The 64380-nt window shown below is 34.4% G+C and overlaps 3 protein-coding genes across 3 annotated transcripts; all 3 read right to left on the reverse strand.

The window, feature by feature from the left end:
* Nucleotides 1-16855: 16855 nt before the first annotated feature.
* On the reverse strand, nt 16856-28112 carry LOC143581216 (uncharacterized). Its single transcript, XM_077064039.1, has 18 exons — nt 28021-28112; nt 27571-27706; nt 27271-27479; nt 26925-27162; nt 26798-26851; nt 26544-26718; nt 25886-26014; nt 25567-25731; nt 25047-25202; nt 24921-24965; nt 24637-24841; nt 23759-24319; nt 23380-23663; nt 22516-23277; nt 21657-21971; nt 21513-21604; nt 20613-21379; nt 16856-17351 (listed from the first exon to the last, which is right to left on the reverse strand). The coding sequence occupies exons 1-18, from the start codon at nt 28110-28112 to the stop codon at nt 16856-16858; spliced, it is 4881 nt and encodes a 1626-aa protein (XP_076920154.1).
* A 4160-nt stretch (nt 28113-32272) lies between these two features.
* On the reverse strand, nt 32273-36105 carry LOC143581211 (putative E3 ubiquitin-protein ligase XBAT31). Its single transcript, XM_077064036.1, has 8 exons — nt 35837-36105; nt 35669-35731; nt 35219-35290; nt 35017-35138; nt 34794-34934; nt 33946-34053; nt 33601-33859; nt 32273-32774 (listed from the first exon to the last, which is right to left on the reverse strand). The coding sequence occupies exons 1-8, from the start codon at nt 36014-36016 to the stop codon at nt 32370-32372; spliced, it is 1350 nt and encodes a 449-aa protein (XP_076920151.1). The 5' UTR covers nt 36017-36105; the 3' UTR covers nt 32273-32369.
* A 17877-nt stretch (nt 36106-53982) lies between these two features.
* On the reverse strand, nt 53983-55722 carry LOC143581212 (dof zinc finger protein DOF3.6-like). Its single transcript, XM_077064037.1, has 2 exons — nt 55530-55722; nt 53983-55334 (listed from the first exon to the last, which is right to left on the reverse strand). Exons 1-2 carry the CDS (start codon nt 55581-55583, stop codon nt 54402-54404), a joined length of 987 nt encoding a protein of 328 aa, XP_076920152.1. The 5' UTR covers nt 55584-55722; the 3' UTR covers nt 53983-54401.
* Between the last annotated feature and the right edge of the window lie 8658 nt (nt 55723-64380).

Genomic DNA, 64380 nt, shown 5'->3' on the forward strand with positions numbered 1-64380 from the left:
TTCATCTTTTTCATTTAATTATCTGATTTCAGTTAGGTCGATTCTAACTTAAGTCGAGAGATTTCCCACGAGATGAGCTTGAATATTATGTCAGGCATATAGACGTGAATACGACACACGAGTTGACATAAACCCGATCTATTTAACACAATACATTTTATTTTAGTTTTTTACATAATAATATATATTTTTTTAAATGATATTACAATAAAAGTACAAATGTGTTGAATAAACTCTAATAATTTGTGGTTTTTCACTTTAAAAAAAAAAAACCCTAACCTCTTGATACAAAAGAGGAGACTCTACTCGAAGAATGATGTTATTCTCCCCTCCAAAATTCCTTTACACATTCACACATACTACCAATAATTATCGAGATTTTTAGATCAATTATTGAATTGGGCATCAAATGGTGGTTCACGTACTTTGGTCTCTAACTCCTTTTAATGAGTGTTTTGTAAATTTCATGTGTAAAAAGTGATACCGAGATATGTTTTAGGACGAATATGGTTTTAGTCACGTATACTGATAATTATCATATCTGCGTGTTAGTTTGTAAAAGTAAAAATGTTTGGATTTTTAGTTTTATTTATTTTTCACGTCATTCTAATTTTTTTTAATTTATGTTTTTAACAACTTTAACAAATTAAAATATAATAAAATAAAATACATGTTATAATAGTTACTATAATGCTTGAAGTATCTTAAATAAGTAAATTTTACTGTTATTCTAACTTAAAAATATAAGTTCATATTTCATGAGATACAAAAATACAAAAATATAAGTTCATATTTCATATTTCATGCCATCACCACTTTGGTGGGATGGTAAAGGCTTTGGCCTTTTGGTGAGAGGTCCAGGGTTCGATTCCTGGCATTGGCGGTATAATGTAAATAGTAGGAGGAAAGCTTGATAGTTCAAAAAAAAACAAAAATACATAACATCATCAAACATTATATCTTCTAATAATATCAATTAAAATAAAACGTTGCTAAAATAATCACTCACATGGTATCGAGTTCAACATGTAGAAGGCTTTCGTGGGGAAGGACCTTAGCACTTGCGATTACTAAGTTATAGAGGTTTGCATACAAAATTGAAACTTAATAAATGTTATATAATCTTTTTAATATTTCTTAAAAGTATGTATATATTGTTAACCAAATTCTTGGTACTTGTTGGGATGGGTTAGGATACCAACCCTGTGGGTTATTTGGCTTTAAAGTAAATTGTAATTATGAATTCTTACAAGAATCATGTGTCGGACCAAAACACCATGATGGTTCAATTAGACAAATATTATTATGGCCATATTTGTGATTTTACTTATATTTTTTCTGTTTTACTGGCTAAATCGTACACTTTATAAGGATTGAATCATTGACCTCATGCTTTACAAAATAATCGCATTTTTCCAACAAATAATACACATATACCGTGTATGTTTTTTTTTAACATCAACTAATAAGAAAAGAAGCCAAAACCAGAAAAGAAACAAAAGTTGATTACATGACAATAAGAAAGTTTTAATCCACTCATATCTCCAACACTAAATTTACTTTTGGTTATTGGATTTAAATACTCTCAATTTTCATTCATTGATTGAGATTTGAGAACACTCCCAACTAACGAAATATTTACTAACACTCTCAACTTTTAACATATGTTCTTCTACCATTCTTAAACTTAACAGGCCCTAACGCCTTTTTTTTTCTTTTTTTTTTGGCTAAGATAGCATTTTTTTATGACTTGGCATGTATAGGTGGCATTTTTATATAAAATTGTGGGTCCACCACTTTGTTATTAAAAATTAAAAAACTTAAACTTAAAACGAAATATAATATCTCTCTCTCTCTCTCTATATATATATATATGGAGAGAGAGAGAGAGAGCATTAAGAGAAAACTCGTTCTTAAAGATAAACTAAAAACTCTAAAAAATTATTTTTAATTAAAAATAAAAAAGATATTTTTAAATTTTCGATTCTTCCATTCTTCTTATATTTTGTTGCTCTTTACCGGAAAAAAAAATAAAAAAAAGATATTGTAGTGCACATATGCATTACTGTGCGATACTGTTTTAATACTATGTATTTTTTTTATCAATAGTGTTTAATTTCATATATTCAACATTTGTGTATTATAGGGTGGAGTTTTAATAAGAAGTGGAATGTGTCTAAAAAGTGTAAGAAGTAATCTGGTGTATTAGATTTAGTGATCTGATGGTCTAGATGGAAAGTGTGTTTTGTAGGCTGTGTGTTTTATTTTAATACTTGCTTTAAAACACTCTAGGGACATAATCGTCCAATGTTTATATTATATATGAAAACATTATCAATCTATAATTAACATGTTTTTAATCCAAATTTAACGCACAACACCAAGAACATACAAAATATATAACATTGTGTTTTAAAACACAATAATATTAAACACAACACCAAGAACATCAAGAACAAAAACACACTTTCATTAACAAAACACACCAGTATTAAACACACAATAACTATACACTCAGATTACAAAAGAGATTAACTAAAACACAACGATCCGAGCAACCGATCATGTCTTCAATGTTCTCCGGCGATGAAACAACTCCTTTCTTTGGATTTCTTAGAGCCATCTTCGAAAATGAAAAAGTTACCAGAACCATTAGAAAATTTGAATTAAACAACTTTGTTAAAATAATATAACCAAAACCCCCTAATAACTAACTGAAATCCAATTCGATTCCAAACCTTGAAATCCCATATGGTTGTTGTCTTCACCCTCACACACTAGAACGGTTGCAACCACCAACTGTGCCCCGCCGCCCATCACAAACCCTAGACCTGTACACATCAATGCTGCAACCACAAACAACATACGCTCCTTCCCATGTCTAGTGGGTGAACGGTATTACAAGGGTGGTTTGGAGAAACAGATTATCGCGGCATGGAGGTGGAACAGCCGGAGACTAGGCGCCGGACTTTCCGTCGGAAACCATGGAGTCACCGGAAAAGGAACAAAAATAAGAGAAAAATGGGCGCCAGACTTTCCGCCAGCGCCATAGACAGCCAGAGCCGCCGGCAACGTCCGTCTGTTAGTCTCTCTTTCTAGAACACACTCTTGTACCTCTTTCTGCCTTTCTATGTCCCTGTTTCTCTCTCTAGATAGAGAGTCCCAGATCCACTGCCGAGTTTAATCATCAATGGCTACCACGGAGTCGCCGGAAAAGAAACGGTACCCGTATATATTGATCACGGGTGGTGTTACCAAGACGGTTGTTGCTTATCTCGAGCGTCTCAAGATCTTGTTTCAGGTTTTTATATTTGCTAAATTATTGATTGATTTTGTTTAAAGTTTAGAATTATTATTATTATTGTTAATGTGATTTGCTGATTATTATTATTATTTGCAAAAATAGGGAAGATAATTGATTTGATAATTCAATTTCATAATTAAAAGATATTATAATTATAGTTTACCGTCATGCCCTTATGTCTTATAATGAATCTAACGGTCCACATTACTTCTTACACTTTTTAGGAAAAACTACTTCTTGTTCTAATATTTTGGACCACTAAAAAAGCTTCTTAAAAAATTATAAAACAAACAAAACCGAAAATTTTAAAAAAGTAAAAAAAACCAAAATTCTTATATATCATTCCGGTTTCATTAAAAAAAAAACCAATTTTTTTTTCTTTTTAATTCGTATTATACCTATACACATATGTATACTTTCATTTAATCTCTAGTTACGTAATATACACATATGTACATTATCATTTACCTTAAATTATACATATGTGTATAGGAAAAAACATGTGTGTACATATTATACATATATGTATAATAAAAAAAACCGATTTTTTTTTCTTTTTAATTCGTATTATACCTATACACATATGTATACTTTCATTTAATCTCTAGTTATGTAATGTACACATATGTAAATTATCATTTACCTTAAATTATACATATGTATATAGAAAAAAAAAACAAGTGTGTACATATATGTACATATTATACATATATGTATATGTATAATTTAGCTAAATCGAGAATTTTTTTTACGTTTTTTTAGAAACCGGATGATAAATAAGAACTTTGGTTTTTTTACTTTTTTTATTTTTGTGTTTTTTTTTGTTTTATGATTTTTTTTATTTTTGGGTTTTTTATGGTCCAAAATGGTTCTCATAGTTCTCAATTCCCAAAAAGTTCTCACATGATCCTGATCCTATATATATATAAGGGTGAGATCAAATGAAAACTTATCTTAAAAAAAACTTAAATATTTCTAAGGAATTATTTTTAACTTTTTTTAAAAACTTTTATGTAGTTTCTTTTTTTTTCCATTACTCTTATATGCTGATATTCGGAAAAAACAAACCCCACATCAGTAAGCTCGCCGATGTAGTGCATACGTGCAATAGTGTTTATTGCGTATATGTAAGAGTGTTGTATTGCATAGAATACACACTATTGCACATAGTTGATACACACTATTGTATATAGACAATATAAGACTAATGCGCTCATCGAATACACATTAGTACTTATGTGTAATATAACACTAATGCACATGTGCACTATATATATATATATATAGGGGTGAGTTCTAGTGAAAACTCCTTTTACAGAGAAAACTTAAAAACTTCTAAAAAACTATTTTTAACTTTTTTTTTTAAATTTTTTTTAAAGTTTTTTTTTTCCATTATTCTTATATGTTGTTATTGGTTCAAAAAAAAAAAAACAAAACAACTTATCGGTAACCTCGTCGGTATAGTGCACATGTGTAATAGTGTGCATTGCATATATGCAAAAGTGTTTGTATTACATAGAATACAACACTATTGCACATATTTGATACACACTATTGTATATATGCAATATAAGACTAATACACACATCGAATACACATTAGTACATATGTGTAATACAACATTAACGCATATGTGCACCACATCGATTTTTATTTTTTTATTATTTTTTTCCATATAATACAGCACTACTACACATATACAATACACAAATATTGAATATATGCAATAAAACACTATTAAACTCAACAATACATAGTAATACACATGTGTAATACAACGGTATCGCACAGTAATACGTATGTGCATTACAGCGGTTTTTTTTTATTTTTTTTTTATTTTTCGAGTGAAATATAAGAAAATATAAGAATAATGGCTAAAACAGAATTTTGAAAATATTTTTTTATTTTTAATTAAAAATAATTCTTTAGGAGTTTTTAAGTTTTCTCTCTAAATGTGAGTTTTCTCTTGATCCTCTCCCTATATATATATATATATATATATATATATATATATATATATATATATATATATGTGTGTGTGTGTGCATATAACACACCACATGTACAATACACGAGCAAGGTTAGAATAAGAAGTAGTTTTTTCCTAAAAAGTGTAAGAAGGGATCTGGACCGTTAGATGCAATATGGCACATAGGGGCAGAATGGTCAAAAGATTTTTAGTTATTTTAGGAAATGATTTAACTGATAGATATACTTAATTGTGTTGATTTGATTTAGGAAAATATATATTGAATCTTTTAACCAGCTACCGCCACCATCCAAGTCGATCACCGCCATTTAACCAGCCACCGCTACCAACCATGTCGACCACCGCCACCCAGCCACCAACTTGTTCCGGCACCAACAACCCCCGCCCATATGAAACCACAACGCTCCAATTTAGATCCCTACACTGCCGGCTGCAAACCGCCTCCCTTTTCTACTTATTTCTTGCAGTCGCCACTATAGATTCCGACCACCATCTTCATTCGTGATTCTGACTCACTACGCGTCAACGGTTTTGACGAAAACACACAAAAAACGCTCCGTTAGGGAATGTGGCGGTGGGCGGAGGTGATGGACGACCAGAGAAGTGGTGGCCGAAGATGGTGGCACCGGTTTCCGGTTTGAATTAAGAGAGATATCTTAACTTGACGAGTTCCGGCGGTGGTGATGGTGGTTTCTAGTGGTGGTGAAGTGGCTGCCATGGGGATAAAAAAAATATTAGGTGGGGATGGGGTTAGGGTTTATTGGGGGGGGGGGGGGGGGTTGGGTTAAAGAAGATGAAATAATTTTTATTTTGTTCATTAGTGTGTTTTAGTTTTTAGTGTTTTTGGAAATGTGTTTTAAATTTGGATTAAAATATGGTGTTTTTTTAAAAAAAATTTTGATTATTATGATTTAAAACACACTGTTATATATCTTGTGATGTTCTTGATGGTGTGTTTTAAAGTTTAATTAAAAAATGATAATTATAGATTGATAATGTTTCCATATATAATATAACACACTGGACGATTTTGCCCTAGAGTGTTATAAAACAAGTATTAAAATAAAGCACACATTATACAAAACACACTTTTCATCTAAACTATCGGATTATCAAATCTAACGCACCAGATTACTTCTTACACTTTTTAGACACACTCCACTTCTTATTATAACTCCACCCTATATAAATAAATATATATATAGGTGGAGTTATAATAAGAAGTGAAGTGTGTCTAAAAAGTGTAAGAAGTAATCTGGTGCGTTAGATTTAGTGATCTGATGGTCTAGATGAAAAGTGTGTTTTTTAGGCGGTGTGTTTTATTTCAAACCTGCTTTATAACACTCCAGGGGTATAATCGTCAGGTATGTTATATTATATATATGGAAACAAGGTATATAACAGCGTGTTTTAAATCGAAATAATCAAAATTTAAAAAAAAACACCAGATTTTAATCAAAATTTAAAAAAAACACCAAGAACGCCAAGAACAAAAACACACTTTTATTTACAAAAAACACATCATTTTTACAAGAGCATCCTTAAGGCATCTAACCATAACCTCATGTTTTTCAACTTCTCCTCCTCTAAACGGTTCGATTTCTCCATTTTTTCAGTTTGTAAAGCAATGGATTCCAATTCCTTTTTTTTTTATCCGGCTCGTTTCTCATGAAGTTCTTCCCATTCTACTTCAAATTTCTCCTTTTCATGCTTCAAATTCTCTCTTTCAGTCATAACCGATTCCCGTTCTTGCCTTGTTTTCTCTATCTCGTGCTTCAATTCTGCCTGTAAACGGGCAGATTCACATCGTTCTTCTTAATCCCATGCCTCCAAGCTCGTCCGCTGCCGCCCCCTCAAACCCTATGTTTCCGGCAACCAAGGATCGTATCTACAACCACTCCCTTATCCTCTCCTATCTCAAACCCTGACATCGCCGACGAGGGGGGCACTCAGTCAACGAATTCGCGATAAAACTTTTGCAAGTCCGCGATCTTAAGAGAACTCGCCGACTTCGTCTTCATTGCCGCCATTTCCGCCGCCGTTTCTCACGTCACGGACGTAGCTGACGAAGCTCTCTTCTTATCGGCGTAATCATTGAACATATTGCTCACGCCGTAGCCTTAAAATCCGACCGCCGCCGTAGCCGGAAAATGATTTCGTAACCAGACCTGGAGCTTTAGTAAACGAATTAATGATTTTTGATTTCTCAATCGCACCGTTAGAACGACCGATAATCGTAATTAGCAAACGAATTAATGGCGCCGATGTTATTTTGGCCAGAGAAGATAGAACTGGTGGTTTTTTATGTGGCTCTTTAGAGTGATGATATTGACCATAGTGACTTGTGTTTTAATTCCTTAAAACAAACAGGATGTATTGACTTTTAAAATGTAAAATAAATTAATTCCTAAAATAACAAAAAAAAAATATGGACGATCTTACCCCCATGTGTTTTAATTCATCCAATGGTCAAGATTATTTCCTACACTTCTTATGAAATGTTAGCTTCTTATTCTAACCTTGCTCTCTCTCTCTCTCTCTCTATATATATATATATATATATATATATATATATATTATAATTTACAACTTTCTCATCTGAGTGTAATTCACTATTCCTTTTTATAGGATTCAGTTTGTTGTACCCCTAGCTTGGTTAGTTATACATTTTCAGTTGGGTTGGTTGAGATGCACGTGGTTTGGGTTTGATAATATGTGCTTATAGTCTTTTGTCACATTTTCTGTGACATTCGTGACAAAACAAGATACACCTTAGTACTTACAAACTCGAATAAGCGCTTAAGCGCTTATTGCTTAACGAACAAACAAATAACCGAACGGGTCTGGTTATGACCCAGATATGCCGAGGGGCAATCTATAAGTGATATACGTCTATTATAAGCCAATATATTGATATTAAGGCCTTAGTTCGATAGCAAACTAGTTAAACGAAAACATGCTCGTTTAACTACCCGCTATGGATTTTAATGCGAAAGATAGTTCAAAAACAAGCATTGTATTATCCGTTAAGCCAAAAAAGATCTACCAAGCACTTGTTGGGGATGTTTTAAGTGATACGTGAAAATATTTTTGATTTTTACAAACAAACACTATGTTTTTCTAAATTTGTACAAAAATGGCCGGATAACAGTCTTTTTCACGCTGTTTGTCGTTTCTGATATATTTTTCTTGCCAAAAACCGAACCCGAAATAAACATGGACTCGGGAATTCACGTTTGGGCACTCAAAACGAGGAAAATGGGTCCAAAATGGGGCCCTAACTTCAGGCCCGCCAAAGTGGAATTTTCCACCCTTAAGTTTCCTTTATATAAAGGAATAATAAGTAAGATATTTGATGATAATTCCTGCAAGTTCTGGACAGCTTCTTCTGGTTCCTTCACACACACACATAACCCTAAGGTAAATCACCTTATTTGATCAATTTCTAGCTTGTTTAAACTGGTTTAATCACATATAAATATAGTTTGATTGTCAAAAACTACTTCTAACCATGCAAAAATCCTAAAAATGGTCCAAAAACATATTTTGATCATACACATGGTTAGGAATCTGAATTGATATCTTTTTTGGCCATAAACGCGGATTAAAGGGTTTAAACGACGTTTTTACGGTTCAAAAGTTCGGTTTAGAGCCCTAACCGAAACCCTAACTTTCATGGATGGTCTCTTGATGATACATGCTTGGTTTGTGATATAGGAAATTTACTTAGCTTATATAGAAGCACGAGAACCCGGAAATTGGATTAAGAGAGTGAAAACGGGCGAAAACCACGAAGGTAATGCCGAAACATTCGTTTACGGGCTGTTTAGGTTAAGGTTGTGATGTGCATATTGATAGGACTTGAAATTTTACAGGGACATCAGGGACCAAATTATTGAGTCCCTGTTCAAATTTGGTAATTTTTTGACCATCCAAGAATATTTGGCGAATTTATTACCGAATTGGGACGTTTACTTGGGAAAAATAGTTAAAATGCTTGAAAAATTATGAAATTTTTTGGACAACTCATATTTGGTATATTTTGATGACATATAAAATTTGGGATCATTTGGAAAAGTTTAAGGGTGTTTTGCGTATATGCGTTCGTATGAATTTTTATAGCCGAATTTGGGCTGAAAAGAATATTGAACAAGCTTATCGCATTCTGGAATTGATACAAGTTGTTTTGGGACATAATTTGAGTATCCAGGAATTTTTGTGGAATTTTTGAAAATCGTTTGGGATAAACGGACGATTTTCCGGCTAAATATAGCAGGTAAAATGAATTTTTATAAATTAATAAATCAGTAAATAATTCCAGATATATTTTTATAAAAATCTACATATTTTATTTGATAACTGACTAAATTTTCATAATTTAATGATTAACGGTTAATTAAGGATGCTAATTTGAAGATTAAGTAAATTCAATTCTGACAAAAACCGACAAGTTCATGATTAACGAACCTGCCGGAATATCAGAACACCAAAAGTAATCAAATATTATATTTTTGGATTAATTAAGTAAAAACGAACTTTTTATAAGAAGCCTGGACAATCTGGATAGATTGTGCGCGTTTATTCTCAAATCAAACTGAATAAACGAAAACGGACCTCGTAGCTAATCCGGGACCCCAATGTATGATCTTTCTTTATAACTTAATCATTTTATTAACCAACACATTTACCCAAGCTTACATCCCCATAACTGTTTTCCAAACGCATAAACGAGCAACTTGGCCCAGCTGGTGAAACGGGGAAACTGAGCCAAGTTCGATTTGAAGCATTAGATATTGAACAATATCACAATCTAAGCCTACTAACACTTTCTGGGTGTAACAGCTATACCCAAATTAGCTATACAGCCCAGTCTAGTATGAGGATTATAATAATATTAAAATATTAATATTATTATAATATCAATTATAGGGACTAAGTGATAGCAAGGGAAATGAACCCCGAGCTGACCTCGCACTGAGTGTCTACAAAACCGTGAGTTTCATGACCCCTCTTTTCAAACTGTTTACGAAATGTAAGGGGGTGAAAAGCATAGTTACATACGTTATCTATCTGGAAATGGTTCAGGAAATAAATTACCTGAGCATTTACATACAAAAAGTCTTTACAAACATAACGATTGATTACGTGCAAATGAATGGTGAATAGTAGTGTTGAATAACAAATTAAATGGATATGGCAAGAATACCAAAACATAACGAAATTAGGCGTGAAAACACATTTATACAAATACGCTGTGTACTGTTAAACATAACGTGGTCTGTAATGGCCATGAGTGAATAACGTGGTCTGTAATGTCCATGGGTGAATAACGTGGTCTGTAATGGCCATGGGTGAGTTACGTGGTCTGTAACAGCCATGGGGAGTAACGTGGTCTGTGATGACCATGAGGCTATTGTGGGCGGAAGGGGGGGGGGGCACAATAGTACCAAACTAAAGTTGAGTATGGCCTATGAGCCAAGTTCTGCTGCAACTTATTAAACGAACTAACTTGATTATGACATGAATGTTAAGAAAATAATGTGATTATGCGTATTGTGTGCGGATGGGGAGCCACAGTGTTTGGTGATACGTGATAAATACTATATGTGTATATGTGTCTATATACATGCTATGTGATTAGGCGTAGGAAATACTATGTGTAGAATATACTAATTATTTGCGTGTACACTATATAATGTTTGAGTTTACGTGGAATCATTGTGGGCGGAAGGGGGACCACAGTGGTTGATGTTAACGCGGAACCGTTGTGGGCGGAAGGGGGGCCACAGTGGTTGAGTTTATGTGGAACCGTTGTGGGAGGAAGGGGGTCCACAGTGGTTGGTTAAACACGGAAATTGGAAACACGTAGTACGAACAAACAATCACGATTTTACCGAAATTTCGAATTCATATTATAAACTTACATGTGTGCATATGCACACACAAGGATACGGCTGTACATATTTATACAAACATAAATACATATTGTTACATATGCGCGTACATACAAACTATGACTGTGTGATACGTAGACTGATTTCGTTAAACTTATGAAACTCACCAACTATTCGTAGTTGACCGTTTTTTTTAAACATGCTTTACAGGTAATCAGAAAGGTGGAATAGATTGCTTATGTGTTACGTATTGGGATTGTGATCGATGCTATGAGCATTCGAGTATGCAGTGAAGTAGTTAACGAACTAGTTTGATTGAATCACTTAGTTTGTAAAAGATGTTAGAACGATGTAATATATTGTAAATTAGTTAGTAATGTTTCTTTATGAACAATGTATTTGATACCAGTTGTATCTGTTGCATTTCCGTTTTACGCTTCCGCAGACCGCTCAATGGGGTGTGACATTTTCTCCCAGCACCATTTAAGAATTACAAAGGGAAAATTCCCAAAATAATCCATTTTATGAGAGAGAAACCCATTTTGATCCAAAATTTGAAAAATTCCCCAAAATGATCCAGTGAAAACTCACGTGGGTGCTACATTTTGATTCCCGCCGATAGATTTCAATATCCACTAGTTTCGTGACGCGTGTTAAAAGTCTAACCCCACCTGTGAGGCTTCAAAGGAAATCTGTCTGACTCGTGAGTTTCGATACCAAAACCGTCTCCTTGAAAACCATCTCCTCTGTGAGGTTTCACCATGCTTTTGTCTCCTCTGTGAGTTTTTGAAAAACCTTTGAATCCACCTAATTCCACCATTGATTCACCACCACCACCTCCGACAAACCAGACACCAACAAAAACCCAAGACCACTACCTCTGTTGGCTCAACCGAGGTTCTCAGACGACCTAAAGGCCGTCCACCCAGTTTCTCAATCCTCTTCTCCGATTTGGAATTTATGGGAGGGTTGACCTTTTGGGTATCTACTCCATTGTCTTCCCTGTCGTCTTCCAAACATCAACTCTGTCGCTTTTGCTGTTTCCGGCAAGTGGTGGTGGTGGTGGTGAATCAATGATGGAATGAGATGGATCCGACTTTTTTCAAAAACTCATGGAGGAGACAAAAGCATGGAGAAACACCACGGAGGAGATGATTTTCAAGGAAACGGTTTTTGTAACACCCCGACCAAAGGCGGATTATACATCGGGGCGCCACATATTGTTTCATTACTCGTGACACTATTGGGTGTCAATATTTAATAAATATATTCATTCACGCACGCGCAACGTAAACACAAGATAACATAAATCAACATAAATCATTATATTATAAGACAAAATATTCGAGCAATAATAACTTGTCTTGATACATTTTAATCTAGGTCCAAAAGTAAAAACGTCCTACGTGTCCACAAGCTCCAAATGTAGCTACAGCAAACCTGAACATGTGTTAAAATAAAACGTCAAACACTTGCGTGTTGGTGAGAAATCAAGTTTAATACAATACATAGATAACAATAAATCTGCGCGCAAAACGTGTATGTCTGGTGTTTAACAAGGGTGTAATCAGATTGTGATCAAGCTTAAATAGATCATAGTTCATAGTTCAATCCGTGCTCCCAAATGAGCACAAAAACAAGAAAACATCTGTGCAAGTGTAAACAAAGAAAACCGTAAACGATAGGTCTCCCGTGTTCATCTAATGGATCCATGAAAACTTCGGAATAGGCCGAACAAAGCGGTTAATGATACACACATACAAATAAACAGCCAAGTAAACGTCCTCAACACATGGGATACTGCGCGACTAAAGTTCATAAACAAGTTTAAGACTCTAAGTTTGTATGAACACATGAACATCCCAAAACATTAAAATAAAAAGGGATTAGGTACGAGATTACTCACTTGATAAACGATGCGGTGTAAGATAAAGCAAGAACCAACTTTAAACAAGCACAAGTTAACCTATAATTAAAGATTATTGTTTTAACGATTAGTTTTAAGTCTTGATTATAAGTTAGCATAATTAATAAGTAACTTAAACAAATTATTATATATATTATATATTACCGGAAAACAGGGCAGAACAGGAGAGAGGACGAAGGCAGAGAGAGGAGGCGACCGAGGACAACGGCAGAGAGCAAAGGAAGATAAAGATAATAAGTATTTGTGTGTGTAGTGTTAAGAAAATAGCATTATTATTTATAGGGAAACCCTAGGGAACACAATCCCTAGAAAAGGGGAAAAAATCTTCAACAGGATCAAGCAAAAGATAACAAAAGCAAAAAGGTTCCAAAAGCAAAAGATATCAAAAGATATGGCAGCTGCAGGGGACAAAGGAAAAGCTGACAGGTAACAGTAAACAGGCATGGGCGGGTCAGATAAAGGTACTGGTCAAGCATGGAAAAGCAGATCTCAAAAGATAATGTCAGACACTTTTTCTGTCAACCAATGGGGTTGGTGCGCATGCTGCGCCGAAAGTAACTTTTCAGACATAAGATAGGTCAGGTCAAAAGCTCAGAAGATAAGACATCACAAAAGTAAACGGCTGGATTAAACAGAAGAAAAGACTCAAGACATAGCGCGAGAAAGCTCGAGCGCACGCGCGAGGGCGAAGGCAGACAGAGAACAATCCTTAGCGCGCCGCGGGAAGGACTATTATCCTTAGCGCGCCGCGGGAAGAATTACCATTCTTAGCGCGCTGCGAGAAGAACTACAATTCTTAGCGCGTCGCGGGAAGAACTACCATTCTTAGCGCGCTGCGGGAACAGTTCGCCTCGCGTATCGCAAGAACAACTGGTCTTCGCGCAGGCTTCCTTGTAAGGAGTCTGGCGCGTGGAGCTACGCAGACATCCTTAGGCGGGAAGAACCAAAGGACAAGCAAAGAGTTAAGAGAAAAAGGGGGTTCAAGGCTTAAGGGCGGGACGGTGACAAGAGGGGAAAAGAAGGCGGAAAGAGAGAAGAAGAGGGACGGGACGGCGGGAAGGAAAAGAGAGGAAGAGGCGAGAAGGAAAATATTATTAGTAATATATATATTTTAAATGTCATGTTTTAAAAGAAAATAATTAAATTTTAAATCATAAAAAGAATCGGATCGGAGAAACGGGTACCTGGGTCGGGTCGGATCGGGGCAGATGTCACAGTTTTGGTATCAAAACTCAAGGGTCAGACGGATTTCCTTTGAAATCTCACGGGTGGGGTCAAAGTTTTAGCACGTTCTAGAAAACTAGTGGATATGAAAAACTATCGGCAGGAATCCAAATGTAGCGCCTACATGAGTTTTCAATGAATCATTTCGGAAATTTTTCCAATTTTGGAACAAAATGGGTTTCTCTCTCCTAAAATGGATTATTTTGGAAATTTTCCTAATTACAAACCCTCTCATGTCTCTGTCATATCATTTCCTCTCTCATCTAACATCATTCAATCGATATAACCCGATTATAATCTCCACAGTGGGCGTGGTGGAGTCGTGGTGTGTCGGCGTTAGAATGCTGAGTTGTTGCCGATTTCCTTTTGGAAGCCCTAGGCGATGTTTCTTTCTTTATATATATATATATATACTTTAACCACCGAGTCTCCACCGTGGTTTAGGACGAGGGGGTTTGGTGGCAGGTATGCGAAGGTGGCTGGGGGTGGGGGTCTGTAGCAGCTGAGCTACTGTTGGCGGCTTTCTTTTGGAAACCCTAGGCGGCGACAATGGTGGTTTTGTAATGTTTTCCAGTGTCTTTCCGGTAACTAAATGGTGGTGGTTAACATAAATAAAACACTGTTCATCTATCTTTTGTTTTGGATTGTTGTACCTTATACTTGGGTGTTTGCACGATCTGAATGCTTGGGTCCGCTAAACGACGGGATTCGATGACCACAGAAAAGCGTTTAGATATTTATTTCCCTCTCACATAATTGAAATGGCGGATTGGTGGTGTTGACGGTTGTGATGATAAAGGATGCTAGCGGTGGTGTGGTGCAGGCTAAACCAAGAATGGGTGTATACACTATGTGAGATAGAAAGATTTTAGTATGTTACTGTGTATTTTGATTATATCAAAGATTCAAAGTTCGTAGAGATACTATATTTGCCTAATTGGGTTTGATATTGTGTGTTACTATATATTGTTTTGTTTGAAGTTTGTTTACAAGAAGTTTGAATCCACTTTTGCTCTTTATGAATATAAAAATACAGTAAATCTCTTATCATATCATGAATGAATTCTAGGCGACTTAGGAAAAAAAAGCAAATATGAGCATTTTCATCACATTCCCTGTAAATGTATCCATATATATCATATAATTACACTAAAAAATACTATATTTTTCTTCCATGTTTAATTAAATAATATTTTTTTCTACCTTTTTCATTACAGTTTTATCTTTCTACCCTATAATTTACAAAAAAATCACTACCCTTTCTCCAAATTTACAAAAAAAACACTACATTTTCTCTCTCCACCCTATAATTTACACTCACAACCACTCACAATGCCACCCTATAATTTACAAACCCTCCTCACATAATTTTAGGGGATGGGTTGGGAATGCTCTAAGAACATTCTCATCCCACCCCCTATCTTCAAACCAAAAATTAAATTAAAACTCACTATATTTTCTCTCTCCATTTCAATTAAATAATACATTTTATACCTTTTATCATTACATTTTTTATATGAGTTATGCTTATTTTTATGTGAATTATGCTTGTCTTAACATATATATAATATCCAATAATTCTTTTATATTATATTTATCACGTCCGAGTACAAGCCGAGTACTCTGAGTACTCCCTACAAAGGGTTTGGCCGCCTAGGAACCACCTAGCGAGTTTTACAACATTGGTTATCACACGCCGTAAGGTATGGGTATGTATGGTATTTTCATTTTTGTTTTGTTTTGTTTTCTTCTATATATGTTTTAATGAGCGGGTTATGTCACAGCACACGAGTCTTTTCTTATGCATTGCCAACTTGCTATCTTCTTATATGAACTTCTACTACTCAACAACTTATCTTCTTATATGAACCTGCTATATTCTGTTTACGCAACAATACAATGCAGAACGTTTAACGTTTAAAAACTAGTAAAATTAAAAAGATGAAAATATAGACAAATTTATACACAACTAGTCATTTATAATGTGGTGTCCTTCCTCTAGAGCAATAATATAAGTATATTATCGGTAACCATTATTTTTCACCTTTTTTTTTGGCATTTCCAAATAAGTGATTGAAATTGAATGTGACATGATCACGTGTGAAATTTTTTATTAGAGAAGGTTAAAATGTCACATCTTCAATAATGAAGCTGTTGATCTGTGTAGGCAAGTCATGGCTTATTTAATATCTTAAATACTAGCTTTTGAACTCGTGTAATACACGGGAATTTTCAAATGATAAAACTTAATAAAATTCGTTATTTAAAATAAAGATACAAAATTAAAGGGAAAAACAAATTAAATACATATTAAAAACAATAACCAGTTTAGAGTCCTAAATTTATAAATTTGAGAAAATCTCTTTATATACAACATTTGTCGTTTTATCACAAGTATTCCCTTCATCATCCAATATCAAAAGTTTAAGATCACGTCTGCTGGTTACCCTGGATAACGCAACATATAATTGTCCATGGGAAAAAACAGGACAACCAACCCTGGAAAGAGATTGTCCTTAGCTCTTGTTAATCGTCATAGCAAAGCATACAGAAAGCGGAAACTGTCTTCTGCTGAATTTGAATGGAAACTTTTTATCAGTCGGATTCAAAGTAACTCTGTGTATAGCATGACGTTTGCCAATCTCACTGCCTGATACAACCTCTACATCTATAATCCGATTACCAAGAGATTTTACTATTAACCTTGTTCCGTTACACAAACCATTCTTCTGATCAATATTTCTTAGCAACATAACCGGGACACCAACTTTTAGTATCAACTGGTGGTTAGAACAACCAGGAAACTTTAAACCATTGAGAACATCGGGTGAGTATAAGCTAGGATCAAAGTCTTCATTTACGGATTCTGACTTGCCAATACTATCAGAACTTAGGAGTTCCTTATGCTCTCCAGGAAACCTTGCTAGTAATATATCATTAATCTCTTGAACAACTTCTTTTTTTGGTGCTAGTATGGCTCTTTCTTGAAAAAAAATCCTTCTTTTTATAATTCTGAAGTATTGACGGATAAACAAATTCAATTAAAGCATAAGTTGGATCAACAGAATCTTTAATAAGAATATCATGAGGAATATCTATTTGCACTTCACCATGATTTGGACCACCAAGTTTTCCTTCCCCGATTTTTAAAAGCCATTCAACAAATAATCTAGTTTCCTCAATGTTCGGATCTTTACTTCCAAGAGTTAATGTGACATTTGAGCCAAAACAAGGTACACCTTAGTACGTATTTACCGATTAAGCAAATAAACGCCTTTTGCGTAACAAACGAACGATTAACCGAACGGGTCGGGTTATGACCCAGATATCTCGGGGGCCATCTATAAGTGATATACGATCTATACAAGCTAAAACATTAGAAATATGGCCTTATTTTGATAGCAAACAAGTTAAACGAAAATATGCTCGTTTAACTACCCGCTATAGATTTAAACGCAAAAGATAGTTACAAACCAAGCATTGTATCATCCGTTAAGCCGAAAAAGACTTACCAAACACTTATTTGAAATGTTTTAAGCGATCCGTGAAAATATTTTTGATTTTTACAAACATATAGTATGTTTTTATAATTTTACACAAAACTAGCCGAAAAACACTCGTTTTCGCGTTGTTTAACGCACCCGATAAGTTTTTCACGCCAAAAACCGAACCCGAACTAAATTTGGGTCGGGCTTTTCGTATTTGGGCTTGAGAAATCAGAAACTTGGGCCAAAATGGGCCAAAAATGAGCCCATGAAGCTCCGGCCGCAGCCGCCACCCCCCCCCCCCCCCCCCTTTGGTTCTTTCATATTTAAACTAGATCCAAGATATTTTAACATCATTTCCTTGAAAATTCTGGACACAACTTCTTCTCCAGCCAAAAACAGCAAGAAAACCTAAGGTAAGAGCTTAAATAAGTAGCTTTTGAACTTGTTTAAACTTGTTTAATACCATAAAAACATGTCTTGGTTATTAAAAATCATTCCTAACCGTGTAAAAATCCTAAAAATGGTCCATAAACATGTTTTGATCATACACATGGTAAGGAACCTGTTTTGATAGTTTTTTTGGCCATAAACACGGATTAAAGGGTTGAAACGACGTTTTTACGGTTCAAAAGTTCGTTTTTGTGCACTAGCCGAAACCCTAACTTAAGGGCTGTTATGTTGATGAAATATTGCTTGGTTTATGATATAGGACTTGTACCTATCTTTCTTAGAAGCACAAGAACCTGAAAACTTGACTAAAAGGTCGGAAACGAGCCAAACCCGCTAAGGTAATGCCGAAACACTCGCTTACGGGCTATTTAGGTTAAGGTTGTGATGTGCATATTTTTAGGACTTGAAATTTTTGCAGGGACATCAGGGACCATGTCAATGAGTCGCTGTTCAAATTTGGTAATTTTTTGACCATCCGAGAATATTTGGCGAATTTATTACCGAATTGGGACGTTTATTTGGGAAAAATAGGTAAAATACTTCAAAAATTATGAAATTTTTCTGGGAACTCAGATTTCACGTATTTTGATCACATATGAATTTTGGGATCATTTGGAGAAGTTTAAAGGTGTTTTGTTTATTTGCGTTCGTGTGAATTTTTATAGCCGAATTTGGGCCGAAAAGAATATCGCACGAGCTTTTTACATTCTGGAATTGATACAGATTGAATTGGAACATGAATTGAGCATTTAGGAATTTTTGTGGAATTTTTGGAAATTGTTTGGGGTAAACGGACGATTTTCAGGCGAAATATAGCTGGTAAAATAAATTTTTATAAATCAATAAATCAGTAAATAAATTCCAGAAATATTTTTATTAAAATCTACATATTTTAATTGATAAGTGGTTAAATTTTCATAATTTAATGATTAACGGTTAATTAATTATGCTAATCTGAATATTAAACAAATTCAGTTTTTTATAAAAACCGGCAAGTTCGCGACTAGTGAATCTGCGGGAATATCAAAACACCAAGAGTGATCAAAAATCATATTTTTGGACTAATTAAGTAAAAATGAACTTTTCTATGAGAAACCTGGACAATCCGGGTGGATTGTGCGCGTTTCTTCTCAAATCAAACTGTATAAACGAAACGGGCTCCGTGGCTAATCCGGGACCCTAATAGGTGATCCTTCTTTATAACTTAATCATTTTATTAACCAATACATTTACTCAAGCTTATTTTCCCATAAGTGTTTTCTGAACGCGTAAACGAGCAACTTGGCCCAGCTGGGAAAACGGGAGTCTGAGCCAAGTTCGGTTTTAAGTATTAGACATTGAACAACATCACAACCTAAGCCTATTGCCGCTTTCTGGGCGTTCCAGCTACACACAGATTAGTTATACAGCCCAGTTTAGTATTGAGATTATAATAATATTAAAATATTAATATTATTATAATATTGATTATAGGAACTACTGATAGCGGACCGAACAAACCACGAGCTGATACAGTACTGAATATCTACTAAACCGTGAGTTTCATGACCCCACTTTTAAACTGTTTTGCGAACTTTTGGGGTGAAAAGCATGTTTGATTACATATACTCACCTGAAACATGTACTGATGTGAATTATCTAAGTGCTAACACACGAAAGTCCCCACGATCACAGTGATTAACTTCGAGCCGGTGGCTTGTGAATAGTACTATTGGTTTGACAAACCCAAACGGAATCGGCCTGGTTGCCGTGTCACATAGCGCCGTTTGCACATGACCATATTTATACAAACAGGCTATGTAGTGTTAGACATAGCTACCGGGGCATGTTGTGGGCGGAAAGGGGCCACAGTGGTTGATTGAGCGTGGGAAATGGATGCACGCAGCACATACAGTCAAGGCTTCACTGTAGCTTTGCATAATTACATCATTTACATACATACATACTTATTTCATGATTACAAGTGTTGACTTGTGAATACTCATTACTGTTTTCTTGAAACTCGTGAAACTCACCAACTCTAGTAGTTGACCTGTTTTAAACTGCTTTTCAGGTGTACCTAAATTGGAATGATTTGGTGACCTGTTACTCGCCTGAAGTGTGTGGTTGATGTTATGTGAATAGAAGCAAGGGTGTTAGTAGCAAGAATGTATAGTTAACAAACTAGTTTTGTTTGTATCACATAGACTGTAAAACAATGATAGAACAAAGAAATGTAATATATTGTAAATTAGTTTGTAATGATTCTTTATAAACAATGTGTTGATATCAGAGGTGTCTGTTACATTCCCGTTTTACGCTTCCGCATTGTGCTAGGCGGGATGTGACAGTTAACCTCATGTTTTTTGTAAGTTTAAGCACTTTGCAATATTTCCAGATGTAGGACGAACTTAGAGACGCATTCACTAATTGGTGTCTACTTCCATTAGTAACAACCGGAAGTATTTGTCTAAAATCTCCCCCAAACACGACAACCTTACCACCAAAGAGGCTATCACTTTTTAAAATGTCCTTAAAAGTTCGATCCATAGCTTCAAATGCATGCTTGTGAATCATTGGGGCTTCGTCCCAAATAATCAAACTAGTTTGTTTAATTAAATCTGCAACTTCGCTTTGAGGATCAAAAGAACAAATAGAATCCTCAGTTAGATTGATTGGAATTTTAAACCGGGAATGAGCTGTTCGACCACCGGTCAATAATAACGAAGCAATGCCACTGGAAGCAACATTTAAGACAATAAGGCCTTTAGATATGACCGATGATGCTAACGTCTTCCATAGAAATGTTTTACCGGTTCCTCGATATCCATAAACGAAAAACACACCACCTTTTTTTTTCTCAACGGCCTTATTTATTTCATTATAAACACCGCGCTGTTCATCTGTAAGTGAGACAAAAAGAGTATCAAACTCATGCTGTAAACTTTCACGATCATAACACGTCTCTTCAATAATAAGTCGATTATTTGCAGAGTCCACAGATTCAAGATCGGGAAACGGCATTGTATTAAATCTTCTTAATGAGGAATTGTTACGAAGCAGAATTTTCTCAATCTCAAGCAAAGTCAAATTCTTGATTTGCTCCTCGTTAATTGATAAGTCCTGCAATTTAATAACAAAATAACCACATTCATTCTTTGCAAAGATAAATATATAAGCAAAAAATAAAAATAAAAAAAACAAAACAAAACATCTAGACATTTTTATGTTAATATTATTGTTAAAAAAATAATACCTGGACAATCCAAAAGCTGCTGTTGTTTGTGAATAATATCTTCTGCCAAATAATTCCATGTTTTCTCCCAAACAATTTCTGGTCTCGATAGACTTCCACACGTTAGCATTGTGCAAAATCAATTTCTTAAGTAAAACCCGGTACCGGCATTGCTTGCTTCCACAATGCATTCGGTATACTCATTGTCATCGTCTAAAAGACCAAGCTCATAACATGCGTCTCTAAAGGTCGGAAGGATGTTACCATTAACTGTGCGAATGTCCTCAAATTTTGTAGGACCTTTGACTTTATTTAATAGAATTCGTAGATAGTATCCTTCGCCAGCTGCAGGTGAAACAGAATGAATTCTACCAATTGAACAACCTTTTTTTCTTTGTTGCCATTTCCTTTCTTGAGTTTTCCAAACGAAATGGGAAGGAAATTCAACATAAGAGAGCTTTCGAGCTTCTGGATCCATACCTACGCATGATTACATGACTTCAATTCCAAATAGAAAACGTACATACATTAAGACTACATTGGAGTGTTAATTCTTTTTTTCCTTTAAATTCTTTTTTCACATAAATTATTTTCAAAATAACATCCATTTAATAATTTAAGATGGTTTTATTTATCCATCACAGATTACTTAATGTATCTAATACTAAAAATTCTAAGAAACAATGCAAAAAGAGGAAAATGAAATTGGATTCCAAGAGACAGAAATAAAATTCAAATAATTACCAAATTTGTTTGCCAACAAATACCAAAGGTGTGTTGTTGACCATAAATATTCATCATATTATTTTTATGAACTAATTTTGTATGCTCATATAATAATTTTTAACAATTTAATGTAATTTTGTATTTTCATCATAATAATTTTGGTAAATTTTAACTAATTTAGTGTAGGTAAGGATAACATTTAATTAGGCTTAACATCGTCACTTGAAAATAGATGTTCGTCTTTGTAAAAAGAAAACATACTTGACATAAGAGAGCTTTCGAGCTTCTGGATACATACCGTTTATGGTCATCCAATCTGTAAACATTGATTCTGAAACAGATGCTTTGTCGAGGACATCGTCAATATCTTCCTCTTCACCATAAACGATGTGTTGTTGTCCAGGAAGATGAAATGGAAGTCTAACAACAGATGGTGTTCTATAATGGACCTCGTATGAAAATATACGCCATGAAGCTTCACAAGCAGACACATATCGATAATCATAATATTCTTTAATTTCGTCAACCGGTTGTTCAGGATCATCTTCTGTGCCACCGCTTTGCTCTAAGAAAGCAGTTGCTCTATCTGGACCTTTGTTGATGTATTTAAACAAATATTTTATCGACCCTGATTGATTGCACCACTCAACATTTATGTGTGCATGATATCTTTTTAAAAGTTTCGGGCTGTATGGAACAACGCTTCTGTTATCTAGGTTAACATCAGACTTTTTAACAAAAACTCCATCTTCACGCCTTCTGTATATAGGGTATCCATTCGAATCAACAGAAGTGTGGTCGGAAAAACTTTTCGGGAAGTTTTTTGAACACTTTTTATTAATCATGCATGAACAACTCATGTTTTCAGCACCACATGGCCCATGAATCATAAACTCGCTTACAAGGTCATACAACTCTGGATCTTCTTGCTTGTTAGGAATCTCAGTAGAAATAAACGAATCTATCTTGTCAGCATTATTAATCTTGTAATCATGGTGCATGAAGACACAAGCGTGAGCATGAGGCAATCCACGCTTTTGAAACTCAATCGTGCAAACAACTACAATAAAAATTTACATCATTAGAAACATTGTTATTAGTATGTGCTTTTCTAAATTTATTCATTAAATCAAGTATATAGTGAAAGAGCATAGTATCATACCTGCTTTAACTTTCCCAAACAATGAACCCTCCTTTAAGTCTGTGACAAATGAGTTAAGTTTAATTTTAAACAGTCTACAACATATATCAGGTCTGTCTTCAGCTTTCAGGTTTTTCTGGTTAAAAAATCTTTTAACTTCTGGCCATTTTGGACTGCAAGTCATGGTAATAAAAAAATCTGGGTGTCCAAACCACTTGCATATCGCCATAGCATCCAAGTAGTTCTCCCTCATGTAGCGTGCACCACCCGTAAATGAAGAAGGCAGAATGACACGTTGTCCAATGCTAGATATATCAAAATTTCCAGAGTTGTGTAGGTTAACTAATTTTTCATATGACTCACATCTAAGATTTTTCTGTTGGCATCGTATATAAACAACCTCTCGCTTTCAATTGACGTATATGCATCAACTAAAAGTTGTTGATAAAGCCTTCCTCCATTTGTAATCAATGAGAAATTATTAGCTCTATCTTGAATTCTATATGCAAAGAATTCCCTCATTGTCAATTGCCCTCTTTTGTTTTTGTTTGTCTCAATAACAGCTCTATGATAGATGTCAACCCTATAACCGTCATCACCGTATGAAAAAAAAATAGGATATTGAAGCGGCATATATGAAGGATGAAGTTCACTTATGCGTTTTAATGATCCATCTTGAGTATTAACAACAATCTCTCTCTTTTCAAGACAGTCACCAATGTCTCCAACAATCAAAGCAACCACTTCAGAAGATGTAGGTAAGTTATATGTCCTACCATCTTGTTGTCTGCCTCCAATAAGGCGTAACCTTACTTCCGCCTGAGGATTATCTTTAAAACAGTCTCTCACCATACGATAAGTTTGAACCAATACGTTGTTCGAATCTAACATGATCTTCAAATAGTTGATAAGCTCAATATCATCATTATCATCAGAGGATGTGGACGCAATAGTTGAATCACTGAAAAAAGAGCGTATTAGTTAAGTATAAATATTAACAGAATTCGAGAATATTGTTTAAAACAAAGTAAGAGTAAATCGTACCCGAAAACACCTATTCTGTTGGAAACTTCATGTTCGTTATCATATATATATAGTTGAGAGAACTTTGGTTTTGAACCTCTTACCGGAAGAAGACTTCCTATAGAATGATAATTTTGTCCATTCAACCTAAATATTGGAGGAGCACTACCTCTATTAATAGATTTGTCAATTTTTCCACCCATAAAAGTAAAAGAAAACATAGAGTTGTAACGTCGTATGTTCTTCATGAATAACTTGCTCTTCTGATCAACACCAGTAAAAAGATCTTGATAACATTGAAGCGCTTCTTTATAATATGGAAGCTCAACTTTCCCGTAATGGCAACACAAGAAGTAACATGTTAAACCGCTCATTTTTTTAGAGTGTTTTGCTTCACTTGGCCAAAGTTTCGCATGGCATACTTCACATTCAACACTTTGATCACCATGATCCAAGTAATCTGTAACCAAAAATATTTAAAATGAAAAAAAAATTATATATTGACAAATAATAGGATATACAATTTGCTTACAGTGTACCTTTCGAAATTGCATCCGTTGAAACATTACTGTAATTTGATCTACCTGTAAAATTAATTTGACGACTTATTAATTACAAATAAAATATTACAGAATAAATTATTAACATAAGTAGATCTAACATACCCTTGGAAACTTGAGCTTTATTTAAAATCAGAGAACGACTACTTAGTCGGTGGCTTGATTGATTGGAAACAGACTTCTCTCTTTTAGAATCCAAGATGATTCTCCTGTCTTTGCGTTTCTCTTTGTAATTCGTATTATTCTTGACAATACCTGAACCTGTATGTATTACAAAAGATATTTAAAGGTATAATTCTTTTATAAAACATAAGTAATGGTTAGATATAGTATTAATTAAGACATAATTCTTTTGTTATAGAAATTAACAACAATATATGTTAATTAATAAAACCAAGACTTACCAGGTTCAAGTATGTTGGGAGAGTTTTGCGGATAAAGATTTGTAGTGGAAGTTATAAAAGTTTTAACAACAGCTAAAGGACTTTTATAATTTGTGGTCGTAGTTGATTTGTTATTGAAATTTGATATAGCTGCAAAATAAAAACCGATAAATCCTTCTCCGCTCTAATCTCCTCTCTGTTCGGATTAGTATAAGTTTTGATATACTAAAATAAAGAAATACTATTTGTAATATCTGAAAAAGGACTTCTAGCATCTGTGAATGAATTATTTGGTAGCGTCCTTTGTGGGGTCACCTCATTTAATATGCCAAGCATATGTTCTTTTTGCAAAAACATACATCTATTTTCAAGTGGCGATGTTAAGCCAAATTGAATGTTGTCCTTACCTACAATAAATTAGTTAAAAAAACAATAAGATTACCCAAAATTAGTATGATGAAAATCCAAAATTAGTTTAAATTATAAAAAAAACTATTTTGCTGAAAATCCAAAATTGGTTCAAAAGGATAATATGATGAATATTTGTATTCTACAACGTACCTTTGGAATTTGTTGGCAAACTATTGTTTAGATTATTTGAATATGATTTCTGTCTCTTAGAATCCAATTTCATTTTCCTCTTGTTGCGTTGTTCCTTGGCATTTGCACTATTAGAGACATTAAGTAAATCTGTAGTGGATTTTGAAAAGTATCCAAAATTACTAAAAAGATATTGATTTTTGAAAATAATTTATATTAAAGAATAATAAGACTTAACCTTGTAATGTAAACTTCATGTATGGACGTTTGCGATTTGGAATTGGCGCCATGTAATCATGCATAGATACTGTACATAAAAAATAATAATTTTCTTTTTAGTATTTCTAAGATCTTTTAACTATTATAATGCATTAAAATAAATATGCAAATCAAAATTTGACCAAAGCACTATTGTGGAAGTTTGTAAATTCAGGACAAAAAGAAAATAAACCCAACCATAATTTAATAAATAATCACCAAATAAAATCCAAAGCATAATTATTCAAAACCAAGAACATAATCCAAAAAGCCAAAGATTAATAGTTCAAAACAAACATGATGATCCAAAGTAACAATAAAATTAAAACCATCCAACAGCTGAGTTTCTTTTCCAACTGTAAAAGTTATTTTTTCTCCAATTTTGGAATCAAAAGTTTTTGAGTTGAGGTAGCATTGAGACCTTTAGATATATTACGCGCTTTTGTAGATGAAGTAGCTTCATACTCCTCAACATCATAGACTTCATTTAAATTCCTTTTTGTTGAACCACCAACCAAAGCCAACGCTTTTCCACTATCCTTGTATGAAACAGAACCAGGAGTCTCATTTTGACCTGTAAATGATGAGACTGACTCCTAAAAGGTATGAAAATTAATTGCATTAGATTGAGGTTAGACACTTCAGCATTATAATTTAATATATAATAAGAATTACCTTAAGGTTTATTGTTTGCTGATCATCTATGTCAAAAGAAAATGACTCGCCATCCTAAATTTTGAAACGGACAAAAGTTAAAATGGTGCAAGCAAATAACTTCAACATCATCAGTACTTTTTAGTACCTTGAAGTAATTGGATGGCTTATTTTGGTTGTATTCTGTGACCTGCACCTTAAAGGCGAGTTTCCTGTCAACTAAAGTTTCCAATTCAGACGGCCAGAATGCGTCGCTAGTATGGTCTTTTCCATAGAGGGACATAAGATCTTCTGCAGAAATATTCAAAAGCTTAATCGCTACTGCGCCAAACAACATCAAAAAGCAAACGCCAGTAGAGTCTTGTAAAGTTACTGTTACTCGAAACCTAAAAAAATAAAAAAGAATTTATCAATGTAACATACATGAAGTTGTTCATTATAAGAAATGTATACTAAATATGTAAACAAATTTAAATAAAAAATCAGAAAAATACCTCGGAATCACAGATGTGTCCCTAGTTTTACACTTATCCGACCCACAAGTTATCTCAGATTCTAAAGCAGTTTGTGATGATCCATCAGATTTTGGACCGAGGGTCCACACCTGATCAACCTTACACATACAATAAGAGCAACCAAGATAATACCATAAATCTTTTTTTTCAATAGATTTAATGGTTCCGAGCAGTATCACGTTTTGAACCTACAGTTAAATGTAACCAAGTACCTTAATCAATATACATAGTTTAAAAAGAATATAAACAATCAATTACTTTGTAGTTGTAGACTAATACCTTCTTCAATTTATTAATTTCAGCGATACAGTTGAATTCAGTAGCTACCAAAAGTTCGTTCTTGATGCTGTGAACAACAGTCTCACAGCTTAGACTTTGGCTTGACATTAATCCGCATTCTATCCTTGAAAGCAGGCTGTGTAACAAATTATTTAGTACGAAAAGACTAAAATAACTCATCTATAATATGCTAAAATATAATGATACATCGTAAATTCAAATTAAATAAAAGAATGAGGAATTGATTTGTATAACTTGGTGTCCTTTTTTTTATATTATGGTTTGTGAATTTATGATAGTACTAGATCTGAACACTTGAACACACGCTTCGATTTACAGAAGCTGTGTGCCTGTTATCAGCCACCGGAATTCATACCAAGTCTCATACCAAGGTTCTCAAAATCTATCACCCTAACCACCTCCCTGCTGCCGTCGCTACTCCCTAACCACCGCAAGCACCACCGCAACCCTCTTGAGCCGCCGGTGCTGTCATTTGCTACTGCCACCGATTGCTGTTTGTTTTTCCGACGCGCCACCGCCATTTTCGACGAGCTGCAGCCACCGGAATTCATCTGTTTGCTGCTACCACTGGTGTGTGCTGCCACTCCTGTCCGCCGATCTCACAGCTTGCCGGATCTGCTGTCGCGCCGCCTCCTGCCGCTGCGTCACCACCCACGGCCGCCGTAAAAGTCGCCGGAATTGTTGGTTCACCTTGTTGTGTTGTCTAGCTCGATTCGTTATATCTCGGTGTTCTCCCGGTTTTGATAAACGAGGGTTTCTTGTAACCTGGCTGCCGTTGAACTGTATCTACCTTCATCATCTTCACGGTATACTTGTTCCTTTCTCACTATTATTATTATTATTATCATTAGAACATACGTGATCCGGATCTTTGGAGTTTATTTTCATTTTAAGATCTCTTGACTATTATTGTTATTGCTACACACTATTATTATTATTATTATTAGTTTTTGTTACTATTATTATTATTATTATTATTATTATTATTATTGATTTGGTGTTCTATTGCTTGTGTTTGTGTGTTTAGTTGCAACCATAGAGCGTAGGAACCATGACTATTACTTGAGACCATGTCCTGAAACGAGGGGTGTAGGAAAGAGTAAAGATAGGGAGCGTATATTGCGTTTGGCTTCTTGGAATGTAGGAACATTAAATGGTAAGTTGCTAGAATTGGTAGATGTGCTTAAAAGACGTAGGGTTCAGATAGCATGCCTCCAGGAGACTAAGTGGAAAGGACATAGAGGGGCTGAGTGTAATGGGTATAAGTTGTGGTACTCGGGGTCTGATGGAGCTAGGAATGGAGTGGGGTTTCTAGTGGCTAAGGAAATACACACTAGTGTGGTGGAGGTGATAAGACATAATGACAGGATTATGGTGTTGAAATTAGTACTAGGAGAGGAAGTAGTGGCAGTAGTCTCCGCCTACGCGCCCCATGTAGGCCTAGGGGATCAGGAAAAGAGAGAATTTTGGGATTGTCTAGACGCAGTGGTAGGGGGCATACCTAGGGGGGAGAGGATTTGCATAGGAGGTGATTTTAATGGACAAATTGGTAAGGCTAACGATGGTTTTCAAGCCGTACATGGGGGTTTCGGTTTTGGTGTAGGAATGAGACCGGAACAGATCTTCTAGAGTTTGCGGTGGCACATGACCTAGGTATTATAAATTCTTATTTTAGGAAACAAGATTCTCATTTAATCACTTTTAGCAGTGGCGGACGCGACACGCAAATTGACTACCTTTTGATGAGGCAAGGAGACCGATGTTGGTGGAAGGACTGCAAAGTCATACCTGGGGAGGCAGTTGTGACTCAACATCGACTACTAGTGACAGATATAGCCTTCAGAAATAAGCTGACTGTTCGAGAGAAGAAAGGTACACCGAGAATTCGATGGGGAAATTTGAAGGACGAAAATCTCCTACTGTTTAAGGATAAACTCATGCTGCATACGCGGGCTCGACTAAATGGGGACTCAACTCATATATGGGAAGCTATGGAGACAAAGATCATCCAAGTAGCAAAGGAGACTCTCGGGGTCACAACAGGAAAGACAAGTGGGCATAAGGAGTCTTGGTGGTGGAATGACGCAGTGCAAGACAAGATAAGGGACAAACAAGGATGTTTTAGGGAGCTAATGAGGTGCACGAATGAGGAGGAGCGAGTGGAATTGAGGGACAACTACAAAACGGCCAAGATAGAGGCGAAGAAGGCAGTGGCGGAAGCAAAGAAGGCGGCCTTTAAACGGATGTATGAAAGTCTAGAAACAAAAGAGGGGGAACATGCTATGTTTAAGATTGCCAAAGCCAGGGAGCGTAGAAGGCAAGATCTAGGACCGGTGAAGTTCATAAAGGATACAGATGGGCATGTACTGGTCAAGGAGCAGGACATCAAGCTAAGATGGCAAACCTACTTCCACAATCTTTTTAACAATGGGAGAGCTTTCCAAGAAGAACATGACAACACAAACTTTCAACGACAACAATCGAATAACTGCTACTGCCGACGGATCACACGAGAAGAGGTGAAGGATGCACTTAGGAGGATGGGAAGGTCTAAGGCGGTTGGCCCAGACAACATACCCATCGAGGTGTGGAAGTGTCTGGGGGAGGAAGGAGTCATGTGGTTAACTACTCTGTTCAATAGTATTCTCAAATCAGGTAAGATGCCAGACCAGTGGAGGAGCAGCGTTGTAGTCCCTATCTATAAGAACAAAGGAGACGCCCAATGTTGTGGTAACTACCGAGGAATCAAACTACTAAGTCATACTATGAAGCTATGGGAAAGAGTGATTGAGGGTAGACTTAGACGAGAAACTCAGGTTACGGTCAACCAATTTGGCTTCATGCCGGGGCGTTCCACCACAGAGGCCATACACCTTCTAAGAAGATTAATGGAAAAGTATAGGGAGAAGAAGCGTGATCTACATATGGTGTTTATTGACCTAGAAAAGGCCTACGACAGTGTGCCACGACAGGTGCTCTGGGAGTGCTTGGAGGGTAGAAGAGTGCCCAGGAAATACATAGAGATAATTATGGATATGTATACCAGGAGTGAAACAAGTGTCCGTGCGCCAGTGGGGGATACTGATTTTTTTCTTGTAGAGGTAGGTCTTCACCAGGGGTCAGCGTTGAGCCCGTTTCTTTTTGCAGTAGTCTTGGATGAGTTGTCAAAGTCGATTCAGGGGACTCTCCCGTGGTGCATGATGTTCGCATACGATATTGTGTTACTTGCTGAGAAAAAACAAGATCTAAACATGAGGCTTGAGGAGTGGCGAACAACCTTAGAGACAAAAGGTTTAAAGATTAGCCGATCTAAGACGGAGTACCTCCACTGTGATTTTGGTGGGATAAACGACAATGAAGACGCACAGATCACAATTGAAGGGCAGGTGGTCCCGCAGGTAACGAAGTTCAAGTATTTAGGATCATTTGTACAGAGCGATGGGGAATTAGACAGTGATGTGACCCACCGAGTTCAGGTAGGATGGTGTAGATGGAAAGCAGCCACAGGTATATTGTGCGACAAGAGTTTCCCGACTAAACTAAAGGGAAAATTCTTTAGGGTGGCAGTTAGACCTGCAATGCTATATGGAACAGAGTGTTGGGCCATCAAGAAGGCATAAGTGCGGAAGATGGAGGTAGCAGAAATGAGAATGCTACGTTGGATGTGTGGGCACACAAGGCTAGACCGAATAAGAAACGTTGTGTTTCGCGAGAGATTAGGGGTGGCGAACATAGCAGACAAGATAAGAGAGTGGAGATTGAGATGGTTTGGACATGTAAAGAGAAGACAGACGACGAATCCTGTTAGATCCGTAGAAAACATTACTATAGAGAGGAGGAGGAGGGGTAGAGGACAACCGAAATTGACTTGGGATGAGAGGATTAGGCATGATTTGATAGACCTAAACCTCTCCGAGGACATGGTTTAGGATAGGAATTCGTGGAGAAGTAGAATTAAAGTTAAGGATTTTTAGAGAGAATTGAATACCTTAGGGCTTAGACTTAACTTATTTAGGTCGCATACCATAATGGTATTTCCCTTACATATATTATTATTATTATAATTATTATTAGCTTTTATATAGCTGTTAAACTGTGATCTTATTATTAATATTATTATAATTAGTAGTAGTTTGTATATAACTGTTAAACTTTGATTTCCTTTATTTTGCTTCATACACATGTACTTAGAGCCGAGGGTCTCTCTGGAAGCCACCTTTTCATTCCTTTGGATGGAGGTACGGTGTGCCTACATCCCACCCTCCCCAGACCCTACTTATAGCTTTGCTGTCGGTGGGATTTTACTGGGCATGATTGATTGATTGATTGGTGTCCTTTTTTTTGATTTTGTAAATTGTTTTCTTTCTTCAATCCGTGCAAAAATTCAAAGTAATGTAAATTGTATAACAATAAAAGGCCTAATCTTTGTTTTAATTCTTGAATTTCTTTTAACTCAGTGTTGATCAAAAGTCTTCTCCCATAAAACATATAAACATCACATTTTTTTCATTTTCTTATATTCCATGAATACAAAATGTTAGTTAAAAAGTCCATAAAAACAAACTCACATTTATTTTCTCATTAAACCATTACACAGATGAGCATTAAAATTTCGAGCCTCTTGTACAAAAAAATTTTAAAAGGATTAAACTTTGTAAACAAGTAACTAAACAAGGACTCACATGAAAACCTTTACTTCAAGTTGAAGTAAACACAACAAACAAATCCAATTCAAGAGCACATTTGAAGACATGTTTCTATACACACATAACCTGATCTCACAGTTTATCACAGTCATGGTCAACACGGTCAAACGAGACCCGACCGGAGCTACGGTCCACCAATCTCCCAAACGAGGGTACGGCTGATAACCCCCTAAAGCTACTGCTTCCCTCACTCAAATTTCTTGATTTTCTTGATTTGTGGTGTTTGGAAGAGGACTTAAGGTTGAGTTCTTGGTCAACAGGATTGACTTTGGCTTTGATTTTGACGACTGTTAATCGTGCAATGTTGCTTCTGCAAAATGGGCAGATGGGTTCGGGTAATGTTGCGGTTGTTGGGTCGAGTTTGTTGTGGCAGCATAACGCGAGTGTGCATTGAGCACACATTTGGTGACCGCAATCTTGAACCTCGATCGCGCATAGTTGGTCAAAACATATGCAACATAATTGTGAATCACTGGCCTGCAGATTGCAAAAAAAAGATCAACAAATAAAAAAATAAATTGGTAATACTAATAATATTTAAAGTTAGTTGTGCATATTAAATGTCATTTGACTAGTTCAAATCAAAAGTAATTTGTATAAATTTGTATGCCATCACCACTTTGGTGGGATGGTAAAGGCTTTGGCCTTTGGGTGAGAGGTCCAGGGTTCGATTCCTGGCATTGGCGGTATAATGTAAATAGTAGGAGGAAAGCTTGAACATTCAAAAAAAAAAAAAAAAAAAAAAAGTAATTTGTATGTTAGTGTAAAGTGAACAAAAATATCTTCTTATCAAAGTGAAAAGTCAACTATGACCAATTCAAAAAATAATAAACCAAAAAGTTTGTGGATTGGTTAAAACTTTCCATCTTTTTAGAGAATTATTCCAATTTATAATAATAGAAAATGACAATTACAACATTTCAACAACATCTAAAGCAAAAAAAAAAATGAAAAATATGCAAATTAATAAATGAATTTTTTCAAAACTTTCCATTTTCAGAGAGTTATTTCAAATTATAAAATTAAAAAATGATTGTTACAACATTCAAACAACCTTTAAAGCAAAAAAAAAAGGTGCAAACTAATATATAAATTTTTTAAAACTTTCCATTTTATAAATAGGATTATTTCAAATTATAACATTAAAAAATGATTATTACAACATTTAAACAACATTTAAGGCAAAAAAATGAAACAAGCGCAAATTGATATATGATTTAATCAAACTTTCCACTTTATAGATGATTATTTCAAAATAAAACATTAATTAAAGAAAAAAAATGCAAACTGATACACGAGTTACCTCAACGTTATCGTCGATATCAGTAACATCCGAATGGGCCGGAGATGAAACTGAGCATCCTGAGTCCTCTAAAATGTGTCTCTCCCTTTCCTTATTAATCTCCATTAAAGCCTGCTCTAACAAAGCTTTAGCATCTTGATTAAGTTCACTAATGAACTTTAATGGTGATGGCCACACTAGTGGCTCTGCAGATGAAGGGTTTAGTAGCGCAGCACATGCTCGGTTTTTATGCTTTAAAGCAACAGCGTATGGAATTCTCCTGTATTTATTTTAAGATATTATTACAATTAACATTTGATTATTTGATGATGATGATCAAAAAAAGTATAAAAAAAAATATATTACCCTGATGCGTCTCTATTGAGTCGGTCAGCGCCCCATGTTAATAATTCTCGAATGCAATCCATTGAACCGCCTCTTGCAGCCAAATGAAGTGGAGTGCTACCAGGAAAACTGCAAAAAGAGGTGGTTTAGAAATTATTGAACATGAACAATTAAACGAATGAACAGAACCCGAACAAAGCATGATTGTTAACTTTTTAACCAAACAAATGATTGAACATGAACAACTAAACGGATGAGCTTTTCTTGTTAGTGTTAGTTCATAAGAAAATGAACATGCTCATGTTTGTTTATGTCCGTACGTTAACTGTTCGAACAAACGGTTCACAAATGTAAACGAACTAATACAACTGAACATAGATGTACGAACATAACCGAGCTTAAACCAATTAAAAGTATTGTGAAGAACAATGTGTTAGGCCTACAAAATATTTTAAATGAATATATTAACGAGCATAAACAAATGAACTTAACAAAAGTAAACAACGAGCATAAATGAACGTGACGAATGGACAAAAACGAATTTATATAAACGCACGTTCACGAACATAAATGAACAAACAAGACATGTGTTCGTGTTCATTCATTTAACTAAATAAACAAAAAAATTTGTTCATGTTCGTTTGTTTATTAAATAAACAGCATAAACAAACTTGCCAAACGTTTCACGCACTGTTCACTGAACATTCAGTTCGTTTACAGGCCTAGTTACTCTAGTAAAACCAAATAAACAATATGTGAACTATTCAAAACTTCATCCATTTGGTTGTTTGCAGACCCTAACTTTGACCAAGTTTGACCCATGCGCGCGTTTTAAAACCAAGATATCAATATGTTGAAATGTTATGTACCCGTATCCACCGGTGGAGGCACAAACAAGGGCCCCATTGTCAAGGAGTATATGAACACATTGGGGGCGTCTTTGACGGGCAGCCAAGTGCAACGGTGTTGCCCCTTTACCATCTCGAATGTTCACAAAGCGGGAAAAACCCCTGAAATGTAAAGAAATTCCATTTCAATTTGAAGAAATTTGGAGGGAAAATGATCAAATTGAAAGGAATGAATAATGCATACCATGAAACCGACACGTGGGAGGTCCGGGCAGCTGAAAGAATGATCTGAACACAATCAGAGTGGCCATAATAAGCAGCATAGTGCAAACATGTTCTTCCGTTTAACGAATCAAACATCAAAATCTGTCAATTTTGAACAATATCGTCTTCAATTTCTACTTTAAACAACATTAAATGTTTCAAAATGTAAGAAATTCACATACATTAGCTCCAGCTTCAATCAGCTTTCCAACACAAGCGATCTTCCCGTGCATTGCAGCCAACATCAATGGAGTCTGCAATTATATATATGATAATTTATCAATGTCGGTTTCTATATTTATATTTTAGCTTCATAAAAATTGACCACAAAACTTTGCTACGTATTTTTTATTTGACCACAGTTTCATAAGCCGAAATTGTTCTTATTATTTACTAATATAAGTAATTTTGAGTATATTTTGTAGTTTTTATAACTTTCAAGACACTAAAAAAATTATGTATTCTTAATGTTTAAATCAAATTACTCAATTCATATAAGGCCATTTTTATTAAAAAAGAAAAAAAGAATTCTGCACAACCCAAAACATATCCAATAACCCGTTTAATAATCAATAAAAACAATTTTTTTATACTATTATCGGGAATTGATGAGTTTTGAATAAGTTACAGACCTGTTTACGACGATTCAAACAATCAGGATTGACCGGTCGCTTATCCAAAAGCATAGAAACAATCTGGATCAAATTACAGTTCAAATTAGACCAAACAAATTAATAATATCAAAGATACTAATCACTTGTTGAATTAAACACATAATCATGAAACTATGAGCTACGAACCTCAATTTTTCCATTGGCAGCAGCTATGTGAAGAGCAGAATGACGATCAAAAGCAGTAGTTTGTCTTATTAGGTTTGGATCTTTGTCCAAAAGGGTGTTCACAGTTTCTAAATCCCCAAACTGAACAGCTGTGAACAAACCATGTTCGTCTTGTATTCTGCAGCTAAGGCTTTGACCCATGTTATGCTGGTGGTTGAGATTGAGGTGTGGTTGTTACGGCGGAGGTTGGCCGGAAACAACCACACCAAGAGAGAGATTGGTGGTGGTGAGTTGAGTTGAGTTGAGTTGAGTTGAGAAAGTGTGAATGGCGTTTTGTTTAAGTAGTCTTGAGATTCCACATGGGGTACCCACTTCACTTAGAATAATGTTTTTATGGTTTTTTTATTTATTAATAATATTTCAATAACATTATGAATATTTTTAACGGAACTAGAATGGTGGATGGTTGTGTTCTTCTAATTTTAACTGAACAAGCAATTAAATGCGGAAAATGTTTTCTTGTTTGGGTCTGTTTGTTAAGAAAAATGATTGTGTTTGTGTTTGTTTGTGTTCGTTAATTAACAATATAAACTAAGGGTGTGCACGAAACCTCAAACCGAACCGAAATTAAAAAAATCAAACCAAATTAGAAACTGACAGTTCGGTTTTGAACTTAAGTGAAAACCGAAATATTGATTTTGATTTGACTTTGTTTTGTAAAGAATCAAAAAAAAAAAGAGAGAGAGAGAACTGATAAAATTGAACTTATCAATGACTAAATGTTATTCGATTTATAATATTTTATCTTTGATTTTGAATGCAAATATCTTTGTTAGTTAATATTCTAGGCCCACATGTTCAATATTATATCAACCAGTTAAAAAAAACATATTCAATTCAATATTAATATCTTGGGTCAATTTTCTTTTCTGATTGGCAAAACTGAAAAAACCAAATACATAACCGAGTTGAACACGAAAACCAAAAAAAGAAAACGCAAACGGTTTTGAAAATAAAAAAAGGGCAAATTTGGTTTTAGTTTGATTTTAGCCCAAAACCACACCAACCGCACTATGCACACCCTTAATATAAACGAATGTTTTATGAACATAAACGAATAAACATAACTAAATATAGATGAACACTAAAATAAAAACTAATTAAAAGTGAATGCAAACAACAATGTGTTAGGTCTAAAAATTATTAAAATTAGACTAAATTGTAACAAGTTTAAAATTTTAAGGAAATATTTAACAAGCGTAAACTAACAAATAGGGCTGTAAACGAACCAAACGAACACGAACAAGGCCTTGTTCGTGTTCATTCGTTAAGAAAATAATGTGTTTACGAACGGTTCATGAACACTTACCTAACGTGATTTTATGTTCGTGTTCGTTTATTAAGGAATTTAATGTGTTCATGAACGATTCACAAACACAAATAAAATTGGCAGGGCCTAAAGATTGAGACCGGTGTATTCATCAATGTGAATAGTGAAAGCCTGTGAATGAATCGAATGAACATGATTAAAGGCATGCTCGTGTTCATTCATTTAACTTTAAAATAACACATACACTTAATGGAACAAATATTTATATTCATATTCGTTTATTTAAAAATGGACATTTGTGTTCGTTTATGCTTGTTTTTTTAAATTTAAACGAGCATGACTGAACAAAGATAAACGAACATCTATCAACAAATGTAAATGAACACAAACAAACATAAACGAACTTAAATGAACACAAATTAACAAATATAAAATCTTTAAGCAGATGACCTATCCAGATAATATTTAATTATTTTCTATTAATGCATAAACGAACATAAATAAATAGACATAAATGAACATAAATAAACGAACATAAACGAACGTTTATGAAGATAAATGAACGAATGGAACATGTGTTCATGTCCGTTCGTTTAATTAAACGAATACAAATGTTTTGTTCATGTTCGTTCGTTTATTAAATAAACGAACATAAATGAACTTCCAGCCGAACAGTTTACGAACAGTTCGCCGAACGTTCAGTTCATTTACAGGCCTCCTAACAAACATAACTAACGCAAATGAACTAGCATATATGATAAATAAACGAACGGGGTTTGTGTTTATACTTGGCCGACATGAAGAATGGTCAGAACTCCTGTCTCCAGCGTTGAAAGGTCTAGTACAAACTATCGTATTTTTATTTTATTTAAATTAGCAAAGAATAAAAAACATTTTTAAGATGGATGGTGGATAACATGGATACATAATAAATTGTTATACAAAAAAGCTTTAAATATTTTATTAAATTAATGGGCGATGATGGGAGCATTATTCCTCTAGTGCTTTGATTTTTACTTTTCAATTGCATTTTTATGTTTTTCTAATAAACCAATTTGCCTAATTTGTCTTATAATAAATTCAAAACAGGTTACTTTTGTCTTTCCTTCCATATGATCGAACGGCCATACCCAAATGAGTCGTTGACATTCCCTTTTATTTTCTTTTATTAATATATATAAAATATAAATATATAAATTAAAAGTTTCTTTATTTGAAATAAATATGCAATTAGTTTTTAGCCTTATCCAAGATTTATTATGCACAATCGGCCAACACTTGGAATATGATTGTGATCTATGGATAATATTTAATAGCTAGCATGATCACCTAGCGTCCTAGCTCGGTAGTTTACTTGTCAATACTTTGGACACATCTGGCTTGCTTAGCACCATCTTTTGACTTGCATTCACTGCTAGCTAGCGATAAGTAGCGACTCAACTTTTGCGTTGCGTGAACTGATGCTAGAACAAAATTACCCAATGTCAGGTACTACATCTTTGCTTCGTTTAAAGCTCTACTGACGTAGTAATTTAGCATATGTTTTGTTTATTCTAACAATAATGATTGATTTAGTGATAGGTATATAATAAAAGATGTCTTTAGGGTCTTCATTTTGATAAAAGCTATTTCAACTTTCACCCTCCACGGGAAATCCTACTTACTTGTATGTGGCTTTAAGGATAAGGAGAAAGGTAGGAAATGTTATTTAATTTGAAATGATTGAGGTATGCTTATCGGTTTAAGTACTACAACTCTTTTAGCGGATAGGGAGAACACATTTTTACAAGATCATTTGATTTGGATAAGAAATTGGATTTGCATATTATCTCCTTCAAGTGAAGCTAGTACACTTTCTATGGTTAAGCTTCATATTAATATGTTTTAGCTTGCCAAAAGCTTCCCAGCATTTTTCTTTCTTCAGTTATGCTCTTCATGACTAGATCAACACATGTTTCGATATTCCTTTCGATTTTAATTTTCAAAATGTTGTCGGTTAAACGTTGATGCATAGCACCCTGTGTTTTTGCCCAAGTGGCATTTCTCGATAACAGACGCTTTTCTCCTTATGAAATGTCACTTAATCCTCGTCATGCTTCGCCGTTTGGATTTGATGATAACCCTTATAAGTATCAAGAAACATTTGAATGTAAATCCATCTTCAATTTGGGAATAAAGTTTTTAAGGATATACCTTGTTTAAATCCTTAAAATTTTATGCGTGCTCGCCAAAATCATATTTACGGTGTCAGAGAGTGAAGATAATACATCATTGTACAGTTATGTTATCGTTACCAGATATGCCATTCAAGATGAAGAATGTCAGAGCTACTAGGCCTAGACCATGGTGGAAAAATATAAATTGGTGAATAGAAATAAATATATTAAATTATTAATATTAAACTTTTTGTATGTTGAAACTATTGAGTAGAGTTTCTTTATGACACTTGATAAGTTTTATTAGAGTATTAAGTCTCTAATTAAGTGAGACTTCTTACTCACCTACAACTCTTGTATATTAAGTAGACTTGGTTCTCATTTGATAAAAAGGGAAAAAGAAGTATACAAATAGATATATACAAGAGAGGTATTTGGAGCATGGAGAACACTTGAAGACCCATTTGTTGAGAACCCATAAAGAGGATACTTTCTACTCGATTACATTAACATATTATTCTTCCCATTCTTTTTCTTTTCAAGAACACCAATATACCTAGTGCAATCTCGGGTAAGAGTGCCATCTCCGGCAGTACACACACTCTTCTGGTTGTTGTACCCTGGGAGACAGAAATATGTTTTAAGGGAAGCATATTGAATACGCGCCTCAACTACACTCAATATATTGTTTTGTTTATCTTTTGCTGCAGTCAATGAATCTAACCACATCAAGAAAAAAACAAGACAAATGCGAAGATACTCAACAAGTGGAAGACTCGAATCAAGAAGTTTATGTTGAAATTCTCACCAAAGACATCGACATGAATCTTTGTATTAATATAAATTGTACTTTCTTTTATTTCCTTTTTGGTTTTGTATATTGTATTGTACTACGGGATCTCTTGTATAACGAGAGTATCGTTATACTTATTTTATTTTATTATTTTAAATAATATTGTGACTCATGTCATACAGACCAAATCCTATACAGGGGCTTGGCACGCGCCTTAGGCCTTGTGACTGTTTTTTTTCTCTAAAACATTAATATAATACACGAGCGAAATACTTGCATTCTTGTGAGGTATCTCTTTTGGAAAAGCTTCTCCCTTACAGGTTAGAGGTCCATGGATTGAATCCCCTTAATTCCATTTCTCCTACAAATAGCTTTATCTCTGTATGAAAGTATAATTCGTACCAAAAGCCCCCTTAGCTCCTTCTAAACATGCTGGCCATTATGTAAATTGAAAGAGTCCCCTTCTCAAAATATAGCTCCCTTAATCCCAGATGAAACCGTTTTATTTTATCTTGTATATTTTTTTTCTATTTACATCGAAAGGTATTTCTTTAAATTTATTCAACTTATTGTTTAAATTTGTCCGTTATGTTTAATTTAATTTGTTTGTTTAAGTTAAATAGTTACCGAAATAAAAAGTGTGAGAGATAATTCAACACTGTAAGAACTTAAGGTTAAGAATGAATACAGTGGTACCGGGTACATAACAAGTACAAAAGTTTTAGATGGGTATGCCATGTTACCCATAAATTATGACGTTATGTGGGGCCTGGTTTAATTGCAAGTGAAATGAACCACATGTATGAAATTCACAAATTTGAAACTATTTGACTAAAACCGTCGATTTGGACAAATCACATAAACGAAAACCACAGTTTACTCTAATCAAAATAATAAACACTATACAGTGTTGCTATCGATAAAGCTAGAGCTAATGACAAAGATGAAGATGTTAAAAGTACAATTTAATCTTGTAATATTTTTTTTCTTTCTTGTTCTTATGTTAGGCTAATTGGATCTGCACCAAGTCTTCTCCAGCCCATTAGGCTGCTTCTTCCTCAAACCGTGGACATTTCCTTCTTGCCTTTCACGCGGGTTTCCTACCTTTCAGCACCGACATGTTCCGAGTTTCGTTTAACGAGAGAAAAAAAAAAGAGAGATTAAGAGTGAAAATAAAGGAAAAGATGCAATTTTATTTCGTGTTCCCTAGTTTAATAGAAAAGAAAGTAAATTAAGCATTTTACATGTTTTCGAGCCGGAAGGAAAAGAAAAGAAAGTTACAACTTTAATATTATGAGTCAAGTTATCTACAAAATGGAACAAAAAATGAGAAGGATGAGAAGAAATTGTGGCTTAAAAAAAACCTCTAAAAATAATAAAAAATTAAAATAAAAAACCATAACTCAAAATAAAAAAAATCAACATAAGTAAAAAAACAAAAATACACCCCCCCCCTGTCTTCCTCGTTTTTTCTAAAAGACACAATATCGAGGAAAAAAATTATCGAGTTTTTTTATTTATCATTGTGTTTTTTATTTATTTTCGTTATTGATTGAGTTTTTTTTTATTTGAGATTGTGTCTTTTTTTTCTTGATATTGTGTTATATTACTCAACAATGTGTTATATTTTGTCCGGCATTATGTTATATTCTTCTTGGTTTCCGTTAGTGCAATTTTTTCAATTTAATAAATCATATTCTTAACAGAAGAAAATTAATTCTGATAAAAGATTAAGCTTTTGTTTATCTTCATCTACGTATTATCCATGTAATCATCATTTATTTGCAAATATCGTCAAGAAATTATAAAGATTCATTCGTTAACTATATTAAACAACATAGGAAACTCTAAATATAATTCAGAATTAATGAATGCTTGTGTTTTGAGAAGGGTCCTATTAGGGACACCTAGACACTCTCCTATGCGTCCGTATAAGACTATACGGAGACCCAATATGTCCTGCATAACTCTATCATAGACGTATTAGTGGGTTTTTAGCCAAAAAAAAAAAAAAAGTGTCCCTGAAATTCCCCTTCGATAAACCTTATAATCTTATATAAAAGTGATGCAGAAATTTGTACCTTATAATCTTTATATGAGAGTGATGTAGACATTGTACCAACTTTAAATAGATTCCGCAAGTCTTAATTCACTTAGAATATAAGCATTTACGTACAACACGATCGCAGTATAAATAAAAGTTATAAATAACGAGTGTTTTACTCGGCGCGTTACGTTAGACAGGTCGGTAAAAACCCGGTGTTGAAAAACCCTAGCGTTGTTAGTCACGGGCGTTGAGGCTGTAAATCGACGCAATATATGTCATCGGTTTTGGTTACTTGAATTCGATGCGAATTCGGACTTTATCTTTTACGTTCGTTACGTTATAAACACCGTTGGTAAAGCCTGAACGTTAAAACCCAAAAACTAAATTCGTCAAATTAACATAAAAAAATTAATTATTCGACGTTTATTTAGTCGGTAAACCCGCGCGGTGGTAAAAGCCAAGTGTTGTCAGTCCCGGACATTGAAACGGTAACTCGACATGAGTTCGGACGTCGTTTTTGGTTACTTTTGTTACAGTTCTGGATCTAAAAAACGGAAAAAAATATAAAAAATTGAGGCGGACCAATGGGGTGGTGTCGGTTGGTAAAACCGGGCGTTGATAAAACTCGAGTGTTGTCAGTCGCAGACTTTGAGGTTGTGAGTCTATGCGTATTCGGTTGGTTTATGTTATGTTCGCTACGGTACCCGTAATAAAACAAAAAAAAAAACATAATGCCAAGAACCAATTTAGTGTCACCAAGTGGCCCAATCGACACTTAGCGACACCAAACTTGTTAAATGTTATATTAATAATCTATCAATATTTGTAGATTATGCAAAGCCATATCTTAACCCTGTTACAAGCAAAAGAAAAGAACTCAACCAAAAGATGAACTAGTTCAATGGATAAGGGAACTCATTTGATTTATAAATTTCACATCAAATAACTCTACAATCCATACAAGATAAGTTTCATATTTTACAATGATGTCAGCCCTTAACACATGCAACCCATTGAGAAAGAAATTAACCTTCAACTTTGTTCAGTAGATATATCATGAACATAAATTAGGTTAATTATAAATTTTGAAAATTTCATTGGGCGTCATTGTCATATATACCGAAATTGAGCACCAATTTCCTACTCAATACATAACATGATAAGCTTTTGAGAATTTGCTAGCCGTCACTTGCTTACTATAAGTTCAAGTTGTCAAGCTGTTCGAGAATTATTTAACACATTTATAACGTTACTACTCGCATTTTGAAAAATGGTTGTATCACCTCTTAGGTTTGAGACTAGGACCATTCGGGTTTTTCTTAAATCTTGGAAAAATAGATTCATGCCCTATCATTATTATTGTGTATATGGCAAATATTCTATATTTTCTATTTTGCTTTTAGTCGGTGTATTACGTACTCAGTACGTTTATTTTATAAATCTTGGAGAAATGAAGATCCTATAAAAGGGCTACTTTACCCATTTCTCCAAACAACACTCAAGACATAGCCCTTGGAAATAAAACTTCTCTTAGCAAAACATCTCTTTTTCTCTCTTTATATATACAAAACTAAGGTCCGAGATACGAGTGTTGTTGGTGATTTCCGCTAACTAACAATACGGATTGATCTGAGTAAAGTTGTGAAATCCATCTAGAGGACCTACAAGTTGTTTAAGTCATAGGTTTCCAACGAACTTTGCATGAACGACATTTGCAACAAAACACATGTTTTGAATAAAACAAGGTTTAATAAAATATGCACGAACACAATAAAAACTTAATATCTTTTTGGCATTTTCATATATTTTAAAATAACGAAAATATATGCATAATATTTTGAAGTTGAAACATAAAATAAAACAAAAGAAAACAAAAAAGTAAAAAGATAGGAATAAAGATGAAATTAATATTATATATCAAAAATATTTACTTAAAAGTTTACTAAATTATTTTTGTGGGGAAGATCACGACATGGAATCCATCATCTGTTAACGTTCTAGATCACATTTCTATTTGGACATTATTATGCCAGGAACCCAATGCCGATTGTAGATATAATTTGTCCACTTTAACTTAACAAATATTTGGATGTCAATGTGATATGTTAAGGTATAGATTAAGCACAATGCATGTATGGTCGCCATTTAATCTGACATGTTACAGACTTCATCATACCTCGGGCTTAATTTGCTTTCACATGTCACATCAACTTGACTTAAACCTTTTTTATTTGATCACAACACTTATTGACACTTTATATTGGACATATGACTCTATCTAGAAATATTAAAATAAAGCATAAGTTCAAGGCCTTAACAATCAGGCTTTGTATGACTACAAAAAGAGAAAGTCTAAGGCTTAAACAAAATAAAGAAAATAAAACAAAACAAAAGATTCAGAGCCTTATCAATCAGATCGTGTATGACTACAAACATAGAAAGTCCAATGCTTGAATCAAATTAAGGAAGAAATAAATCAGAAATTAAAAATCCTAAGATAGATATCATTTTCTTTTTGTTTTTCTTTTCTTTTCTAACTCTTTTTCATTTATATTCTTGACGCATTTCTTGACACAATAAAGTAAAATTGACACACGACAACATAAGACAACCGTGATCAGGTAAAGAAAGACTTGGATATGACATGTTATTTAAATTTCTGCCTTCATTAATATGACTTTGCATGGAGTCATGCAACCACTTCATAAACGTATAACCACTAGCATAGGCGGGTATTTTAGTTTATATCGCTCTGACATTTACTCATTAGACAAGTCTATCTACACATCAAGCAATGATCTTGTTGGCTTTTGATCTACTATTTTCATGTGCTATGATCGTTAAAGACAATTTCTTATTATTTTTTAAAGGTCGGATCAATTTCTCAAAATTTTAAAAGTTTTAATTATCCGACTCTCTCTAACAGGAGCTCTCTTTTAACGGGATAGTACTTTTAGAAACATTTTTCAAAAGTTTTAATTATTAACTTGACCATAAATGTATTACGAGTTTCGTTGTATTAAATTACAAGTCACAAATTATTGTCCCTACATTGTGCCCAAGAATAGAAAAGGCAGATCGAGCGGAAATCAAAGGTTCATGTATCTGGTTTATGATATGTGTTAAAATCATTTACAACATATATGATATATATATATCTCAACCTATTCTACTTGTTTTTATCGTAAACAAATATATGGGCTGTGTTTGATGATCCCAATTTGTTGAGTCTAGGGTCCGTTATGTTGATAATCCCAGTTTGTTCAGTGGGTTTGTTTGCATGTGTGTATCTATTCATCATGTTGATGATCTGATTTGTTATTCATATTTTTCCTTGTCTTGTATTTTGTTCTTGACATCCTGAGATAATTAGGACTTTGGTTAAAGATTACAATTTAACATTCTTAACATTATCATCTAGTGTATGACAGAAAAGAAAGAATCCTATTTTTTGCTTGAAGGGCATAAGAACCCCCTAACACTACTTATCCAAGGCGTGTCTTGAATACTTAAATATAAGAGGCTAACCAAATACCCAGTTAGCAAACGATTTTTTTTTTGTTTTTTTTAACACACAACGAATCCTTCAAATAAACCACTGGCTAAATTCACTATATCAGGATATACTCGCTTTTCAATCCGGAAAAAACTCTCACCTAAGGCCAACAGCTGTGAATACTCGCCCGAAGATATAACATTGCGGTGATGAGATAAAACATGTTTAGTTCAAGGATCCAACTAGTGAACACTACTTACTCGCCTAGTCTCCCATTATCAGCGGTGCTGCCGAAACTAAATGATGGAGGAATCAAACCTGGGTCGATCATGGAACCAAGTCTCTCCTTTACAACTCCGCCACCAACTCATTGTTCAAAAGAAACTTAACAAGCTAATTGGGAATATAACCAGGTTAGTTATGCCTATAAATTAACCTTTGATTAGTTTAGTGTTAAAAGTGCTGTCGTTGAGTCCATCATTTACATCTAAAAATTGCTTAAACCAAGATTGATTACTTGAAGTCCTTTACTGATGAAAAGCTTGCAGGACCACTTACACAATTAACATAATTAAAATATTTAATTACAATGTGTAGCATAAAGAAGGGGAAATGATAAAGCGATTTGAATCTTTGTCGCTAATAAACAAAAGCAAGAGATCGAGTTATAGAACTCTAAGGATCAAGCTTTCACGTGAGTCGAGAAATGCTTACCTGATCTAAACGTACATAATAACATTCTAAACCATACACAGTTATACCAACTCCATAGTTTTCCGAGCCACACCCAACCAGCTCAAGTTCAGCCATCTTTTCTTTTCATCTCTCTCCACTTTCCCTTTCTCTCTCTAGGTTGTCAAGATAAATCTTAGGAAAAATCACCAAAATAGCCCATCTACAAAATGGGATTCCAACTTTGTCCACTAAACTTATATTTTAAAAAACGGCCCTCTCTAACTCATCTTTGACCATGTATTAGGAAATCTAGCGCGTCTTTGACGACATGTTAGCATAACACGTCGTCAAAGACGCGTTGGATTTCCTAACGCATGGTTAAAGACGCCAACACGTCGTCAAAGACGCGTTAAATTTCCTAACACATGGTTCAAGATGAGTTAGGCCTCCAAACACGTAGTCAAAAATATGTTAGCATCAAACGCGTAGTCAAAGATATGTTAGCTTTTTTGTTTGTTTTTTTAATATTATATTTTTATAACTAGTTTAACTTATATTTGTTTTTCTTTTATAACTTTTAATATATAAAAGTTTTATATTATTTCGAACATACCGACGAGACATACTTACTTTTACCTACTAACCGACATAAACTAACTCAAACTCAAGCCGTGCCAAATCAATATCGAAATATTCAATAAAATTTGACCCCGCTCAGTTTTAAATAAAATTTATGTCGGTCCGTAGATAAAAGTAAACATTTCTCATCGGTATATTCGAAATAATATAAAATTTTATATATTAAAAGTTATAAAAGAAAAACAAATATAAGTAAAACTAGTTACAAAAATATAATATTAAAAAAAACAAACAAAAAAGCTAACATATATTCGACTATGCGTTTGATGCTAACATATCTTTGACTACGTGTTTGGAGGCCTAACTCATCTTTAACCATGTGTTAGGAAGTCTAACGCGTCTTTGACGACGTGTTGGCGTTTTTAACCATGCGTTAGGAAATCCAACGCGTCTTTGGCGACGTGTTATGCTAACATGTCATCAAAGACGCGTTAGATTTCCTAATACATGGTCAAAGATGAGTTAGAGAGGGTCATTTTTGAAAATATTAAGTTTAGGAGACAAAGTTGGAATCTCATTTTGTAGATGGGCTATTTTAGGGATTTTCCCTAAATCTTAGGTTTTCTTTAGTAATAGACTAATTTCTAACAATTGATAATATTTTTAACGACCAACAATGGCTAAACCATTGAAAACTCTCATAGAGGTTTGATGTCGTGAGGCCTAATTCACCTAGTGGCGTTTCACTTAGGCTTAAACGTTGAAAATAATATATTTTGTCAACAATTAAGTTGGTGAGTTTTTATAAGTTTTTTGCGTATACATATATATAAAAACTCGCGATTCAACGATCGTAATGCAATAAATATTTAAGTGTAAAGTAAATGAAATCAAATAGTGTCGTCCTCCCGTTCATTTAACCGAGGCCGTTGAAGTTGGGGAAATGAGAACCACCTTACGTAAACAACCGAAGTCTTAACGTTAGACAGCGCGGGTACGTCCCGTCGGACCCTCCCACTATGTGTATGCGTTTTCATTTGCGTGACTTCCACCAATAAAACAATAAACACGTTGCAAGCAATTTCACGTATAATCATAAACAATATGCACGAATAATATTAACATGTACGATATAAGTGAATCGGTTTGTAAACATGCGCATAACTAACGAAAGAAAAATTTGTGAGCTGCTACACCCTAAAACATTATAAAGCATTAAAATGGGGTTATGAAGAACTCACCTCGAAATCGAAGATAAACTTGAAAGAAAAGCCGAAACCACAATAACGAAACCAAAGCAACCGAAACCGAAAGTGCGTTAAAGAACCCGAAACGATTGAACTTCTCGAACTATAATTAAAACAAAAACAACTCTAACTAACGGGATTGGAAAAAGTTGTATATATTTGGTTAATGGAATATTGCATTAGTTAATATATTGTATTAGCATTTTATGGCATTGTAATATTATATTATTTTTAAGTTTTAACGGGTTTTAACGATTTATGTTATTTTAATATTATAACTTTAATATTCATATGAAAGTTACGATAATTTCTAGGCACGGGTTTTAAATAGGGATTTTCCCTTGAATAATTATAACTATGTTATTGAATTAAAGTTAACGGAATAGAAGTTAACGAATTAAAAGTTAATGGTTTAAGATTAACGAACTAAGGTTTAATGAAACATAAGCTAACGAGTTATGGTTTAACGAATTAAAATTTAATGAATCAAAAGTTTATTGAATTTTAAAGATAGTGAATTAAATGCATCGGAATTTATAAACTCTTTTTTTAACGATTTAACGAATTTTAAAGTTAGCAAAGTAACGGAAAAATAAATTTGTTTCAATGGTTTAACGAACATGATAGTTGGGTTTTAGTTGAAAATAACAATTTATATTTTATAAAAATTTTATTTGAGTTAAAAATGATTTTAATTGATTTATTATGATTTTTAAATAATTAAACTAATTTTTAAATAATAAATAAAGTGATAAAAAAAATAATATCAAAAAATGCTTTGACCCGGGTTCGAACCCAGGTCTGTGGTCTAACAAGTTAGGGACTTAACCACCGGACTATTCTAACATATTGAATATAACATAGAAATATATATATATATATATATATATATATATATATATATATATATATATATATATATATATATATAAACTTTAATTAAAAACATGTGGTTGAGAATGAGTTTCTAGAGTTTTCACAACTCAAGTGGGTTTTTATTTTAACCTAACCCGATATATATATATATATATATATATATATATATATCGGGTTAGGTTAAAATAAAAACCCACTTGAGTTGTGAAACCCATTCTCAACCACATGTTTTTAATTAAAGTTTAAATCTTGTAGTCCACAATTAAAGTTAATAAAAAATGTAAACATATATATAACATTTTCTCTCTCCTGAAAACATATATAAAAATTAGTAAAAAAATGTTAAAAAATAGCAAAAAAATGTTTTTTTGATTTTTCGATATTTTGTATTAAATGTAACAACACATATTACGTGTGTAACAAAAAAAAAACAAAAAAAACGATGTTATATAGGGTTTTCACAACTCAAGTGGGTTTTCATTTTATACATTTCCTATATATATATGTATGTACGTATGTATATGTTATGTTATTTGTTCATCATCCTCATCCAAAAACCCTAGATTCAATTCAGTAATTTGGTTCGATGTTTGACAAAATTATGTTAGGGGTTTCAATCATTGGCCAAAACTAAATAAAAACCATATAAAGATTACTCGGTATAATGATGCTTTGATGGTGGACAGAGACTCGCCGAAAAATAACTTGGACGAACAATTTAGATATTACAGAGAGTGTTATAATGTGTTTAGAGGTTGTGAGCAAGTTTATATGAACGAGAGAATCGTATTTATACTAATAATTGGAACGTTTGCGCGTTAATTGATGTTAATGCTCTTTGGCCGTTTACCGGCGGTTTTGCGGGATTAATTCACACTATTTTAGCCGTTAAAACGCAATTAGCATGTTGGTTAAGGTTTGTTATTAACTTCCAAAGGCGTTATACTAATAAAACGGGTCAAAGAACGAGATTAAGGGGTGTTTAAAGTCTTGCCGGCACCGATTCCGTTGCCAGACAATTCCGACGGGAAAACGGGCTTAGGGGTGGGGGCTGGGTATTATAAATTGTTATAATATATAATATTTTGAATTATTTACACTTTCAATCCTTCATCTTTAAAGTCATATAATTTGAATTACCATTTGAACCTTGTACTTTGAAAGATTTTGATATTTGAAATGAAAGTTATATTTCTTAGATATTTGCATAATTTACCCGAGTAGGTCTATAAGTCATTTAAATGAAGACTTAAAATCTCGAAAATTCGTTATTTGAAATAAATGAATTGAAAACGAACAACCGATAAACGTAAATTCTTGTGTATACTATATTAACAATGAACGTTAAACACGAAAATAATGAAATGGCGAAATAGGTCGGTTTAACGAATAAGAATACAAATTCAAGTTCAAATTACCGAATGTTACATGAAACGAATACACACACATATATATATATATATATATAAGATTAGGTTCATTTCAAAAGTTTTCTTATTGTGAGAAGTGCGACAAGTCCTTCTAGCTAATCATATAATTTTTTTTTATTTTATGTTTAATTAATTACTAGGGCATATTTGTAAAATTTTCATGATTTGTTTTTGGTAACTAATTAATAAGTTAGGAGTTTCAAACATGATTTTCTTTTTATCCTTTTTTATATTATATTGATTGTTAATTTTTTATTATTTCGAAATTCTTTTTACAAATTCAGGTTTTTATATTAAAATAAGAAAAACTCATTCCGAATAATTATCCGTAGACATCAAAAATACACGTTACACGTCAATGCTAATAACATATCCTATACACATAATACAACATATCCTACACATTAAAAATACATGCTACACATCAATCTTATCAATATATCCTACACATCATATAACATACCCTAAACATTAAGCAACACATCTTGCACGTCATACAACATATCCTACGCATAAACTTATTTACATCTTATTTACAGTTTATCAACAAACAAATCTACATCTTTTTTTATTTTATTTTTAATTTCAAGATTTTTATATAAATTATACATACACACTTCGAAATACCACATACACAATACATAAATGAATCAACACACGATAAAAAATCACACATTCACAATTCAAAGTATCACCTACACAATACATATATGAACCTACACATTACTTAAATGAACCTACACGTGATAAAAGATACACATACATAATTCAAAAATACCACATACACAGTACATAAATGAGCCTACAAACGATAAAAATTAGAACTATACTATTTGAAATACCACATACACGGTACATATATGAACTTACATATTACATAAATGAACCTACATGATAAAAATTACACTTACACAATTCAAAATACCACAAACACAATAAATGTATGAACCTACATAGTACATAAATGAACCTACACACGAAAAAATACATATACACAATTTGAAATATCACATACACTAACAAATAAATAATGTAACTTTTAACATAATCATCTTTAAATTATGAATTTAATTAGTAAATTAATTATTTGTAAACTAATTAATTTCTAAATAATGTATCTTTAACATATTGTTGGTCAACGTTTTTTTATAAACATTGAAGAACGTGTAGCTTGTATAAACTAGAAAACGTATGGTGAAACCCACAAATTTATTTGGTAATAAAAAGTTTTGGTAATATAGATTATATGATTTTTTTTGCAGGTTGTGATAACTTTTTGCAAGCTTAAATTATTAGAATATTTTATTTGAGAGATGATGTAGTTAAAATTTAGGAATATAATAATAAAATGTAAGTTACAAATGTGGCTTCTACAAAGTAAATACCAATATACCCTTTTTGTTTGAAACTCCATTAATTTCCATTAAGATGTTGAAACTCATAATTACACTATTACCATTTTGATTGTAGACCATAGATCAATCATCATCAATGGTTATGATTAACTTCTCGCTATAAAATCACTTCTCGCAAGATCCATCCCCTATATATATATATATAAACGAAACCGAAAATTCAAAATGAGTCGGGTTTTCTGATTTGAAAAGTAACGGATGTTACAGGAATGGCTTTAGGTTTTCTTGAGTAGTGCAGACTAACTTCTAACAAATGATAGTACTTGTATTATAAGTAACCTAATGAAATGAAACCAAGCCAACTCTCATGACCGTCAATGCTCGGAGAACCAACAAGATTAAGTAAATTGTAGGTTGTGCTAGGTAGGTGTCCTTAAAGAGGTAATAGAGAAAATTATAGTGGAAGCTTGATTCGAACATGACATCTCTGCTAGAGGATATTAGATGATTACGATTACACCACGTTAGGGGCCTACGATCATTTTTGTTTCTCCCTCGATGGGTTAAAGGGTGGTAGAGTTGTTAGTTGGTGCATAACACTTTATTGGGGAAGGGTAAGTGTTGTGTGGCTTGCTAGCTGGTCCTTTCTATAAAGCAAAAATCTATGTTTGCCAGATTCCTTTCTTTTTAGACTGCAAAAATCACTCTTTCATAATACATGTTCTTTTCTTTTCCCTGTCTATTTTGAAACATGACCCTTCACTTTACTTTTGGTAATTATGAGTGTGGAAGATTTGCTATCAAACTACACACTCTTTTACTTTTTCAACACACGGATGAGATGAGAAAGAAGGCACTCAAGATGCAACAAAACCATGTGTGTTGTTTTAACCTAATCATCATTCATCAGTAATTGCTGTGGAAATAGGTTGTTTTTATAATTCATCATTAATCTCTTTATATCCATTTTTGTTTAGGACTTAACTGGAACTTTAGTTGTTTTTGCGGGCTTCTGGTTCTTCTTGGCAGTTCACTACCCATGAAAGTGAACTCTACAAGTTCGCTCGTATGTCGAACGAACTGAATATAGTTTGTTACTAAACCCTGTGCCACCCAAACGAACTTGCCTATTTAAGTTACGATAACGAACATACTAGAAGTAAAAGAAGTTTAAAGAACCCCTAGAATTAAGAGTCACATCCTAAACACCTACAAATTAATATACAAATTTCACCTGTAAACATATCCAGACCAACTACATAAAGGTTGAAATATTTGAATCTTTTGGGGCTTTAATCTTTTTTTAAAGAATTTTTATATATACAATTTCGTCTTAGTTTGTGCTTAGATATAGTCAATTATTTATCAGTCTTATTATTGCAAAATTATTAACACCTTACACATTTCTTGACGACGACAAATCCTCATAAAAATGGACTTAAAGGACCAGTCGTATTATCAATGATGTTCCTCAACTTTGTAAGAGTTATTGGGACAAACCCGTTTGTATGCATGTTGTTTTTCCATTGCATATTCACAGTGACATTTGTTTGAACTCAAGCCAATATTAATTTCAATGTTTTTCCGATGATCGTCAGTGGGAAAGAGGAATAAACGCAAGGACTAGCCACACAAACCATAATAATAAGTTAAATAAAAAGAAAAAGTATTGAAGATATTAGACAAATAATATACTGAAATTAGTGAGCTGATTAAAAACAGCTTAATTAAGCCTACTTCTTTCTTGTTGTATATAGAACAAGCTAGAAGATGTACTTCCTTCAACACCAAATTAGTGATCATTGGAGGATTACAATCAAAATCACATATTCGTAGAGCATTCACATCTAGTTCCCGATATTAACCTGATCCCTATACCTTGAGAAACAATTTATCGCTTTCATAAAATTTGACACTTCATGACCTCATTTACTTCCAAATTTAGATTAAATGTAGTAACTCACTTCTCATTCTTCGTATTTAGGGATTCACTGTCATAACTGTGAGTGTTTAAATGAAAGAAAGAGATCGATAGAGGAGTATGAGTTTTTAGTAGAATACATATATAGATGAGGTATGAGATGTAAGAGTTTTGTAAAACAATGGACAAAATTTAAAGATAAAGGTGATTTTTAACAAAATTATACATATTAAGATGAAGAACTCAATGTAAATACTCTAGGTGTACAAATAGTGGCTGTTTATAACCAACTTAGCATTCACCTACATTGACTAATATGAATCAAGCAAACTAGTACAAATGCATAATCAGTTTCTCATTGTCAGTAATATAGCATAATCAACATATTAGCACACAGTTACACACATAACACACACAATGGTAGAACACTTCCAAAGTATAAGGAAACTCTCATACACATTAATAGAATAAACCAACGCCATTTAATTCTATTACACTAAAAAGTACATAAGGTATACCTATCATTGATTCTCCTGAAATTCTTCAGCACATGATCAAACGTTGAGCCACTGATCTTAATTAATCAACCATACGACATTCAAGCTAGGAATCAGCTAGGGTTTGAATATCCAAGTTAAATCACCTTTGATAACAAGCACCATTCATCTGAATCATGCTTAATTATAGGAAATGTGTAGTTGAAGTGCTGACACCAGGAAATTCTGCCCATGAATTTCCAGCCCATGGTTGTGGGTTAGTATTTTCCATCATACCTAAAAACTGCCTTGATAAGCTTAAGCCTCTATTGTCTTCAGCCTTCACTTGGGGATCAATCGGAGGGTTTTCGATACCGGAATTGTTGTTTAAACTTATGTCTCCTCCAACTATCAAAGATGATTGTGGTTGAACGCCTTCAGTTGGGTAGCTAAACAGGTTATTAGTGTTGTTTGGTACTTCAAATCCTGGAAAGAAAGGGAGTCTCCAATTCTCTTGACCTCCAATTGATAAAATGTTGTTGAAATTGCTACTATTTCCTATTTGAGGCTGAAATCCAGCAATATTTGAGCTAAGATTGCCACCAACATGGCCACCATATTGGCTAAGAGGACTCAAGAGGGGTAAGTGAAGTGACGATGGATGTGGGATTTGAGTACTTGTCATGTTCTCCGAGCTACTTCTTGGGGGACTAGCACTAAACGATTTCAGACCTGACTGGCTCGGAGATTTCGAGCTTCTAGTTTTGCTACTTCTTTTGTTTCTCCTACAACCTCCACCAACCAGAACATTTCTTAAAGCTCCTCCTCTAGTCCAGTAACGCCTACACGTCTTGCAAAAGTGCCTAGGCTGTGTGAGGCTGTAGTTGTTGAAATAGCAAAACTTTGTATTGGTTGAATCACACCGTGGACAGTTTAGACCAGGCTCGGGTAAGGGTAGCTTGGCTAACCTTGCTCGATCCACCATAGATCCTGATTTGATGGATCCTTCTCCATCTCCTACCCCGCCTCCTCCAGCACTAGCACCTGCTGGAAGAGGCGGGAGAGAAGGTGGAAGATTAGGGTCTTCTCCATCTCTGGCACCAACACCTCCAGCTCCTTGATGGTTTGATTGTGAGAGCTGAAAACAACATAAGATGGAAAGAAGCAAAACAAAGAAAGGACATGAGTTTAAAAGATCATGGTATATTCAAGAAGAGATTTGTAGAGGAATATGAATTAGCATATATCATCTTTTTTGCATAAAGCTTTTCCTTTTACTTTGATTGGATGAAGAAACAACTAATATCAAAGAAAGATGTGTTAAAGCTCAAACCTGATGATGCCAATTGTGGTGATCAAGATAGGGTGGAACAGATGAGAAAACCATGATTTAAATTTGAGGCTTCTTTTTCTCTTTTAGAAAGGTTTCAAAGTTTTTTTGGAAATATATGGGAGTGGGGAATCAAAAACAAGAGAATAAAACACAGAGAAAAAGAGAAACTAATAGGAAGGAGGGGAAGTGAAGGATAAATGGAAGAAAACTTTAAATTATACTGATTTAGTGCTAAGCATCTGATTCTTCTTTGGTAGTGGTTTTGGGATCAAATTATCCTAGTTTCTTATCATAACCTTTTTGGGTTGAAATTATACAGGTTGGGTTCAAATTACATGATTTCGTTGGCTTGCAAGGTATTGACGGATCCCATAAATTTTCCAACAGTAGGTTTTTTTCGGATAAATATATATAAAAAAAGAAGTGGCTTTTGTTTCGCTTAATTTTGTATTTGTTTTTATTCTCATTTTTGAATCTTCCTTTTTGTATTTATTATTAAAATTAGGGTTTTCTGGAGTGAGTGGAAGAAGTTTCTTAGCCTTTAAGCTTTCTCAGAGTGACACTCTGTGACACACACCACCTTAGTGCTCGGGTAAAAAAGAGACCTCTGACCCCTCCATGCATATACACACATAATATGTATCTATATGTGCATGCATGAAAAAGAGAAAATTATATAAAAACAAAGAAAGTGATTGTGAGATAGATGCATATATGCAGCATATGCATCTAAAAGTGGTGTGAAATTTCACTTTCTTCTATGCAATATATATAAGATGTCATGTTAGTGGTGGAATCAAATCTGTTAAGTAATTATTCGTAAACTGCAAAATCTAAAGAATGCCACTGCAATATTTCGTCAAGGCCACGTAGAGTACAACTTCTTTCACAAATAAATAGCAATTGGTATTTAAATTATTTGCTAATTTCGTAAAATATGTTAATAATTTTCATATCTTCCCGGTTACAAGTAGTAGTTGCAGTCTTTGAATCTCTCTTTGGGTAAAAAGAATATGTTTATTGCAAGTCAAAGTACATGATTTACTCGTTGGAGTTGCAATAACATATAAAAGTTACAACTTTACAAGGGTTGTGCAACAATAATCCAAAAATGTTCAATTAAATTAGATTTTTTTTAGATATTGGATTTTAATAATTCAAACTTGGTCTCATTGACCTACGTTGAGCCAAATTCAAAAAATGTATCCTAAAAGTCCCAAGTTTTGACCTATTAGCCATCAACAAGCTTTTCATTAACGAGGCTAGATTCCATTAGTTGTTGATTATGTGGATGATGGTGTGTATGATTGTAGGACATATGTAATGGATCTCACAACTTTTCTTAGATCAATCCGTGCTATTAATTAGCAGAAATCACTAATAAAACTCGGATCTCGAATCTTAGTTTTGCAAACACAAAAGAGAGAAAAATGTGAAGTTTTATAGGTAGTTATATGTGAAGAAATGGGTGAAAGTGTCTCTTTTATAGGGTCCCAATTTCTTCAATGTTTTCATTTCATGGGCCTATGTGCACTTTTACCGTACAAAACAAAACGTGCTAAGTATGTAATACAACGACTGTAAGCAAACAGAAAAACATATACAATTCTTATAATAATATATAATATTAGCCCTACAATAATTATGTGGCAAAATAGTGACGTAGACTGCTTATGTGGTGAAAAAATATTTTTAAATTAAAATTAAATTTTTAACCAAAATAAATGAACTGAACCACTTTATTTAAAAAAAAATAAGCGAACTGAACTACTTTTCTAACCAAAATAAATAAACCAAATCACGTTTATTAACAAAAATAAACAAACCAAACTACTTTTCTAACAAAAATAAATAAACTGAACCATCTTTTTTTTTAACAAAAATAAGCGAACCGAACTGTTTTTTAACAAAAATAAATGAACGAACCATTTTTTTTTAACAAAAATCAACGAGACGAAACACTTTTTTTTAACAAAACTACACGAACCGAACAACTTTTTTAACAAAAATAAACGAACTGAACTTCTTATTTTAACAAAAATAAATGTACCGAACCACTTTTTTTAACAATAATAAATGAATGGAACTACTTTTTATCAAAAAATAAATGAACCGAACCACTTTTTTTAACAAAAATAAACGAATCGAGCATCCCCACCACCATCACCACCGTTCTAACATAAACCACTTCTAACCCGAAATGCGTTCTAAAATGAACTCTCTTGACCTGAGTTTATTTTATTAGAAAGTAGTTCGGTTCGTTGTTTTTTGTTAAAACAAAGTGGCCCGGTCCGTTGATTATTGTTAAAAAAAGTAGTTCGATTCTTTGCTAAAAAAAGTAGTTTGGTTCGTTTATTTTTATTTAAAAATATTGGTTTGGTTCATTTATTTTTGTTAAAAAAGTGGTTCGGTTTGCTTATTTTTATTAAAACAGTGGTTCGATATGTTTATTTTTTGTCAAATAGTGGTTCAATTCGTTTTTTTCGGTTAAAAAAGTGGTTTGATTCGTTTATTTTTATTAAATAGTGGTTCGGTATGTTTACTTTTTTGTCAAACAGAGGTTTATTTCGGTTTTTTTTTTGTTAAAAAAGTGGTTCGATTAGTTTATTTTTGTTATAAAAGTAGTTCGGTTTGTATATTTTTGTTAAAAAAGTGGTTTAGTTGATTTATTTTGATTAGAAAAAATTAATTTTAATCTGAAAGCACTTTTTTTTACCACATATCAGTCCATGTCACTATTTTTGCCACATAAACCACTTCATAAAAAACTAACGAAATCTAACCCCGTTAGTGAAAAGCTCGTTGGTGGCCAATAAACCGAAACTTGAGACTGTTGCGATACATTTTTAAATTTTGGCTTATCGTCGGCCAATGGGACAACGTTTAGACTATTAAAAGGGAAATTTCTAAAATAGCCCTTTTTAGAGAGAAGATTCTTAAAATAACCTTTTTTTCTTTAAAATCTTTTAAAATTTGGACTGGCAAGACGCTTTGGGAAAAGATAAAAATAAAGAGGGAGCAGTCCAAATTTTGAAAGAAACTCAGGTAGGAGACGAGATTTGGGGAAATAATTAAGGAAAAGTCCAAATTTTTTGTGATCTTGGAGCAAAAGTTTAGATTTTTCCAAAACTTTTTATTCAAAAAACCGTCTTGAGAGACTGTTTTTTTATGTTTCCTACCTTTCCCGTCCATATTTTCAAATTCTTGGAAAAATATGTTTTTATACAATTATACCCCTGAACCACCACCACCACCTTGAACCACCACCACCACCGTCACCACCACCATCACTACCCCGTCATCACCACCATCACTACTACCATAGCCGCCTCCACCACCGCTGCACCCTGAACCGTTCACCACCACGGCCAAGTTTAGAATCCTAGTCATGGTCAACTCTCTCCGTTGACCTCAACCTCCCTCTCACTAACCATCCGATCCTACATCAATTCAGACACCCCTTCCCACGCCAGAAGATCCACACCCGTATTATCAAAACAGGATTCAAAGCCAACACCTAACATACTCATTAAGCTACTGATCCTCCATTTGAAATCCTCTTATTTGGTGTACGCCCGCCAGGTGTTTGACGAAATGCCCCAACCAACTCTCACGCTTACAATTACATGATATCCGGGTATATCAAACACGGCGAGGACGCGGTGGTGAACGGTTCAGGGTGCAGCGGTGGTGGAGGCGGCTATGGTGGTAGTGACGGTGGTGGTGGTTCAAGGTGGTGGTGGTGGTTCAAGGGTATAATTGTAAAAAACATATTTTTCTAAGAATTTGAACAATGGACGGGAAATGTAGGAAACATAAAAAAATTGTAAGGCCCCGAACCCGGTGACCCTACTTTAGCGTCGGATTTACTCATAAACACAGTTCTAAATATCAGAGTTAATTAAAAACTTTACGCGGAATATAAAACTTTCATAAAACATTACATATCAATTCATAATCATGTCTTAAAACATTCCTCTTGTCTTTCAAAATCAAAACATAACTTATAAAACATATCAGATCTTCAGATGCCAGGCTTTAGTCTTCTGCCATGTGTCCTCCACTCAAGCCAGCTGTCTCATCCTACTCACCTGCGTGCATACTAAAAGTCAGCTACGCTGAGTGAGTTCTAGTTAATCATACAATACCATACAATACCGTATTACATACATACGTACTTAACCTCATAACTTTCTTTCATACACACATAAGTACTCATACCTTCATTCTTACTTACATACTTTCTTTCTTACTTACATACTTTCTTTACATTCATAATCATACGTTTTAAAGAGCCTTTCGCCCTATAACCTCACAGATATTATAAGGGTCTGGTCCCTAACATCACAGATATTATAAGGGTCTGGTCCCTAACATCACAGATATTATGAGGGTCTGGTCCCTATCCTCACAGATATTGTAAGGGTCTGGTCTCTAACATCACAGATATTATAAGGGTCTGGTCCCTAACATCACAGATATTATAAGGGTCTGGTCCCTAACATCACAGATATTATGAGGGTCTGGTCCCTATCCTCACAGATATTGTAAGGGTCTGGTCCCTAACATCACAGATATTATAAGGGTCTGGTCCCTAACATCACAGATATTATAAGGGTCTGGTCCCTTGTTTTCGAATATTAGTAGGGTTCGATTCCCTCTTCGTTACCATACAACCATACATCATACCTCGAGTATTATTAGGGCTCGGTACCCTTTTCGTAACCATACAACCATACAACCGTCATTTCCTTCTTTTATTAACTTTATTACGTTCATACACATAAACATACATATCATACTTACCATATTTATAACGTTACAACCTGACAGTACGTGCAATATCCGAAGATCGTTCACGTACCATCAAGCAATCATTCATACATATCACATATATCACATATGGCATACACTTATCACTTAGGATAAATGTATTAACAACACATCAAGTATGCACACAGTCCCGAAAACATAACAAGGAATGGGGCTAGAAACTCACCTGAATTCTGCTTCTTTTTCTGATAGCTGTAAATCCCTTCTCTATTTGAGCTCGGCTGACTGTACAAGTTACACGTATCAATACTCGTCTGATCTAATCTGGTGGCCTAGTATTAGCTTACTTTAACTTATCGCTTTTAATTTATTTTCTAAACGAACTTCACTTCAGGCGAAGTTAAACCTTAGGCGAACTTCACTTCAGGCGAAGTTAAACCTTAGGCGAACTTGGCTTCAGGCGAAGTTAAACCTTAGGCGAACTTGGCTTCAGGCGAAGTTAAACCTTAGGCGAACTTGGCTTCAGGCGAAGTTAAACCTTAGGCGAAGTTACGCTTGAAGGCGAAGTTACGCTTGAAGGCGAAGTTCATCAGGCGAACTTAATCTTGCAGGCGAAGTTATCGCGCTGCAGATCTGTTTGCCCATAAATCCTTCGTTTCTTAGCCAAATAACTCGATTTTGGTACCCACGGAATCGTATGATCGGCGCCTACAAATCCCAACCATCAAATCGGCCTAAAATCGACGTTTTAGGGGTCCGATTTGGGCAGTTTGGGTTTTGGGTCCGGTTAACCCATCCAATCCTAACCATTTTCAGTAATAATAGCTTTGTTGGATTTGTTCTTACCTTACCAACTCAGATCTATCAACAAAATCTCGGGTCTCGGCTCCGAATCTTGATCGGTTAGAATGTGTGTGTATGTGTGTGTTAGGAGTTTTAGGGTGTAGGGTGAGAATGAAGATATTTTGGGTTTAGGGGATATTTATATCCCTTAAATCCCATTCTCATTTAACCCATCTCAAATAATCCAAGTCCACAACCCGCATCCATTACCCAACACTAGCCCGATTCATACCAACTCCTATTCTGTTATTTATTTCCTGATAACCCGAGTAAACTTTCCATCTATTTATAAGTAATATAATTAATATTACCTATGAAATTTCGGGATGTTACAAGTCTTCCCTCCTTAAAGAGGTTTCGTCCCCGAAACCTAACTTATTCCCTATAAAATGAAAACTTCTTACATTTACACGCTTTATTGAATCGCCTTCACTTTCTGAGTTACCCTTCTTACTTCCGGTTTTACAGTCATCGAATGGTGGTCATGTGTTTTAGCTATTTAAGGTAGCTTGTCCATGAGACCCTCGATGTACCACAACTCATCTCATACCTCCAGGGCTTCGATTAGTACTTCTAACACTATTGTCTAAAACAACCTTTCATCATAGCATAATAATCATTCATAACCAAACTCAATATATTACACGCCACAGATAAACATAAGTTTTAAACCCTAACACAAAACAAGTCCTTAAGCAAAAGTAACTTAATAAAACCATTGCATGAGCAATTATTCCTTCATCAGGTGTTCCTCTCTGCAGTTTCCCCAAGTCTTTATCTTTTCGCACCTTCCGCCCCTGATTCCTTGCAATCCCTAGCCATGTGGTCAGCTTTTCCGCATTTGAAGCACTTTGGACGATCAGGGCATTCTCGAGAATAATGCCCACTCTTTCCACACTGATAGCACCTGTCTGTCCCAATCCTGCATTTCCCCGGGTGCACTCGCCCACACGTCTTACACGCATCCTTGTTCCCAACCTTGGCCTTCCTCTCATAAGTTGTTGTCACCATCTCGCCAGACCGCTTAGCAGAGGTAGCCCATTTCTTTTCCTTCTTTTCCCCCACCGTTCTTGCTCCCCCACAATCCCTAGCTAAGTGACCCGACTTACCACACTTATAACATTTCTGGTCCTCGGTGCAATCACGAGTTATGTGTCCCTTCTTCCCACATCGGTAGCACTGATTTGGACCAGCCTTGCATTCTCCTAGGTGCATCTTCCCGCACACTTTGCATGTTTCCCTTCCCGCGACCTTTGGTATCTTCTTCCCCGCATACTCCACGACATCTACAGATCCTTTAGTTCCTTTCGCTCCTCCCTTATCATCATCACCCTTCTTCCCGTCTCCTCCTGCCTTCTCAGTGGCCCTTGCATGGTTTTCGGCAGACTTGTCAGTACGAAATTTCTTCTCTGCAGCAGCTACAGCGTAAGAAATGGCAAATTGAGTAACAGGATCCAGCTGATACCCTTCATTGCTGCTTGGTCCTTGCAAAGTTTCACTTTTATCCTTTTTCGTGGTAGTAACTAGTTCTTCAGAAGGTTCTCGGACAACGCGTATTCCAAGAGGACGTCCAGTGTGACCTCCCTTACCAACAAACCTTTTTGCTCCAGCCATTAGTATTCTAAAAGGGAAAACACAAACATCCTCACTCAAGGAACTATATAGTACAAGGATAGCAAGGCTAACAGGTAATAACAGTGGCCAGCTGTGACTAGCTGATCACGTTGCTTTCCGTGTCCTATACACTTCCCTTTTTGATTCTATTTGTGCTGGTTCTACTTAAGCAGTTAGTCAAATCAAACAATCAATTATTCCTATCCCTATCGTTCACATATCTTTTCTTTCTCATTAACATATATCATTTAATCATACACTTTACCTTTACTGATCTTGCTTGAGCGACACATGGCATTCTTGAACTGGCATCTTCTTTCCTTTCTTACTTAAATCCCATTTTCTGTTCGAGTCTAAGCATGTAGGATGCTTAAATCTCTCGAACTTATGCTCTGATACCAACTTGTAAGGCCCCGAACCCGGTGACCCTACTTTAGCGTCGGATTTACTCATAAACACAGTTCTAAATATCAGAGTTAATTAAAAACTTTACGCGGAATATAAAACTTTCATAAAACATTACATATCAATTCATAATCATGTCTTAAAACATTCCTCTTGTCTTTCAAAATCAAACATAACTTATAAAACATATCAGATCTTCAGATGCCAGGCTTTAGTCTTCTGCCATGTGTCCTCCACTAAGCCAGCTGTCTCATCCTACTCACCTGCGTCCATACTAAAAGTCAGCTACGCTGAGTGAGTTCTAGTTAATCATACAATACCATACAATACCGTATTACATACATACGTACTTAACCTCATAACTTTCTTTCATACACACATAAGTACTCATACCTTCATTCTTACTTACATACTTTCTTTCTTACTTACATACTTTCTTTACATTCATAATCATACGTTTTAAAGAGCCTTTCGCCCTATAACCTCACAGATATTATAAGGGTCTGGTCCCTAACATCACAGATATTATAAGGGTCTGGTCCCTAACATCACAGATATTATGAGGGTCTGGTCCCTATCCTCACATATATTGTAAGGGTCTGGTCCCTAACATCACAGATATTATAAGGGTCTGGTCCCTAACATCACAGATATTATAAGGGTTTGGTCCCTAACATCACAGATATTATGAGGGTCTGGTCCCTATCCTCACAGATATTGTAAGGGTCTGGTCCCTAACATCATAGATATTATAAGGGTCTGGTCCCTAACATCACAGATATTATAAGGGTCTGGTCCCTTATTTTCGAATATTAGTAGGGTTCGATTCCCTCTTCGTTACCATACAACCATACATCATACCTCGAGTATTATTAGGGCTCGGTACCCTTTTCGTAACCATACAACCATACAACCGTCATTTCCTTCTTTTATTAACTTTATTACGTTCATACACATAAACATACATATCATACTTACCATATTTATAACGTTACAACCTGACAGTACGTGCAATATCCGAAGATCGTTCACGTACCATCAAGCAATCATTCATACATATCACATATATCACATATGGCATACACTTATCACTTAGGATAAATGTATTAACAACACATCAAGTATGCACACAGCCCCGAAAACATAACAAGGAATGGGGCTAGAAACTCACCTGAATTCTGCTTCTTTTTCTGATAGCTGTAAATCCCTTCTCTAT

Source organism: Bidens hawaiensis, unplaced genomic scaffold (genome assembly GCF_021521415.1).
Source record: "Bidens hawaiensis isolate Kalapana, Puna unplaced genomic scaffold, B.hawaiensis_p1.1 tig00030831_1, whole genome shotgun sequence".
NCBI lineage: Eukaryota > Viridiplantae > Streptophyta > Magnoliopsida > Asterales > Asteraceae > Bidens > Bidens hawaiensis.

Bases quoted from the DNA above. Each gene is read 5' to 3' on its own strand.
- LOC143581212 (XM_077064037.1), bottom strand. From the start codon at position 55,583: ATGGTTTTCTCATCTGTTCCACCCTATCTTGATCACCACAATTGGCAT. The intron at 55,335-55,529 runs GTTTGAGCTTTA...TGTTGTTTTCAG, and splicing joins ACCACAATTGGCATCATCAG to CTCTCACAATCAAACCATCA.
- LOC143581211 (XM_077064036.1), bottom strand. From the start codon at position 36,016: ATGGGTCAAAGCCTTAGCTGCAGAATACAAGACGAACATGGTTTGTTC. The intron at 35,291-35,668 runs GTCTGTAACTTA...ATATAATTGCAG, and splicing joins GTTTGAATCGTCGTAAACAG to ACTCCATTGATGTTGGCTGC. The intron at 32,775-33,600 runs GTAACTCGTGTA...TGCAATCTGCAG, and splicing joins ATATCGACGATAACGTTGAG to GCCAGTGATTCACAATTATG.
- LOC143581216 (XM_077064039.1), bottom strand. From the start codon at position 28,112: ATGGCGGTGGCGCGTCGGAAAAACAAACAGCAATCGGTGGCAGTAGCA. The intron at 25,203-25,566 runs GTATTTCTTTAT...TAATACATACAG, and splicing joins TTTTTCAGATATTACAAATA to GTTCAGGTATTGTCAAGAAT. The intron at 21,972-22,515 runs GTATGTATCCAG...AATCATGCGTAG, and splicing joins AGATTGGATGACCATAAACG to GTATGGATCCAGAAGCTCGA.